The 70,872-nt window shown below is 36.6% G+C and overlaps 6 protein-coding genes across 10 annotated transcripts in view; 3 read left to right on the top strand and 3 right to left on the bottom strand.

The window, feature by feature from the left end:
* The window catches only part of LOC137749573 (uncharacterized WD repeat-containing protein C2A9.03-like), a 5,021-nt gene extending 4,583 nt beyond the window's left edge, over nt 1-438 (bottom strand). The window contains exons 1-2 of the mRNA XM_068489694.1: nt 299-438; nt 56-211 (exon numbers count right to left, since the gene is read on the bottom strand). Of these exons, the coding sequence (XP_068345795.1) occupies nt 56-205 (150 nt within the window). The 5' untranslated portion in view covers nt 206-211; nt 299-438. The remainder of the gene's footprint in view (nt 1-55; nt 212-298) is intronic.
* Nucleotides 439-31,001: 30,563 nt separating this feature from the next.
* On the top strand, nt 31,002-36,554 carry LOC137747525 (probable beta-D-xylosidase 7). Its single transcript, XM_068487658.1, has 6 exons — nt 31,002-31,460; nt 31,647-31,958; nt 32,773-32,942; nt 33,334-33,431; nt 34,925-35,689; nt 35,808-36,554. The coding sequence occupies exons 1-6, from the start codon at nt 31,044-31,046 to the stop codon at nt 36,398-36,400; spliced, it is 2,355 nt and encodes a 784-aa protein (XP_068343759.1). The 5' UTR covers nt 31,002-31,043; the 3' UTR covers nt 36,401-36,554.
* Nucleotides 36,555-37,704: 1,150 nt separating this feature from the next.
* On the bottom strand, nt 37,705-41,343 carry LOC137713934 (uncharacterized). Its single transcript, XM_068453298.1, has 4 exons — nt 40,848-41,343; nt 40,203-40,762; nt 39,521-39,607; nt 37,705-38,087 (listed from the first exon to the last, which is right to left on the bottom strand). The coding sequence occupies exons 1-4, from the start codon at nt 41,091-41,093 to the stop codon at nt 37,814-37,816; spliced, it is 1,167 nt and encodes a 388-aa protein (XP_068309399.1). The 5' UTR covers nt 41,094-41,343; the 3' UTR covers nt 37,705-37,813.
* A 3,416-nt stretch (nt 41,344-44,759) lies between these two features.
* On the top strand, nt 44,760-52,592 carry LOC137747495 (probable helicase MAGATAMA 3). Of its 3 annotated transcripts, XM_068487627.1 has the most exons (10): nt 44,760-44,935; nt 45,728-47,168; nt 48,163-48,351; nt 48,535-48,630; nt 48,724-48,877; nt 48,997-49,129; nt 49,209-50,966; nt 51,076-51,791; nt 51,955-52,150; nt 52,334-52,592. In XM_068487627.1, the coding sequence occupies exons 2-8, from the start codon at nt 45,800-45,802 to the stop codon at nt 51,499-51,501; spliced, it is 4,125 nt and encodes a 1,374-aa protein (XP_068343728.1). In that variant the 5' UTR covers nt 44,760-44,935; nt 45,728-45,799; the 3' UTR covers nt 51,502-51,791; nt 51,955-52,150; nt 52,334-52,592. The 3 variants fall into 3 exon arrangements, with proteins under 3 accessions (XP_068343728.1, XP_068343736.1, XP_068343722.1); XM_068487635.1 differs by lacking the exon at nt 52,334-52,592 and having other exon boundaries at nt 45,731-47,168; nt 51,955-52,325; XM_068487621.1 differs by lacking the exon at nt 52,334-52,592 and having other exon boundaries at nt 51,955-52,325.
* An 887-nt stretch (nt 52,593-53,479) lies between these two features.
* Nucleotides 53,480-58,690, top strand: LOC137708581 (uncharacterized). 2 transcript variants are annotated; one of them, XM_068447697.1, is made up of 6 exons: nt 53,480-53,725; nt 55,565-55,663; nt 55,798-55,974; nt 56,773-56,871; nt 57,291-57,533; nt 57,958-58,690. In XM_068447697.1, exons 2-6 carry the CDS (start codon nt 55,580-55,582, stop codon nt 58,375-58,377), a joined length of 1,023 nt encoding a protein of 340 aa, XP_068303798.1. In that variant the 5' UTR covers nt 53,480-53,725; nt 55,565-55,579; the 3' UTR covers nt 58,378-58,690. The 2 variants fall into 2 exon arrangements, with proteins under 2 accessions (XP_068303798.1, XP_068303806.1); XM_068447705.1 differs by having other exon boundaries at nt 53,483-53,725; nt 55,565-55,654.
* A 496-nt stretch (nt 58,691-59,186) lies between these two features.
* LOC137713566 (2,3-bisphosphoglycerate-dependent phosphoglycerate mutase 1-like) lies at nt 59,187-63,006 on the bottom strand. 2 transcript variants are annotated; one of them, XM_068452881.1, is made up of 8 exons: nt 62,670-63,006; nt 61,759-62,033; nt 61,289-61,512; nt 60,818-60,936; nt 60,576-60,732; nt 60,318-60,419; nt 60,098-60,217; nt 59,187-59,668 (listed from the first exon to the last, which is right to left on the bottom strand). In XM_068452881.1, the coding sequence occupies exons 2-8, from the start codon at nt 62,030-62,032 to the stop codon at nt 59,624-59,626; spliced, it is 1,041 nt and encodes a 346-aa protein (XP_068308982.1). In that variant the 5' UTR covers nt 62,033; nt 62,670-63,006; the 3' UTR covers nt 59,187-59,623. The 2 variants fall into 2 exon arrangements, with proteins under 2 accessions (XP_068308982.1, XP_068308989.1); XM_068452888.1 differs by having other exon boundaries at nt 62,850-62,992.
* Between the last annotated feature and the right edge of the window lie 7,866 nt (nt 63,007-70,872).

The following is a 70,872-nucleotide window of genomic DNA, read 5'->3' as shown; positions in this document are numbered from 1 at the left end:
TCTAAAAAAAAACAAAAGTCCAAAATTCGACACACGAAAGTAACAGTGCAGCGACCTCAGCGAAGTCGTCGTCGTCAAAGTCCGAGTCGGCGCCGTGGCTTCCCCGTAGCTGGTAACCGGCAAAAGCGTCGGTGTCTTCGAAGTCGGCGATGTCGAAGTAGTCGTCGACGACGTACTCCAGCTCGTCGTTCTGAAACTGCGCCATTTTCGACTGCGGAAAAACTCAGGGATTAACTGAAATTCACATTGGCCATTGAATCGAAACCGAAAGTGGGAGAAGTGGCGAAGGAATTTTCACCTGGAATTATTTTCCGGGGGCGGGAATTCAGCTGGCGGGTTGAGAAAAACAGTGTGTAGAATTTTCCCAAGAAACAAACAGAAAAAGTGAGCGTCTATATTAGGGTGGGTGAAAGAAAACGCTCACCTACGGTGCTCTACTTATAGACTTTGGCTAGAGAGAGAGAGAGAGAGATTACTGGAAAGTGACAACCGGTGGATTAATTACCGACATTAATGGAGGATCTATTTCCCATTTTAATTATATTTGATTTTTTTTTTTTTGGTAATTATTATTGCATATGTTATTATGAAATATGAATGCGAACGATCATTGATTTGATTTAAAACGAAGATTTTCTCATAAAATTTCCTTTCTAAAGCGAAAATAACATCTTTTATTAAAATTTAAATATGGAATGAATGGAAAACTTATTTATTATAAGCAATTCAAGACATTCATCTTTTATAAATTCTTTTAGTAACGATATGACTACATTAAGGATGAAAAATAAATTAATTGTGAACTCTTTATTCAAAGTAAATTATAACAACGATCTCTTAACTTTAACTTAATTGGAGTAATGGTCATTCAACTAAAAATTCATTACCATTGATCCCTCAACTCATAAAAATATGCAAGTATGGCCCTTCAATTAAAAATCCATTACCATTGGTTCCTCAACTTTAATCCAACTAGAGAAATGATTCCTTAACTTTAACCCAATTAGAGCAATGGTTCCCCAAACTTTAACCAAATTGTAGCAATGGTTCTTCCAACATAACTCATTTTGACAAAATTCTAACGAAGTTGATAAAAATGACCATAACTACACGTTTTGATGAGTTGAGAGACTCCAATTGTAGCAATGGTCCTTCAATCATAACTTATTTTGACAAAATTCTAACAAGATTTACGAAAATGACCATAACTACACATTTTAATGATTTGAGGGACCAATAGTAATAGATTTTTAGTTGATGTACCATTGCTCTAATTGAATTAAAGTTGAAGGACAATTGTTACAACGTACTTCTTCATTTAAGATGTTCAAACATAAATTTATTTTCACAAGTGAAGAAAATATCAATGTCGTAGTACTAAGGGATTACTGTTAATCTTTCTCAATTATTGTCCTCAGTTTCTTTCAGTTCTTTAAATCTAATGGTTAAAAAATCAAATTTTAAAAGATGAAAGAAAATGAAAAAACTGAGTCGGAGAAATTGAATTACTTGTTTAGCGGTAAAAACCAAAACCCGCGGTAACAAAGCAACAAAAACCAAAACGACATAACAGAATTTTCACTGACCGCTTGTCCGAGACTCACAAAGACCTAACAGCTGTCAGTTAATTTCCATGGACCCCACGGTATTAAAAAAAATCATGTGGGTCCCGGCACCAATGCAAACAAAATGAGGTGCGCTCCACCAGGTAATATATGGAGAGTCGACGTGGTGAGCTCCTAGTGCGAGCTTGACACACTTGGCAAACGCTGGTCCCAACATGTGGCTTCCGCGATCTGGCGGGTCCCCCTTACCTCGGATTCCGCGACTCATACGATAAGGTCCTCTAACGCCGTTGCCATAACGGTGTTGTATTGTTCATCATGGTTAGTTGATAGGTTTGGAATTTTCGTTTTAGTTGGTTAGCGTACACCGGTTGCTTTTGTTTCGAAGGTCGGGGGGCGATGGGTCCCGTTGCAACTCGATTCAAATGGGCCCACTATGGGACCTTTCCAAGGTCGGTAAGGTGAACAAGCGCTAGATTCAAAGGCTCAAAAGTGCACTGTCTGTTGGATAAATTTTGTAGTGTTTTTATGGGAGTCTCTCACTCGAATCCCTCTTATTACCGTCCATTTCTCTCCTTCTCCCTGCACTATATTTTTGTCTTTTTTTACGAAAATGTTATTTTTACATTTATTTGTAACATTATTTGTAGTATTTGTCTAATAGAGACGGAATCTACATATGTTAGTAGATCCTACTTCTATTAGAAAGATGTGACAAATAATAATATAAATAGATGATAAATGTAACACTTCTCTTTTTTTTAATATATTCAGAACAAGATACTGACATGATTTAATTGTAATAATTTATATTAGAAGAGAGGGAAGGAAAAAAAGATATAAAAAAAAAGAGAATCTTACTCCGGTTTCATGACCTTCCTTTACAAAGGATAGGTAAGAAATTGGATTGTGTTGTTTTCTTTGGTTCTTTGGTAAGTTTATCTTAAATAAACAACCATTTATCATGAAATGGAAACAAAGACCATGACGTAGTTAAGATCAGTCCCCTTCTATTCAGAAAAATATTAGAGACATCTTTGTGGAGTTCATTTTGTAACATTATCCAATAATCCAAACAGATTATATACTTTTTTTATATCGTAATATTTTTTAATGATCCAAATGGTCTATATTTTAACTTTATATATATATATATATATATATATATATATATATATATATATATTTCTTTACAAAAAAATTAGGCCATCTAAAATTATTAAAACATTTGTTCAAAAGAAAAAGAAAATTATTAAAACATTACAATTGTATTGAACAAAATAAGCGAATAAGGTGTCTAAAAAAAAAAAAAAAAAAAAAAAACTAAAATGACCATCATTTAATCTAACACTCATCTATACTATTATTACGAAAACCCTCATTGTCAACTTTTTTCCTATTTTGCCCTCACTTTTGATACACACTATTGACAAAAAGGGCAAAATAGTAATTTTGTACCTTTTGACAAAATGACAATCATATCCCTATTTTTCCTATTTTACCTTCTTTTTTTTTGAGATAATGAAAATCATATTTTTCCAATTTTACCCTTACTTTTGATACACAATATTTACATAAGGAGGATAAAACAGTAATTATGTAATATTAAAAAAATATGCACTTATTAAGAGAAATTGTTCACACACACATACAAAGTGTGATATCCCGTCCCGGAAATATCGAAAACTCACGTGTGAAATGACACTTTTACCCCTAGTTCGTTTTCGTTACATTATTGGTTGTTTTGTGTGGTGTGGCATGTGTTGGGCCACACACACACACACTGTCACTCTCCCAGATCCCCTGTCCCTTTCCTTGTCTCTCTCCCGTGCTCCCATTCCTTCCTCTTCCTTCGAACGTACGGACACACACCCAAACCCATCAAACTTTTGCAGATCGAGGGAACCAAGACCACCTTCGAGCTCGTGAGGCTGAGAGGAGTCCAGTCATACCATTTTCAGGTAAGGTTATCACCGTTTTCACGTCGATTTCACGAGGTCCGATTTGGGGTACTATTCATGCGAACGTAATTTCTTACGTGTTACGAAATTTGAAACTCGTAGGTAGCTTAGTGGGGTCCCAAGGAGTCTCGGAGTAGCTCGTTTGACGGAAGTGGACGTCGGGATCGCCGTATTCGAAGTTGGCCGGTTTTGGAGTGTGGTGACAGGTAAGATTTCGTAGTTTTTAGCCCTTAAAAGTTGTATGGTTGTGTTCTCCTAGTTCTAGGCGTCATTTTGGTACAAAAATCGTGAAAATTGGTTGAAAAATGAAGGAGTTAGGACGTTTTAAAGATTTTCCAGTTTTCCGGCGCCGGCGACGTCACCGGAGGTTCGCCGGGGAAGGAGACGGAATATTCCGTCAAATCTGACGGAATATTCCTGACGCCGTTGACGGAATCCATTAGAACTAACAGAATATTCCTTACGGCGTCAATTGACGCCGTCAGCGTGCCAGGCACGTGCTTGCTCGTGGCCGGCGCGTGGGGGCGCGTGCGGCGGAGGAAAATTTTTCTAAAAATTTGGGGGTGTTCCTGAGGTTGTGTAGAGCACGGTGGTATATTCATTTGTCCAATTTGAGCAATGTATGAGAAGTTATTACGAGAAGTTGGTTATGTGCTTTAAAATTAACGTTTTTGTAGTTGTTTCGCATATAGGTGATACGTATCCCGAGGACGAGCGTGGTCACTCGAGGCAGGGGGGCTACGACCGTTCCACTTACCAGTGAGTGGGCTTTTGGTTTTCCGTATATACCTATATACATTTATTTTCCCAGAAATTGTTTGAAAAGGTTAATTGTTTTATGCCATGCACCATATTGTTATTGTTTATGCATCATCACGTGCATTATTAGTTGCACACATATACATATGCATATTGGGTGCTGTGGACGTACAGGTAAGTGTTATTCATGTTTATTTTCAGTAGTGGTTTGAGATACTTAGAGAGCTCATAACCTGCACCCCCGGTGTTAGTGCTCCCGCCAGAGTAGGGCACAGTCCTTCACGTGATGTTCACCTCCCGCACCACACGCTCAGCTTGGATCCAAGTTAGGTGCACAGTCCTGTCGTACAGACCACATTAGGTGGTTCCGACTCGTAGGTGACCCGCGATTATTCGCACAGCCTTCACGTGATCGTAGCACTAGAGCGTATATATATGTTACACCCAGGCCTATCGTACAGACCACTTTAGGTGGTTCCGACTTGTGGGCAGGTTCAATTATTTAGTTTGAGACTTGAGCTCTATATGCAGCCGTACAGGTCACGTTAGGTGACTCCGGCTGCCAGATTATATGTTATTGTTATGATTTATACCTGAGCACTTGCATTTCATTATGAGGTTTCGACATGGCATATTCTTGAGCATGATTGGCATATCTATACATACGTATATATGTTTATTTTCTGGGAAGTATACAGGTTTTACGGCGAGGGGTTAGAATGTATTTTACTAAATGGTTTTCGAAAAGATTTGTTTTTGCCCACTCACGCTTTTGTTTTGCGCCCCTCCAGGTTCTAGTTGCTTAGCAGGTTCGGTGGTTCCCCAGAGAGCTTTCCCGGCATTTCTGACAGACACTCACCAACGTAGGGTCACCTTCGGGTGTACTATTGTCGAATCATTTTCTTTGGACTGCTGTAGACTTATTGCTCTGAATTTAGCGTCTCACTTACGCTAGCACTTGTTTTTACTACTTTGTATGCTAGTTTTTAATTATTCGTACTTTTGTATTACTTTTCATTAGCTTCCGCACGTGCACATGGTTACGTCACCTCCGTGTGACGGCCAGCACGTCCTGATCTCGGTCGGGATGTGTCACAAAGTGTGCTCTCTCTTAGTATGATTTATGATTTGAGTGATTTTTTTTTAAAATGAGCTTCAAGAAAGGAAAATATCAATTGGGATTTAATTGATAAGGTCTAATATATATATATATATATATATTTTTTTTTAACATATATGGTTACAAAATTATTAGGTTCATTAGAGCACCTACGCTTAGTGAACGTTTACATCAGTAGGACACCCAAACTATTGGGGGTGAGTAGCTTATCATTCCAACCGACCTAATTACGATGATTAGTTATTTAATTGAAAACTTATTACCAATAGGACGACGACTCGATAACCAGATAAGTTGTGGTCGTCACAGTCATGAAAGGCTTCAATGTCAAACTTTAGCCACCCAGCCAATGAAAGGCCAGCGTGTGGCATTATCCCATGAAAAAAGTAAACTAAATTTTTTTCTTTAGACAATCGATAGCATTAGATGGATAAATTGTTAGTTGTTAAGGAGAAAGATGAGTGGGGATTGAATGCGTATAAGAGTGCATAGGTATCATTGCTTTCCGCTAAACGTCATCTATGAGTAAAGAGCTATAGCAGCTAGCTTTTTATATTATTAAGTATATTGATTTAAGCGATTATCCTGAAAATTAATTACTCGGTCCGTAATTTCTCTATTGAAAGGATGGTCGTAACTGTATTTCTCTGCAGGTGAAAGTCGTATTGTTTCTTCGATCTTATCACAAAACAAAGTGGTTCGAAAAGAAGAGAAAACGAGGTGTTGCTCCCGATCAAACTTAATTATGTTCGTTAGGGTTTGTGGTGGTTCAATATGTCCTCTATAGTCTTTTTCATACAATTAAAAAGTTATAGAGAAAATCCTATTGGGACTATGATTCAAGTTTCCTTGTCCAGTTAGGTCTATCAGAAAACCCTAAATTAAAACTGTCTGTCTGTCTCAAAGGGTTTTGCTGTCTAATGAGTGGGGGATTGCTGTCTTTCTAGTTCCTTGGATCTATATTATCTCTACTTGGAGTTGGAACCGATCCGTGTAATCCGTCGTACGTGCCCAGGCCAAAGGTAAACCTTCAGTATTGCAGCACCGTAACTTAAAAAAGGACTCACCCAGGCGAAAGGTAAATATTTTACTTTTTTTTTTTTTGAACTTTTGTTTTTGTTTACAATGCATACCTTTTTACTTTATGGATTGTTGTAATACCAGATTGTTTATATTTATATATATATATATATATATATATATATATATATATATATATATATATATATATATATATATGTAGGTTGTTCCTTTCTCGAAACTGTACTTAAATGAATTATTAGATCGTTGGTTCTTCATCACCTATGAAGTGCAGATACGGCAATCAAAATTATGTAGTAATATACAAAAATAAAAATATATAATTTTGAACATATTTTGATAACGCAAGAATTAGATTTCATCATTCAAATTCAAGTTCATTTGATTTGTTGGAAAAAAAAAGTTGGAAATGTAATTCCCTTGTTGTATAGAAGAAGCGTGACAGTCGTATTGTATTCATAGTTTCAATTAGAGGCTAGCTCTTTATATTCATCAGATTTCAAATGAAGCTCCGTTTCTTAATAATTTTTTCCTTTTAATTTCTTACCTGAAAGTGTAAAAGTATCCTAAAATTATAATGCATGGGATTTGTGCATCCATCAAGTCAAAGTCGTATATGTGGACCATGATACGTATCCAACGAGTATCGGACAAGTATCGTAGTTCATCACTAAATAATTATGTCCCTCATATATATATATATATATATTTTTTTTTTTTCGTTTGAAGTTTCAGATAATACTAGTAAATTTTACCTGCACGTTGTTGCGGGAGCAAAAATATAACTATAGACTGTATTTTTAACATATAAATAACCAAAGACTAAGATAAACATTAAGTAGAAAATGGAGCAAATATTTTTACAAAACTGTCTAAGTTTATGTAACTTACAGAAAAGACATTATCCAATGGCTCTGCAATCTACAAAAGGTTTTTAGAAGATTATAATTTAAAAATTGAATCACATAAAATTTATGAAATTAGGTTGCTTCTTACCATAGTTATTTTATTCTTCTTATTGGATGTTTCAGCAAAGCATTTGATTGACAAAGGCTACACTGTTTCACAAAATGAAACAACATGATCAACGTATAAACAAAAGTATATCCATCAAGAAAAGAAGAAAATAAAATTTTACATTCTTAAGGGGTGGAAAAATTACTTCAAAAAGAAAAAACGTGAAGATCACAAAGATTGTTGGAGATCGATTCCAAAAACAAATACAAACCCAGTAAAACTCAGCTCAAATTCCTGCAATATAATATAAGCCAAACAACCCCAATTTTCTCAGGAAACCAAGAAAACCAAGAAAAAAAAAAACGAAAATGTGAATTCCAAGATCTAATAAAAAAGCTCAAGATATATATATAGAGAATGTGGATCTGAACCTATCCTGGTCGGTGGTGTCCCAAATCGAATTTTACAACAATCAATTAAAAAATTTTCTTACCAACCAAGCACAAAATAACGGCACACAACAACCAACGCACCCAAACCGTTGCGATTCCTCCGCGGAAATCAGCGGGAAAAAACAGGCCAACCACCCTTCTAAACGATTGAATCGCGATAAAAACAGCGAGACACACACAGAGAAACGTAAAAGAGAGACGGAAAAACAGAGAGGAGAAAAGAAGAGGAGAAGAAAAAGTGGAAGATGCTGGAAGTATCTTCCCTACAAAACACAACGTGGCTAAAGCTCAACCAAAAACACCAAAAAACACCTTTCAAACGGGAGCAACAACTGCAAACAAAAATGAAAGAGGGGCAAAATAGAAAATTTACTGCCCAATCCCACCAAAGCCCAAAAACCATGAATAAAATGAGGGGTAAAACCAGATGGACACTGTTAATGAACAATGCCCATCCGCTGAGCTTTAGTATATATAGAATATCACAGAGCTGGTTAACTGTTATAGGAGGAGGTAGTGATCAATGAAGATTTGTATGAAGACAGGGAAGCATTTGGCTGGAGTAGTTGCCTTGAAAATTAGAAGTTTTCTCGTTATACTTGCAGTTTACCGGCTATCAACACTACTGTTGTTGTGGTTAGCTCTAGATTTTATTAGTCGTGAGCTCACTATGTCTTTTAGAAGGGTTCCAATGGAGACGAGGTTGCCCTTTCCAAGGCTTTCATTGGAGACAAGGAAGAAATTGGGTCTAGTTTTCTCGAAAGCTTTTCTGATTATATTCACATACAATCGCTTCTGAAGAACGTTTGTCATAATGCTCTTCACTCGACATATGATAGGTCATGTCTACTCATCAAATTTATAATTCGACATAACGTTCAAGAACTTTATTATTACTTCAACGACGAAGATAACAGGTGGTCTAACCAACTCTCGGAAAAGATCATGCAGTCAATTCTACAACGGCTTGGCGTGTTGGATTATCCATGATGTGGTGTTGTGTGCCAATCATAGAGAGTCGCTGTTGATAGGGCAATCTGGAGTGTTGTTGTCCTCTTCCCGAACTCCCTTGGCTCATGCTTCGTTATCACGGGTACTCCCTCAAAGATCATTGCTTTTTAAGAGTAACTGATGAAGAACACTAAGTTTACACATCAACAAATATTAATCCCGACGTTAAGGCTAATTATATAGATAAGCATGAATGTGTTGGGTCCATCGAGGGATGGTTGATCATGGTTGATAGTTACGTTTTGTGTCCCGAGGGTTTTGTGGATCTTTGGTCGAACTTCTACTATCATGATATGAAGACTTGCACTACTATCAACTTCTTCATGAATCCAATCTCAGGTGCCCGAGCCCGAGTGATGCTCCCATCACAATCCACAATTCTATGCCAGTATAGCATTTTACCTTAACTCTTAAGAAAAGTTGTAGCCTCTTCAGTACCAACAAACACCAACTCCTCCTCATCACCATGTATTGTGGCTAGCCTTTGTTGGGGTGGTAAGTTGGCTTTCTGTAGACCCACTGACAAAACATGGACTCTCATTAATGACAAAGAGGCTAGAGGGCGTACCTTTCTCGATATAGAAATAATCGATGGAAAATTATATGCTGCAACTTGTCGAGCATTCGAGTTTTTAATGGTATTTGACATTCACGACTCTCCGACTTACAAGGTTGAACGCTTGGTTATGCTTCACCCCAGACCAGTTCGTGCAATGCATCAACATGATACAAGAGATGGAGTCGTGTGCATATATAATGCGAAGTTAACTTACCTAGCAAAGGATCCCACATCAAATGAGTTGCTTGTGATTATTATTGCAAGTTTAATAGTTTTTCTAAAGATGAGGATCCAATAATTCCTTATTCCATCAGCGGCGAAAGTTTTGTTATCCCACCTCTCGTCCAAGGATTTCGAGTGTTCAAGCTGGACTTGTGTGATGAAGGTGCTGGTTGGTTAGAGGTATCCGATCTGAGTGATAAGATACTATTTTTGAGCAAGGTAAGCAACAAACTCATCTTTGTTGGGAGTCATAATTCTGCTCGTTACAATAACGTTGCAAGAAACTGCATATATTTTTCTTTCGATTATCTTTGTTTAAGAACACCTTCGTTGGCGCGCGATTTTGGGACGTTTTTCTTGGGAAACAAGAGCATCAAACGTTTTGTTCTTCCTGAAGATCATTCTCGCGCCGGATTGCATACTCGAACTATTCAATTTCCACCAAATCTTTGGTAATTTTGTTATTTCTGATTAGTTATTGGTGTCAATCTTTGTTACTTGGAGCTTAGTATAAATCTCCTCTGTAATTCATTTTAAGATGAACAAATATCAATTTTAAAAATTCTTGCATCTCTCTCTAATTATTATTTTTCTATTAAAAAGACTACCTAACATAAATATATTCATATATGTTTTTAAATATAGAATAAACTTTTTTTCTAGTTAACTTACAATGCATACATAATCAAAATGAAATTAAAACAGTATATGAAATATACAATAATATTAAGAAATGTAATATTAAATCAAGTATTTTGAATACAAACAACGTTTATACCAAAATTAAATCCGACTGAACCGTAATTTGGACAAGTATTTTAGAACACGAGTTGTAGATATCAGAGATCCTTTATGTCGCCATAGGCTTTCATGTGTCCAAAACAGGTTGCTTTGCATCAATGAAGTAATGAGACAATCAATTAAGTTTAGGCACTAACAGCATTCAAGGCAACATGCATATTGGGGGAGATGGTGGAGGTGAAGCAAAAAGAAAGCAATCAAGCAACTGGAAACATCACCTCCTTTAGCTTCAGTTCAAAATAACAGTCAACAATGGCAAGTTTCCATCACTCACAAGCACTCCAACACTTAAATCCCATAAAAACTTGGCAAGAGGACTCCACAAATCAATAAAAATATTGCATGCAATGGTTATAGGTTTATAACTTCCTTCATTAACGTCTTCAATAGAGAATTTATGCCATTGCTAATTAACCATACAACAAACAAGGTTTGAAATAAACAGAAAAGAAGGGTAGATTTACTTACTGCGTATATCATCAATTAATCATGTACGTAAAACATCTTACTATTTACTGCCATTAGATGACCATGATTCCCTGAAAAAGTCCATTCCTAATAAGTATAACTTGAATATACCAAAACCAAACCTATAACTAAAATAGTCCGTCACCTCGCGGCATGCTCGCTGAAACTCTTGGTTTATTTCTGAAAGGCTGCGTTGACTACTTTTCAGCTGAATGACATATGCCTATCCAAAACCATGTTGAAAAATTCATATATGTTTCATGTACTTAGAATGGCAGAAAGCTCAACAAATAGCAGCATTGCTATACTGGTCAAAAACTTAAAAAATACATCTTCAGAATGTTTATAAAGGCTAAAAAGCCAAACAAGATTTTCAGATTCAATACTTGACTCATATTTCGAACTAGGGAAGTTAACAACTTTTGAAATATATCACAATCCCTAGAAAAGAATGGGCCAAGCAATCACACCAAGAAGGTAAACAGCTAGAGCAACAAAATATACCAGAGGAAGTGAGATCATACCTAGCAATTGCAGGGAGACGAAAGACTGAGTATTTCCAGGTTTCTTTGCAAGGAGTCATTAACAAGGAAAAATCATAACCCGCAAAACAAGGACAAAAACATAAATGAATAAATGAAAATAAAATATTACAAAAAGAAAGCATGGAAAATGAATCAAGCTCATACGAACCCAAGATAAAACATCCAAAAAAATAGAGAAAATGAATCTAACTCGCACGAACAACGAAATAACAGACTATGTTAAAGTTATCAACAAACCCAAATAGAAATTACTAGCCATTTAAAAGTTTATTACCTAATCTAAATAACCAAAGGTCAAAGCAGCAACGCCCTGCATTAAAGCATCAAAATATATTATAAATTGGAAACCTAACTTACTTTTTGGTAATTTAGTAACTAAAGCACCTGGATCCTAGAATATCATTATAAACATTTTTTAAAACCAAAACCGAGGTTATGGAGGGTGGGGGTGAGTTTTTGCTGTATTGGAGATGAAAGGGTCGGTACAGTGAACATCCCAAAATCAAGACCATGAATTGAGACCAAAAATCAACACTCAAAACCTATCAACACAATATGTTAAGACCAAAAATCAACTCTTAAAATCGAGAAAATTAAACTCCAAATCAACACCCAAGAAATCAAAATTGCAAAAGAAAATATTGGAAGATTATATCAAAACAAAACAAAAGCTAAAGTTTTCCAATTAACATGAATGGTGGTGGCTCAACAACATGTATATAGCTTGCTGAGATTGATTAAGAATGATTTTGGGAGTTGAACTTCCAAATGGCATATTGACGGGCAAATGGCAGCAAAGTGAGAAGTATATAAACCAATTGAGCGAAATACTAGAGTATCAAATTCACCATAACCAATCCAACTTAATTCCTATAGCTAATTATTAACAATCATTCCTCCTAATTAATAGTCAAGTTCCCCTAATTCACATGGTATCCATAACATCTAAGATTGCTACACATATTCTAACGTGCTAGCCATCCATGGCATCTGGATTAGCTAAAACAGATACTAATTCATTAAGAACATCGAAAAATAAATCAGCGACCACATGAACCCTAGTGCATGACATCTACATCAAGAAATTCATGGCATCAACTGCAAGAAGCTTATATTCAAGTTGAGCATGGTGATGTGTATTTAAACTAACCTAAACAATATATTAATTTAAACCAAATTAAACTCGTAAGTGCACAAATCAATTGTAGTAAGATATGCAAATACGAGGTCGATATCACATGGATTGCTTTAACACCATCTATCCGATTAATCACGCTATACTTTATTAAACAAACAAAGGATAAATTGAATTGTGTAATTGAGTAATTGATTAAAACTAAAATTAACAAGAAAAAGAAAACACAATTGATTAAAAAAAAAACACACGACACAATAAAACCTGAGGTTATGAATTCACCAATAACAATTCTATTTACTTTTCCTAAAGCAAACTACTATCCAATTACCATGCCAATGTTAAAGGTTGTTCTTTCTAAGGTATGAATTAATCCGTGGTTAGACATCAACTCTTGTATCTCTACATGATAATTATTATCCTATTGATTAGGCATATAATTAGACCCTTAAAAACCCATTAAGCATAGAAGAATCATGTCAACCAAGTAGGACTAGTTTGTCTACTCTTCTTAATCTTAATTCCAATAAGCCTAATTGATTGGTCATCCTCATAGATTTATCTAAATATCTAGAAGCAAAATTCCTAAAGGTGATCAGTCATTAGAAACTCGAACCTAGAAAAATACACACAATGATTAAGAATATAACATGGCATATAATCAGATAATAATTAACAAGTACTTCATAAATATTCATGTCAAGGCTTCATCATAAACCTTAGATAATAACTTAGTTACACATATAAATAAAACAAAGAACCCGAAGTCCATGACAAAGCACATCCCAAAGCTCTTCTTCATGAATTGTGTAAGTGGTGAATGGTAGTATGGTGTGGGGGTGATGTGGGGGGAGCTTGGGACACCTTATTTATACTAGAAAAACCCTAAAAGGTCTGAGAGAAACTCTCCTAAAACAAAACAAACTACTAAACAATTAATGACATACACTAGGAAAAAATTCTTCTTGGCTTGGGAAACACGTCATCTGTCTTGCACGTCAGTTTTGGGGTAAATTTACCTCTTGGAAAATTCTGTAAAAAATATGAGAAACATAGCTTTATGTCTTATCTTTCCAAGCATATATTGCACGCCACTAAGAAAAACCAGGAAAGGCCCCAAATCTTCATTCTCCCACAAATGCGCAGTTCTGACGTGAAAGCAACTTCTGCACAATTAACTTGCAAAACTGGAATGTTTGGCTTCATGGAAAATTATGAAATTCGGACACAATGATCGTCAACCTCTTATATTCCCTCTCCAATTGGTCTTGCATCAAAACTCCTTCGGAAAGTCAATTTATCACTGAAAAAGTTCTAAGTGCGCAGATTGATTGAAATTAAGGACATGAAAGTAATAAGACTCTTTTATAATCAATTCCTTAACAAAAGTTAGGGATAATTAACATGAAAATATGAGAAATAATGCACCTAACACATGGAATCTACTATAATTGCATCAGATAAACTCGGTTAAAAGCAAGATGGTAGCTAATCACCAAGCACATACATATAACAAAAGACAATTAACATGGGGGACAAACCAGAAAATAATTATACAAAGGTTTTATAATCATAGTTATGGGTACACCACAACCAAAGCTATAGAAAATTTGCTCTGGATCATAGTAAATGGGGTTTTTATCACAAATGGTCCCTAAAATTAACTCATCATTAAGATGGTCCCTAAAATTGAAAATCAATCAATGTAATCCCTGAAAATAGGTGCCACAAATCAATGTGGTACTTTCATCACAGTTATGTTAAAAATTCTGTTAAGTATTGATGTGACACATAAATGGGCTTCATAAGTCTTTTTTTTTTTTTTTTTTTTTTAATATCACAAATGGTCATTGAAATTGACCCACAACATCAAAATGGTCCTGAAATTGACCCGAGACATCAAAATAGTTTTTGAAATTGAAAATCAACCAATGTAGTCTCGCAAGTAAGTGTCTCAAATCAATGTAGTCATTCTGTTATAAATTTGTCAAAAAAATTGTTATGTACTGATATGATACATAAGTAGGTCACACAAGTCTAATTAAATTTAAAAAAAATTTACAAATATGCTTAATAATTTAATAATTAATAAAAAGGTTGTCAACCCAAAAACCTAGTCCCGCAATCATTTTCGATCCTAGTCCACATTCATCTATCTCCATCTATGGTAGCCTTCGCTGTCTATTCTCTAGAGAAAAAAAAAAAAAAAAATCTTAATACACCCATCTTTACACACTTTGACACATTTAACTGAACTGGACCTGGATCGAGATCACCTTTGGTGACGACTTGGATTGGTGACGACTTCTATGACATCACTGTTAACATTTAGGCAATCAACATACTCATAACCTTAATCTTGGAGAGCTTGTTGGGTGTTCCCCTGGTGGTCTGGTAACTTAAAGAACGACGAGGTTTGCCTTGAGATAATAAGGTTCTAACTAAGGCGGTTCTATTGTTGGTTGAAAAATATTTCCAAACCCTCTCTTATGCCTTGGTTAAGCATTGTGCCTTTGAGAATTTATGGAAGGGATCTCTCTTTGGAGTAGGCCCTGTTATAAGAAGAAGAAAAAATCTATTGTGCAAAAAAGTATTTAGACAACTTTTTGAATTAATTATTAAATTATTAAATCCACATCAGCACATAATAAAAAAATTATAGAATTGTGACGGAATGACTATATTGATTAGCGACATCAGTACTTCACATAATTTTTAACAGAACTATGACAAAAGGACCACATTAATTTGCGACACCTATTTTCAGGCACTATATTGATCAATTTTCAATTTCAGGGACCATCTTGATGGTGATGGTCAATTTCAGGATCCATTTGTGATAAAAAACCTTAATAAAAAAACATATCTAAATCAATCATGAAATAAGAAAGTTATTTTGACCAATCAACATAAATTCAATCGAAACATAAGAAATATGATCAAAATTTGCATCCGGAAACACATGATTCCAAACATTTCTAGCAGAATTGCTAACAACGAAAAGATATTGAATTCTTTCTTCACTATTACTACACACGGTACAGTAGCTGTCAATATTAGGAAGAAATTGAGCTAGAAATGTGAATTCTTTCTAGTTTGCAATCTGTTTTCGAACAATAAATCGGGCAAATGTCCTTGGATAATATTGGTTACTCTCATTTGCAGATTTAACAAAAACATAAAAAAATTAAAAAAATTCTCAAAATTCCACATAAACATAAACATATTTGTATCTTGCACTGAAACATATTTGGACATAAACATAAACTGAATTTGCACTAAATTATTATTTATCTCAACTCAAATACACATTTCTTTAGTCTGTATAAGTTTAGCACTAGTAAACACATGTATTTATGTTCACTACCTAAGAAACCCAAATAGATATAACATATCAGACCTAATACAAGCAAATTCCATATACTTATTTGAAAGTTGACTCATTTCTAACTTTCATGCCTCTATGTAACCTCTTTAATCACTATTCTTCACTATTAGAATTAAGAACCACCCACTCACCAAAATTGTAACAACATAATCCGTACAATGACCCCTACCACCCAGTGAGTCCTCGGCCAAAAGTAAAGGGCCATAAGGAGGTAGAGGTGGCAAACCTCGAGATGGGCATTTAATAGCTGCATTAAGTAGGAAAACACAGTGGCATGTGGGTCGTTGGTTATGGTGGCGGTGATGGTCCTAGTCGTGCCAATTTGACTTTCTGCTATGGTCATTGCATTTCTCCCTATAGGTCTCTGAAACAACTAGTTGATGAGTATTAATCCAAGAATGGCAGAAGCAACGATGAGAAATCGTATGAGGCTATAAAGACGAGAACCATCTTCACTAGTCAAAACTGTTGGAATCCATAGAATCATGATCGCCTTCACTCTGATTTTTCTTCAAGTATTCGATCTCAAAATTCTTCCGAAAGGAAATTTGGGGTTTCTGGGAATTCTTCTAAGAAGAAATTTGGGTTTTTTTGGGGAAAGTGTTGATAGGTGCATTATTTATCATATTTTCATATTAATTATCCCTAAGTTTTGTTAGGAGTTGATTATAAAAGAGCCTTATTACTTTCCCTTTCTCGGTTTCAGCCAATCTGCGCACTTTAGAACGTTTTTGGTGATAATTTGACTTTTTGGAGGAGTTTTGATGCAAGCCCAATTAGAGAAGGAAGCTAAGAGGCTGAAAATCATTGTGTCCGAATTTCATAATTTTCCATGGAGCCATTCATTCCAGTTTTACAAATCAATCCCGCAGAAATCGTTTTCCCGTTAGAACTATGCAGCTGTGGGAGAATGAAGATTTGAAGATTTTCCCAACTTTTCTCGTTTCCCATATTTTTACAGAATTTTCCAGAAGATAAATCGAGCCCAAAACTAACGTGCAAGACAAATGATGTGTTTTCCAAGTCAAGAAGGATTGTTTCCTAGTTTGTGTCATTAATTGTTTAGGAGTATGTTTTATTTAGGAGAGTTTCTCCTAGACCTTTTAGGGTTTTTTTAAGTATAAATAAGGTGTCCTAGGCTCTCTCTACAAACCCCCGCATCCCCGATACCACCACACCATACTACCATTCACCATCTCTGCAATTTGTGAAGAATAGCTTAGGGACGTGCTTTGCCATGGACTCCAGGTTCTATCTTTCTTTTATTGTTATTTCTATGTGTAACTAAGTTATTTTCTAAGGTTTATGATGAAGCCATGACATGAATATTTGCGAAGTACTTTGTTAATTATTATATGATTATATGCCATGTTATATTCTTAATCTTTGTGGGTATTTTATTCTAGATTCGGATTTCTAATGACTGATCACCTTTAGGAATTTTTTATCTAGATAGTTAGATAAATCTATGAGGATGACCAATCAATTAGGTTTATTGGAACTAAGATTAAGAAGAGTAGACAAACTTGTGAGGATGACCAATATCAAGCTAATCCTACTTGGTTTACCTGATTTTTCTACACTTAATTGTTGGTGAATTCATAACCTTAGATTTCCATTGTTCTCAATTTCTTCTTGTGTCATGTTTTTGTTTTAATTAATTATCTTTTATTTTTCTTGTTAATTTTAGTCTTAATCAATTACTCAATTATTCAATTCAATCTATCCATTGTTTGTTTAATTAAATATGGCGTGATTAATTGGTTAGATTGGTGTTAAAGCAATCCATGTGGGATCAAGCTCATATTTGCATATATTACTACAATTGATTCGTGCGCTTGCGAGTTTAATTTGGTTTAAATTAATCTATTATTTAGGTTAGTTTAAATATATGTCAAGTGTTGGAGCAATTTTTGGTAGTAGCTTCAATTTCGAAATTCTTTTTAATAGAGATTTGTGGTTTTGAAAATTCTTGGAAGACTTCCTATGTGATATATAACCACTTTAATCAATATTCACAATCGAATCCAGCACAACCCACTCATCAAAACAGGAAGAACATAATCCATATAATCACCCCTCACCACCAATGAACCTTTGGCAAAAGTAGAGGGCCACAAAGAGGTTGAGGCAGCAAGCCTCAGGATCTATGTACAACAACCTCATTACGTAGAAAAAGGTTGTGGTAGGTGTAGCGCCGATGGAGGTGGTGGTAGTGGTGGTCATGGTGGGGTAACTGGCGTGTCGTGTCGACTTTTAGCAATGGTCATAAGTTTCTCAATGCATGTCAACAAGTTGACGAATATTATTCCCCGAATGGTAGAAGCAGCGATGAGAAGTATAACAAGACTTTGAATACGAGAACCTACTTCACTGTTGAAATCCTCAATTTCCAACAGGATAGAATCAATTTCACTGTTGAAATATTGTTCCTCAGAGTGAAATCTTTACTAGAAATTTGGAAACTTGGGGGTTTTTGTGAAATCATAGAAGAATTTTTAATAGTTTAATCGAAAATAAACTTTGTTCTTCAATTGATGAATTCTTCTTTCACATATTGTTCTTGTGAGTGGAATTTTGACTGAAAATTTGCAGATATTGGGGTTTTTTGAAATCTTAGAAGAATCCTTGAAGGTTTCTTCGGAAACAAAGTTGCGTTATTTAATTAAGGAATTCTTCTTCAAATTAATGTTCTTCTGAGTGAATCTTTACTGGAAATTTGTGAAATTTTGGATTTTTGAGGAATTTGGAAGAATTCTTAAGGATTCATCGAAAACCAAACCTTGTTCTTCAGTTGAGGAATTCTTCTTCAAAATATTATTCTTTTGGGTGGAACCTTAACCTAAAATTTGTGGTTTTTGTGAAATCTTGAAACAAATTTTTGACGTTTCATCGGAAAGAAAGCTTTGTTCTTCAATTGAGAAATTCTTCTTCGAAATATTATTCTTCTAAGTGGAATCCTTACTAAAAATTTGGGAAATTTGTGGCTTTTGAATCTTCGAAGAATTTTTTAGGGTTTCTTCAGAAAAAGAATTGTTCTTCAATTGAATTCTTCCATTATTGTTCTTCTAAGTGGAATCTTGACTGCAAATTTCGTACATTGATTTGAAAGGTAACATAATTTTGACTTTCAATATTAGGAAAAATAATATCATTCATGCATCTTACATTTACTCTCGATCAATTAATTTATGATATGTAACATCTTTAATCAATATTCACAATCGAATCCAGCACATCCCACTCATTGAAACAGGAAGAGCATAATTTATAAAACCACCCTTCACCACCAGTAAGTTATTAGCAAAAGTAGAGAACGACAAAGAGGTAAAAGCGGCAAACTTCAGGATGCACCTCTAGTGGCCTTCTTACGTAGAAAAAGATCGTGGTAGGTGTGCCGTTGATGGTGGTTGTGCCAGTGGTCATGGTGGTGTAACTGGCGTGTTGTGTCGACTTTCAACAATGATAGTAAGTTTCTCTGTTCAAATATAAACCGAATTTGCATTGAATTATTATTATATCTCAATTTAAATATACATTTCTTTAGTATGTAGAAGTTTAGCACTAGTAAGCACATGTATTTCTATTCACTACCTAAGAAACCCAAATAAATATAGCACATTAGACCTGATACAAGCAAATTCCATATACTGATCTAAAAGTTAACACATTTCTAATAACTTTTAATGCCTCTATGTAACTTCTTTAATCTCTATTCTTCACTATTAGAATCAAGAACCACGCACTCACCAAAATTGGAACAACATAATCCATACAATGAACCCTACCACCTAGTGAGTCCTTGGCCAAAAGTAAAGGACCACAAGGGGGCAGAGGTAGCAAACCTTTAGATGGGCATTCAGTAGCTGCATTAAGTAGGAAAACACAGTGGTAGGTGAGTCGTTGATGGTGGTGGGGGGCGATGGTCCTAGGCGTGCCGGTTTGACTTTCAGTTGTGGTCGTCGCATTTCTCCCTGTAGGTCTCTGAAACAACCAACTGACGAGTATTAATCCAAGAACAGCAGAAGCAGTGATGAGAAATCGCATGAGACTCTAAAGACGAGAACCATCTTCACTAGTCAAAATTGTCGAAATCCTCAGAATCTTGATCACTTTAGCTCTGATTTTTATTCAAGTATTCGATCCCAAAATTCTTCCGAGAGGAAATTTAGGGTTTCTGGGAATTCTTCTAAGAGGAAATTTGGGTTTCTGGGAATTCTTCTAAGAGGAAATTTGGGGTTTTTGTAGGAAAGTGTTGGAGCAATTCTTGGTGGTAGCTTCAATTTAGGAATTTTTTTGAATAGAGATTTGGGGTTCTGAGAATTCTTGGAAGATTTCCTATGTGATATCTAACCTTTTTAATCAATATTCACAATCGAATTCAGAACAACTCACTCATCGAAATGGAAGGAGCATAATTCATATAACCACCCTTTACCACCAATGAACCTTCGGCAAAAGTAAAGGATCACAAGGAGGTAGAGGCAGTAAGCTTTAGGATGCATGTCCAACGACCTCGTTACGTAGAAAAAGGTCGTGGTAAGTGTGGCGTTGATGGTGGTGGTGGTGGTCATGGTAGGGTAACTAGCGTGTCGTGTCGACTTTCAACAATGGTCATAAGTTTCTCAATACATGTCAACAAGTTGACGAATATTATTCCCCGAATGGTAGAAGCAGCGATGAGAAGTATAACAAGACTTTGAATACGAGAACCTACTTCACTGTTGAAATCCTCAATTTCCAATAGGATAGAATCAATTTCATTGTTGAAATATTGTTCCTCAGAATGAAATCTTTATTAGAAATTTGGAAAATTGGGGTTTTTGTGAAATCATAGAAGAATTTTTAATAGTTTCATCGAAAATAAACTTCGCTCTTTAATTTATGAATTCTTCTTTCATATATTGTTCTTGTGAGTGGAATCTTGACTGAAAATTTGCAGATATTGGGGTTTTCTGAAATCTTAGAAGAATCCTTAAAGGTTTCATCGGAAACAAGGTTGTGTTATTTAATTAAGGAATTCTTCTTTGAATTATTATTCTTCTGAGTGAATCTTTACTGGAAATTTGTGAAAGTTTGGATTTTTGAGGAATTTGAAAGAATTCTTGAGGATTCATCGAAAACCAAACCTTATTCTTCAGTTGGGGAATTTTTCTTCAAAATATTATTCTTTTGGGTGGAACCTTAACCTAAAATTTGTGGTTTTTTGTGAAATCTTGAAACAATTTTTTGACATTTCATCATAAGCAAAGCTTTGTTCTTCAATTGAGAAATTCTTCTTCGAAATATTATTCTTCTAAGTGGAATCTTTACTAAAACTTTGGGAAATTTGTAGCTTTTGAATCTTCGAATAATTTTTTAGGGTTTCATCGGAAAAAAAGAATTGTTCTTCAATTGATGAATTCTTCCATTATTGTTCTTCTAAGTGGAATATTGACTGCAAATTCCGTATATTGATTTGAAAGGTAACATAATTTTGACTTTCAATATTAGGAAAAATAATATCATTCATGCATCTTACATTTACTCTCAATCAATTAATTTGTGATATGTAACATCTTTAATCAATATTCACAATCGAATCCAGCACAGCCCACTCATTGAAACAGGAAGAGCATAATTTATAAAATCATCCCTCACCACCAGTGAGTCATCGGCAAAAGTAGAGTACCACAAAGAGGTAAAGGCGGCAAACATCAGGATGACCTCTAGTGGCCTTGTTATGTAGAAAAAGACCGTGGTAGGTGTGTCGTTGATGGTGGTTGTGTCAGTGGTCATGGTGGTGTAACTGACGTGTTGTGTAGACTTTCAACAATGATCGTAAGTTTCTCCATTCAAATATAAACCGAATTTGCAGTGAATTATTATTATATCTCAATTCAAATATACATTTCTTTAGTCTGTAGAAGTTTAGCACTAGTAAACACATGTATTTCTGTTCACTACCTAAGAAACCCAAATAGATATAATATATTAGACTTGATACAAGCAAATTCCATATACTGATCTGAAAGTTGACATATTTCTAATAAATTTCATGCCTCTATGTAATTTCTTTAACTACTATTCTTCACTATTAGAATCAAGAACCACCCACTCACCAAAATTGGAACATCATAATTCATACAATAAACCCTATCACCCAGTGAGTCTTTGGCCAAAAGTAGAAGGCGGGGCAAAGGCAACAAACCTTGAGATGGGCATGTAGGTCTATGAAACAACCAGTTGACGAGTATTAATCCAAGAACAACAGAAGCAGTGATGAGAAATCGCATGAGACTCTAAAGACAAGAATCATCTTCACTAGTCAAAATTGTTGGAATCCTCAGAATCTTGATCATTTCAGCTTTGATTTTTCTTCAAGTATTCGATCCCAAAATTCTTCCGAGAGGAAATTTGGGGTTTCTGGGAATTCTTCTAAGGAAATTTGGGGTTTTTCTAGGAAAGTGTTGGAGCAATTCTTGGTGATAGCTTCAATTTTGGAATTCTTTTAAATAAAGATTTGGGGTTCTGAGAATTCTTGGAAGACTTCCTATGTGATATCTAACCTCTTTAATCAATATTCACAGTTGAATTCAAAACAACTCAATCATCGAAACAGGAAGAACATAATTTATATAACCACCCCTTACCACCAATGAACCTTCGGCAAAAGTAGAGGATCACAAGGAGGTAGAGGCAACAAGCCTTAGGATGCATGTCCAATAACCTTGTTATATAGAAAAAGGTCGTGGCAGGTGTGACACTGATGGTGGTGGTGGTGGTGGTCATGGTGGGGTAACTGGTATGTCGTGTCGATTTTTAGCAATAGTCGTAAGTTTCTCAATACATGTCAACAAGTTGACGAATATTATTTCGCGAATAGCAGAAGTAGCGATGAGAATTTATAGAGGCTCTAAAGATGAGAACCATCTTCATAGTTGAAATCCTCAATTTCCAACATGACAAAATCATTTTCACTATTGAAATATTGTCACTCTGAGTGAAATCTTTACCAGAAATTTGGAAAATTAGGGTTTTTGTGAAATCATAGAAGAATTTTTGGTAGTTTTATCGAAAATAAAACTTTGTTCTTCAGTTGATGAATTCTTCTTTCACATATTGTTCTTGTGAGTGGAATCTTGATTGAAAATTTGCGGATATTGGGGTTTTCCGAAATCTTAGAAGAAATCTTGAAGGTTTCATCAGAAATAGAGTTGTGTTCTTTAATTAAGGAATTCTTCCTCAAATTAATGTTTTTTTGAGTGAATCTTTACTGGAAATTTGTGACATTTTGGATTTTTGAGGAATTTGGAAGAATTCTTGAGGATTCATCGAAAACTAAACCTTGTTCTTCAGTTGAGGAATTCTTCTTCAAAATATTATTCTTTTGGGTGGAACCTTAACCTAAAATTTGTGGTTTTTGTGAAATCTTGAAACAAGTATTTGACGTTTTATCGGAAACAAAGCTTTGTTCCTCAATTGAGAAATTCTTCTTCGAAATATTATTCTTTTAAGTGGAATCTTTACTAAAAATTTGGGAAATTTGTGGCTTTTGAATCTTCGAAGAATTTTTTAGGGTTTCATCGGAAAAAAGAATTGTTCTTCAATTGATGAATTCTTCTATTATTGTTCTTCTAAGTGGAATCTTGACTGCAAATTCCATATATTGATTTGAAAAATATCATAATTTTGACTTTTAATATTAGGAAAAATAATACATTCATACATCTTACATTTACTCTCAATCAATTAATTTGTGATATGTAACATCTTTAATCAATATTCACAATCGAATCCAGGACAGCCCACTCATTGAAACATGAAGAGCATAATTTATAAAACCACCCTTCACCACCAGTGAGTCATCAGCAAAAGTAGACTACCACAAAAAGGTAAAGGTGGCAAACCTCAGGAAGCACCTCTAGTGGCCTTGTTACATAGAAAAAGACCGTGGTAGGTGTGTCGTTGATGGTGGTTGTACCAGTGGTCATGGTTGTGTAACTGGTGTGTTGTGTCGACTTTCAACAATAATCGTAAGTTTCTCCGTTCAAATATAAACCGAATTTGCATTGAATTATTATTATATCTCAATTCAAATATATATTTCTTTAGTCTGTAGAAGTTTAGCACTAGTAAACACATGTATTTCTGTTCACTACCCAAGAAACCCAAATAAATATAGCATATCAGACCTAATACAAGCAAATTCCATATACTGATCTGAAAGTTGACACATTTCTAATAACTTTCATGCCTCTATGTAACTTCTTTAATCACTATTCTTCACTATTAGAATCAAGAACCACCCATTCATCAAAATTGGAACAACATAATCCATACAATGAACCCTACCACCCAGTGAGTCCTTGGCCAAAAGTAGAGGGCCACAAGGGGGTAGAGGCAGCAAACCTTGAGATGGGCATTCAGTAGCTGCATTAAGTAGGAAAACGCAGTGGCAGGTGAGCCGTTGATAGTGGTGGGGGACGATGGTCCTAGGCGTGCCAGTTCGACTTTCAGCTGTGGTTGTCACATTTCTCCCTGTAGGTCTCTGAAACAACCAGCTAACGAGTATTAATCCAAGAATGGCAGAAGCAGTGATGAGAAATCGATGAGGCTCTAAAGACGAGAACCATCTTCACTAGTCAAAAGTGTTGGAATCCTCAGAATCTTGATCACTTCAGCTCTGATTTTTCTTTAAGTATTTGATCCCAAAATTCTTCCGAGAGGAAATTTGGGGTTTCTGGGAATTCTTCTAAGAGGAAATTTAGGGTTTTTTCTAGGAAAGTGTTGGAGCAATTCTTAGTGGTAGCTTCAATTTAGGAATTCTTTTGAATAGAGATTTGGGGTTCTGAGAATTCTTGGAAGACTTCCTATGTGATATCTAACCTCTTTAATCAATATTCACAATCGAATTCAGAACAACTCACTCATCGAAACAGGAAAAACATAATTCATATAACCACCCTTTACCACCATTGAACCTTCGGTAAAAGTAGAGGATCACAAGGAGGTAGAGGCAGCAAGCCTTAGGATGAATGTCCAATAACCTCGTTACGTAGAAAAAGGTCGTTAGGTGTGGCACTGATGGTGGTGGGGTAACTGGTGTGTCGTGTCGATTTTTAGCAATGGTCGTAAGTTTCTCAATATATGTGAACAAGTTGAAGAATATTATTTCGTGAATGGCATAAGTAGCGATGAGAAGTTATACGAGGCTTTGAAGACGAAAACCATCTTCACAGTTGAAATCCTTAATTTCCAACATGATAGAATCATTTTCACTGTTGAAGTATTGTCCCTCGGAGTGAAATCTTTACTAGAAATTTGGAAAATTGGGGTTTTTGTGAAATCATAGAAGAATTTTTAGTAGTTTCATTGAAAATAAAACTTTGTTCTTCAATTCATGAATTCTTCTTCGACATATTGTTCTTGTGAGCGGAATCTTGATTGAAAATTTACGGATATTGGGGTTTTCCGAAATCTTAGAAGAAATCTTGAAGGTTTCATCAGAAATAGAGCTGTATTCTTTAATTAAGGAATTCTTCCTCAAATTAATGTTCTTTTGAGTGAATCTTTACTGGAAATTTGTGAAATTTTAGATTTTTGAGGAATTTGGATGAATTCTTGAGGATTCATCGAAAACCAAACCTTGTTCTTAAGTTGACAAATTTATCTTCAAAATAGTATTCTTCTGGGTGGAACCTTAACATAAAATTTGTGATTTTTGCGAAATCTTGAAACAATTTTTTGATGTTTCATCAGAAACAAAGCTTTGTTCTTCAATTGGGAAATTCTTCTTTGATATATTATTCTTCTAAGTGGAATATTTACTAAAAATTTGGGAAATTTGTGGCTTTTGGATCTTCGAAGAATTTTATAGCGTTTCATCGGAAACACAGAATTGTTCTTCAATTGATGAATTCTTCTGTTAGTGTTCTTCTAAGTGGAATCTTGACTACAAATTCTGTATATTGATTTGAAAGTTAACTTAATTTTGACTTTCAATATTAGGAAAAATAATACCATTCATGCATCTTACATTTACTCTTAATCAATTAATTTGTGATATGTAATCTCTTTAATCAATATTCACAATCGAATCCAGCACAACCCACTCATTAAAACAGAAACAACATAATCCATAGAACCACCTCTCAACACTAGTTAGTCCTCGGCAAAAGTAGAAAGCCACGAGGAGGTAGAGGCGGCAAACTTCAAGATGCACCTCTATTGGCCTTGTTACGTAGAAAAAGACCATGGTATATGTGGCGTTGATGGTAGTTATGCCAGTGGTCATGGTGTTATAACTGCATGTTGTGTTGACTTTTAGCAATGATCGTAAGTTTCTCTGTGCTTGTCAACAAGTTGGCGAATATCCCAAGAATAGTAGAAGCAGCGATGAGAAGTTATATAAGGCTCTGAAGACGAGAACCATCTTCTCTGTTGACATCCTTGATTTCCAACATGATAGAATCATTTTCATTGTTGGAATCCCTCAATTTTCTTGGAATCTTCGTCACCTTTACCTTAATTTTTCTTGAAATTTTCTTCACCACTTCTTTGAGTTTGGTTGCAAACACACCTGAAAATTCAATCCCAAGAATTCTTCTATGAATTATTGTTCATCTTAGTCGAAATTAGGGGTTTTTGCAAAATCTTGGAAGAATTCTTAAGGTTTCATCGAAAACAAAGCTTTGATTTTTAATTCAGGAATTCATCTTCAAAATATTGTTCGGGAATTTAGGGTTTGGGCAATATTTTATAAGCATTTTTACAGGTTTTTTTTGAAGTAAATCTTTGTTCTTCATTTGCGGAATTCTTCTTCAAATTTTTGTTCTTCTGAATGGAATCTTTACTAGAAATTTGGGTCTTCAAATTCTTGGGAGTTTCATCGGAAACAAAACTTTGTTTATCAATTTAGAAATTTTTCTTCAAATCATTGTTACTATAAGGGGAAATTTTTACTTGAAATTTAGGAAATTTGGGGGCGAAATCTTGAAGGAATTCTTAAGGATTCATCGGAAACGAAGCTTTGTTCTTAAATTGAGAAATTCTTCTTGAAATATTGTTCTTGATAGTAGAATCTTTACTAGAAATTTGGGGAATTTGCAAAATCATAGAAATTTTTCTAGTAGTTTCATCGAAAATAAAACTTTGTTCTATAATTGAGGAATTCTTCTTTGACATATTGTTCTTGTGAGTGGAATCTTGATTAGAAATTTGGGGATACTGGGGCTTTCGAAATCTTAAAATAATTCTTAAAGGTTTCATCTAAAACAAAATTGTGTTCTTTAATTGAGGAATTCTTCGAATTATTGTTATTCTGAGTGAAATCTGTACAGAAAATTTGTGAAATTTTAGATTTTTGCTGAATTTGGAAGAATTCTTGAGGGTTCATCAAAAACAAAACTTTGTTCTTCAGTTCTTCTTCGAAACATTATTCTTCCGGGTGGAACTTTAACCAATAATTTGTAGTTTTTGCGAAATCTTGGAATTTTTTTTTGTTTTTAAATTTCATAGGAAACAAAGCTTTGTTCTTCAAGAAAAAAGTATTTTTTGAATTATTGTTCTTCTAAGTGGAATCTTTACTAAAAATTTGGGAATTTTGGGGTTTTTAATCTTCAAATAATTTTTGGGGTTTCATCGGAAACAAAGATTTGTCCTTCAATTGATAAATTCTTCTGCTATTGTTCTTCTAAGTGGAATCTTGACTGGAAATTTGGCGAAATTGGAGTTTCTGCAAAATCTTAGAAGAATTCTTGGAGCTTCATTGGAAACAAAGTTTTGTTCTTCAATTGAGAAATTCAAGTTTGAATTATTGTTTTTTCTAGGTGAAATCTTTAATGGAAATCTGAGGTTTTGCAAAATCTATGAATTCATGGGGTTTCTTTAGGACCAAAACTGTGTTCCTCAATTGAGAATTCTTATTTTAAATATTGTTCCTATGAGTGGAATCTTGATGGAAATTTGGGCAATGTTCGATTTTTTGCAAAATATTAGAAAAATTCTTGGAAAATTCACCGGGAACATAACTTTGTTCTTCAATAAAGGCATAGCCATTGGGAAATTGCTGCTAGATAGGGAGTCTCTGTCGAGGGGAAGATCAAATTCGAATGTGTGTGTGTGTGTGTTTTGGTGGGGGGGGGGGGCTTAGGCGGTGAAGGCGACATGAAAAGGATGAGCATTAACACAAACAACATTTTACTATGGTGGGAGGTATATGGATTTTACACAAAGTGACAAGGTAGAGAATTAGTTATTTTAGGGATTTAAAATTCAAATTGATAGGAAGTGATGGAAAGGAAACATAGAGAGTTGATGAGAGAGAAAAAGAAGATTTCTTTCAAAATTAATGCGTGAGGTGACGAGTGAGGGAAATGAAAAGCTAAGATCGAGAGGGTTTTATTGAATATTGAATTTGAATGCCAAGAGACAAGGACGACAGAGGGAAACAGTATGTCACATCCCGGCCCAAGCTCGACTCCACCGTAGCACAATATTGTCCACTATGGGCCCTGACCACACCTTCACGGTTTTGTTTGTGGGAACTCACACAAGAACTTCCCAGTAGGTCATCCATCCTAGGAAAGCTCTCGCCCCCAACTCGCTTAACTTCGGAGTTCCGATGGAACCTGAAGCCAGTGAGCTCCCAAAAGGCCTTATGCTATATGGAGGTGGGCATGTACATATAAGGCACCTCACCCCCTCTCCGTTGGTCGATGTGGGATGTTACACAATATCTCGATATTTCACTCAGATAATGCACATATAGGTACAACGACAATAGCAACAAAACCTTATTCCACTAAGTCTTATTTTTTGCACATGTTGATGCTACAAAATAATGATAGAGAATTAATAAATCATGTCCTTTATCGACATGTTTAAATACAAAATATCCTTACTTGAGGAATTGGGTTGGTCTATCTTAAATTGGCCGAGCCTTTTAAATCCAATGTGTTTAAAAGTAGCTCATAATTTGTTTAACAGGTCAACAATGAAGGATTATCTTCATGCAAAATCAAAGGTATGCAATAAACATTCAAGCTTTAGTTAAGGTTGTCTCTAAGAATTTGAGGGCTCTGTAATTTTTTTTTTAAATAGAAAGAAAACTTCATTAAAGAGAGAAACCACAGGTATAACCAATTCCTATATCGTCCAAATCAAAGGCTGCCCTAGCAAATAAAGGGTACAGAACTCCCAAAAATAGTTAGTTTGGACGTGAATGTCTGATGAGCAAATGCATCCACCACAAAGTTTACCTCTATGAAAATATGCGTCCACCGGATATCGGTAAGTTTCGAAGCTAACCATTTGATGTCTTCAACTATAGAAATGAGGTTCTAAAGGATCTGGCAAGAGCCTTGGGCCACTTTAATAATGAGTATGAGGTCCTCCTTAATATGGTATTTTAAGAAAATACTACTATTTGTTTGAAAAATGGTATTAATATTCATTTTGGACATTGTAAGAATGCCAAGCTAATCTCTTTTTTTTTTTGTTTTTTTTTTAATTATAGAAAACTTCATTCGAATCCTAGAAAAAAAGATGATTTTTACAGGAAAAATCTTGTCTAAGTGTCACATATTGTCCCAAAATTAATTGTATTTTGTTCCCTGATAGTGAGAAATTACAAAAATGCCCTTGATGGGCTAAGTGAAATCCTACAAGAAAATCCCAAGTGAATATCTGAGTCTTTTTCAGTCTTTGTCTCTTTTTTTGTCCTTCTAGATAGTACATGGTCTTATGAACACTTGAGAGAGAATGAGTCGTAAATCGGACGAGGAATTTCACTTTTTCAATCTTGGTTGTGCAAACATTTGCTTCTCGACCTTTGCCTAAGGATTTTTGGGCAATGATTTTGCATGACTGTCGCACAAGTGTATGAACTCCTAATTTTTTTTTTTTTCCCTCAAAATATTGTTCATTTAAATGCAAACAAAAACTAAATACAAAAGAAAGAAAGAAAAATTCTAAAATTAATACACAAGCGATTTACAAATTGTTTATGGATTGTTTTTGGGAATCATCTTCAATATGTTTTCTGCTCGCACCCTTCTTTTTCTTCTTTGCCCTTTTTTTGCTGCTAGGTATTTTGCCGATTTTGGCTTCGGTCCCTTCTTTTATTCTTGTTCACTGGCATAATTGGGGTGGATTAAGGTGAATATAGATAGCTCTTGTTCTATGCGAGTTTTGGAGGGATTTTTCGTACCAGTGAGGCCTAAGTCCTTGACCTTTTTTTTTCTTGTCAGAATTGTGAGTTAGGTGGCAGCGAAAATTTTAGCTTTTATTGAGACAATTCATGTCACTGGGTTTGTGATTGGAAACACCTTATATTGAAACTAATTCCACTTTGGTTCTGCATTACTTATATAAGGCTATATCTATAGTTCCATGGTTTTACTGATAGATTGAAATAATTGTTTATGGTGTCTTCGTCAGATGAATTTTGTTCATACACATATCTATTAGGAAGGCAACCAGGTCGCCGACTTGCTAGCCTTTTATGGTGTTGCAACTTACGTTTATCGTTGGTGGTCTATTATCCCTCAATTTGCAGTCTCTCCTCAAATATGTGATTTGTCTTATTTTCTTACTATTTGCGTTGACTATTTGCTTGTGGGTTTTAGCTTAGTTCCCCTGCTTGTACATTTTTATTAATAAAATTTGATAGGGAGGGGATTTTTGGATGCAATGGTCATTTTTCCTTTGACAAAGAATAGATGTCTCACACACAATTACTATTGACGAAAAACTAATCTCACATAATCCTTCGTTACTTTAAAAAAAAATTTAATTTAGTTTAAACCACAAAACAAAGATGATTTTCCAGAAAATAAATTCGTAATGGATATTTTGTTAAATGAAAACTTACTTAAAAACGAACATTTTAAGCAATGAATTAAACTTTGGATTAGAGGTTGATCTCAAATCAACACTGTATTTTCAACCAAAATAGTCGGTTCAGTCATGAGTGAAAGAGACCTTTTGTCCATGCCCAGCCAGCGGCTGCCCTTATAAACTCTCCCTCTCTTTCATTCCTTCTGCGTTCATTTCTGCATCTAACCAAACCACTCACAATGAAACTCCATTCACACGCTCCTCCTCCCTCAGCCCTTATCTTCTTCTTCACCACCGCCCTCCTCCTCCTCCACCCTACCGAGTCAACTCAGCCTCCATATTCCTGTGACTCGTCCCAACCCTCCACCAGCTCCTACCCTTTTTGCAAAACCACTCTCCCCATCAACCAACGAGTCCAGGACCTCATCTCCCGCCTCACATTGGACGAGAAAATCTCCCAACTCGTTAACTCGGCCCCTCCGATTCCCCGACTCGGTATCCCGAGTTACGAGTGGTGGTCCGAGGCTTTACACGGCGTCGCCGACGTCGGCAAAGGCATTAAACTTTACCCCACCATTCACAACGCCACGAGCTTCCCTCAAGTCATCCTCACCGCCGCTTCTTTCAACGACCATCTCTGGTACCGCATTGGCCAGGTGAGTCCGATTCACCGAGTCAAAAAACCCAACTCGGCTTCGATCAGTTACTTTTTTCTGGCCGAAATAATTACAACCCAATGCGTTTTTTTTTTAATGCAGATCAAACCCAAGTCCTAATTTTTGTGCTCTTGTTCAAAAACATTGAAAATAAATAGAATGCGCTTCTTTCCCCTTCATTTTCAGGCGATTGGGACTGAAGCTCGAGCAGTGTACAATGCCGGACAAGCAACAGGGATGACATTTTGGGCACCTAATATCAACATCTTCAGGGACCCGAGATGGGGGAGAGGGCAAGAGACCCCTGGCGAAGATCCAACGGTCACGGGGAGATACGCCGTGTCGTATGTGAGAGGGGTTCAAGGTGATTCCTTCTATGGCGGGAAGCATAAGCTTGGTGCCGGTGGACGTCTTCAAGCTTCAGCTTGCTGCAAGCATTTCACAGCTTACGATTTGGACAATTGGAACAATATCACTCGATTTGGCTTCGACGCTCGTGTGAGTTCTTCTCTTTATTTATTTTTTCATCTATTGGTCAATTAATTATCGAAAATATTTATTCTCTTTTTATCTAAAAGTATTTGGAACTTGGTACTTAAAACGTTTTTTATTTTTTATTTTGTGTTCTTTTAGGTTTTCAGTCCCTCTGTGACTTTATTCAAGATTCCTCTGCTTGATTGGTGTGCCATAGATCTATATATTTGTTCTGATAATATAAAAAAAATTAAAAATTTTGAATTTGTCGGTAAATAATTCGTTTCAATGAATTTTCCTCATGTTCCCGTGCCGTGAGTGGTCGGCCTGAATTTTCCACATCTTGGTATTCTCCTCTTCTTGGATAAAATAATAACCAAAAAAAATAATAATAATAATTTCCACTTATCTTTTCTTCATGCATTCTCTTCTCTTTTATTCTCTTCTCTTCCTATTATACGGCTTAGCTGAACTCCCTCTCTCTTTAGTGTAAAAATATCGATGTACTAAAAAAAACACATTATAATATATATCTCTTTTTATTTTTGTAATTTATGTATAACCAATATAATTATGTGTTTTTTTAAGTATAAATAAACACTTATTTATACAATATATGATAAATTTACTTAAATCCGTTTAGCTGCCTAGGCACTGGGCTCCATCTTCCCGTCCGACTAGCGTCTAGTGTTTTTTAGGACCTTGATTTAAATCGAAAAATAAAATAAAAATTAATGAAATTATATGTAATTAACTTGTAAATGTGTATTTTTTATTGTACTTTTATTAGATTTTAACACTAGTATAACTTTATGTATTTGTTGCATGTGTTGTGCAGGTGACACAGCAAGACCTAGCAGACACATACGAGCCTCCGTTCCAAAAATGCGTGCAGGAAGGCCAAGCAAGTGGCTTAATGTGTGCCTATAACCGCATCAATGGGGTTCCAAGCTGTGCAGATCACAATCTCCTAACCAAGGTTGCAAGAGGACAATGGGACTTTCATGGGTACTTCACTATCACCAAACTCCATTTTTCTTCACCCTTTTCCTTTAACTTTAATCTTTTGTCTTTTTTTGTTTTACTTTTTCCATCAAATATCGTCAGGAAATATATGCTAATATATTAGCCAATCATAGATAGTTGTCGACATGTATGATTTAGTCAGTTGTTTATAGTTGTCGACGTATCAAATTATGTGCTAGTCATTAAGGTTTGAGTTGACTAGTAGCTAAAATTGCACCACCCATAATATTACGAGGTCAGAAATTTGGTACAAAATGTACTGTTGTTTTTGCCAAATTTACAAAGATTCGAGTTCTTAATTTAATAAATGAACGGAGGAAATGCTAATTAAAGAAAAATCAGGATTTATTGAGCTAAACTGGGAAGTGATCAGGTACATCACGTCGGACTGCGATGCTGTCTCCATCATCTACGATGTACAAGGATACGCTAAAAAGCCTGAGGATGCAGTCGTTGATGTGCTCAAAGCAGGTATGGACCACCATAGCACCAATCTCCTATCTTATTATCCATTTTTTGGTTTTTTCCTCTTTTTTCTTGTATCTTGTTTAGGGTAACACGACATGTGTCTATGTTTCTCACTTTTGTTTTTTGGCTTTTTGTTGGGTAATTGTAAAATCCCCTCCTGTTTGCAAGTGACATTTTACCATATTGATGAAAATGTATTATATCTTTGTATGATGGTGTGAGTTCAAACTCCGTCAATGACTAATCTAATATTTAATTAGTGGTCCTTTACCACATTGATGAAAATATGTTATACCTTTGTATGTCAGTGTGAGTTTAAACTCCGTCGATAACTAATCTAGCATTTAATTTACTAACACTATTATTCGAATAAAATAAAAACATCCGCGCCTAGTTGTCATGGCCCATTTATGAACTCATATGGGCCCCAATCACTTTAAATCGACCTTTTGGGATTTTCAATTTTTCTTTTACTAAAAGTCAAAACAAAAATGAAACTGTCCCTCCAATCCATTATCAACTTAGAGTGGCCACTTTCTTAGTTTTGCTTTACGATATTTTATGAAGCCCAAAAACTGTGTGTGTGTAAATATAAAAATTTTAAAATTTATTACATATATATGTAAAAGAGAAAGGTTAGGGAGACGTGTGAAAAAAAAGAGAATTACATTACTACTTATAATTTTATTTTGTAATAGAAGATTAAATTATTTTTTCGTCCTCTTTTAATTGACGAAGATAATTTTATTAATAGGTATTTAGATTTGGTATATAATGTATATTGTATAGAGCCAAGGATTAAACAGAAAAAGAAAGGAATCTTGAATTATGGAGTCTAATTAGTCCAAATTTGATTGAGATATTTCAAAAAGCTATATAGCTCTAGTCTGTAGCATGCTTCTCTACTTTGATTAGTGTTGTAAAAATGAACTTATTCTTTTTTGGGTACACAGCCTCTAATAGCATGTGAAATATGTACAGATAGATAATCATCCTTTAGGTCCCCTTATTTTGGCCTGCCGAGATTTACTTTCAAGATTTTGGCAATGCAAACTTCGGCATGTCTATATAGAAAAGAATTTTGTGGTTGACAGTTTAGCGACCTATGGTCTTGATTTAGATTTAGGTAATTTTTATTTTGATACTCTTTGTTCAGTCAGTTTTATTTATGAGGATCGACTTGGGCTATGCTGATCTAGATTTATTATTGAGTGAGTTTATTTGGACTCTTGCTTTTAGCCCCGTTTTTCAACCAAAAAAGAAATATGTATAGAACCAGTTGAAAACAGGTTCTATTTTGAGATGTTTCTAGTATCATTTCCCTTTTGATAGTAAGAAGTGAACATAAAATTGGGTAAAGATTAAAAAAAAAAAAAAAAAAAGATTTAAAAAGATTTGAAAGAATTGGCTTCTGATTAGTCCAAGTTTAACTAAGGAACATAAAAAAGCTAGCTCTAACATGATTATATATTATATACTATATACAAACGTTGCAGGCATGGATGTGAACTGTGGATCCTACTTGAAGGATCACACAAAATCAGCAGTGGAGCAGAAAAAGCTTGAAGTGTCAAAAATAGACAGAGCACTCCACAACCTCTTCTCAGTGAGGATGAGGCTAGGCCTGTTTGATGGCAGTCCACTCAACCAACCCTATGGCAGCCTTGGTCCAGACCAAGTGTGCTCCCAACTACACCAGGCTCTAGCCCTAGAAGCTGCTCAAGATGGAATAGTGCTTTTGAAAAACTCTGGCAGGCTTCTCCCACTCCCAAAAGCAAAAGCCATTTCACTTGCTGTCATTGGTCCCCATGCCAATGCTTTAGAAGCACTTCTGGGAAACTACCATGGTCCTCCATGCAAATCCATCACCCCATTAGAAGCACTTCAAGGCTACGCTAAGAACATAAATTATCACCTGGGTTGTGATTCAGTTGAGTGTCCCCAAGCTGCTTTTGATGAAGCTGCTGGAACAGCAAAAGAAGCAGATTATGTGGTTTTGATTGTGGGATTGGACCAAAGTCAAGAGAGAGAGGAACTTGATAGATTGCAATTGGGATTGCCTGGGAAGCAGCAGGAGCTAATTAGGAGTGTGGCTAAAGTTGCCAAGAAACCTGTTATTCTCGTGATTCTTAGTGGGGGTCCAGTTGACATTTCTTTTGCTAAACATAACAAAAATATTGGAAGCATCTTGTGGGCTGGATATCCAGGTGAAGCTGGTGGAATTGCCCTTGCTGAAATCATCTTTGGTGAACACAACCCAGGTAAAAGTTGGTTTGATTGACAATTCAAATCTTTGATTAACAGTCGGATAACATAACATGTTAGGTAGAGAAGGTTTTAACGATAAAATGTTTGACGTGTTTGATGCGTGCTATGCAGGTGGAAGATTGCCAATGGCTTGGTACACACAAGATTATGTCAAAATGCCAATGACAGACATGAGAATGAGGTGTGAACCGAAAACAGGCTATCCTGGTCGAACTTACAGATTCTACACAGGCAAAAAAGTTTTTGACTTTGGTTATGGCCTCAGCTACTCAAACTATGTTTATAAGTTTTCCTCTGCAGCATCCCAAAACAAGCTCTACTTAAATGAATCATCAATTAGTCCCACGGCTAAGTCATCGGACTCTGGGCGGTATCAGTTAGTCCAAGACCTAGGTGGAGAATTCTGCGAGAAAAAGAAGTTATCGGTCAGAGTGAGGGTTCACAATCATGGGGAGATGGCAGGCAAGCATCCGGTGCTGCTTTTTGTGGGTGAGAAAAAGCCCAAAAATGGAAGGCCAATGAAGCAGTTGGTTGGATTCAAAAGTGTGATACTGAGTGCTGGGGAAAGAGCTGAAATTGAATTTGATTTGAACCCTTGTGAGCACTTGAGCCATGCAAATGAGGAAGGTTTGATGGCGGTTGAAGAAGGTTCTTATTTCTTGGGCGTAGGAGATGCAAAACACCCTCTTGACATCGTAGTGTGATACATTTAGGTTGATTTTCAGTGCCGTATTCATTCACTAGGAATTTATGAATGCAAATCTTAAAATACGGAAGAGCCGACTTTGAGCTCTTTCCGGTTGTCATGTGTTCCTAAATTGCAACGATCAAAATCGATATTTATAATTTTGGCTATAATTTTTGTGATGGATTCGTTTAAGTTTATTCATCAAATGAGACGTCTTGAAGACAAAACCTAAAATTCCGATTGAAGATCCCACAAGACGGAGAAACAGCACTTCAACGAACATATCATAGAAAAAAAATGCAAGTAGGAAGCATCACAATATACCATATTAAGAAAACTGCAGAAAGATTGCAGAAGAAAATGAAGAAAGAAGCAGAGAGAGAGAGAGAGAAGTAAAGAGAAATAGCAGCATACAATACTTAAGCTGACTTGGCAGTTGGCACTACTCCAATCTTTCACTAACATGTCAACAACTTTGTCCCAGACCAAGATTCACACCTATGTGCTTGGACCCATTTTTCCACCATCAACTCATGTGTTCTAGGCCGTTGGATTGAAGAATTTTTAAGATAATTTTCGTGTATATTATTGCGATATTTATAGCCTCGGTAGTTTTCGTGTATATTATTGCGATATTTATAGCCTCGGTAGTTATCTCCAAGATTTTGTCGAAGTTATCTTGACATCTTAAGAGGACCTCTAAAAGGGCCGGATGAAGATAATGATGAGTTTTGAGATGGTTTATCATCGTGTTTGAAAAAGAAGCCTTGGTTTTGCTTATTTTTATTGGCCCTATAGAATTGGGCCGAATGCCTGACTTATGAACTCTGTCACTTTTATAGGCTTGGTTAAAGGGGCTACTTCAGGCTTTGCTAAATCGCCTAGTCCAGCATTAATAGTAATACATGAATGATCAACAATCACGTCATATAGTTTATAAAATATAATTTAAATAAATAGTAATAGTAATATGTACGGTTTTAATAATAACAACAGTAGTAGTAGTACCACCGATGTTTTCGGCTAAGCTGGAGAGTGGCGGAAACTCTGCTAATACACTTTTTCAAGGATCGAGGGCCATACGATACCTGCAAAACAAAAAAGCCCTAATTTCCGACCTCGTGTTTTAGAGCCGATAGCCCGCGGAGCGTTTATCCGATTTACCTAAGTTCTCTCTAATCTCTCCCAGTTTTTCTATAACCTCTGTTCCGCACTTTACTTGTTTTTCCTTTGGTCCAGCAGATAGAACGTAGCAGCAATTAACAGCTTCGCTGTCTCGATTACAAGAGCAAACAAGTAATGGATGGTGAGAGCCAAGGGTACCAAAAAAAAAGCAAAATATGGTCAATAGACTTTACCGATACAGCATTGTACACACAAAATTTTACGATAACTAATGCACAACACAGATTTTAGTACACGCATCGGGTCATCGTTGTCTTAAACATCTCGGAGTAGGTGTTGAGAAAATTATCGTTGATAACAAAAGAATCAGAAGAGATACATAGGCAATAAGAACGTGAGATTCCCTCGCAAGTGAGCAATAGCTGACGCTTACCGCTCCTTTGTTCCCCCGGAAAATGGCAACAACAAATCCAGGATCGTCCCTTGCATTCCACGTCATGGCCGGAACAGTCACCTCGCGCGTTCCATCTGGATGGAAGTGATCATAGAATTCTTGGGTGTGAGCGCTGAAGACAATCCTGCAAACAAGGAATTAAAGATGATTAGCTTACAGCTGACTTTTACACTTTAGGCATACACGTCTACAGTAGGATTTATACTACACCAACATACTTGGGCGACTCACAAGTCTGACATATGCAGACATCTAGAAGGGAAGGGAATAAGCGTCAAGTTGAGGAATATTAGGCAAATATTAAATCCGTAATTTCAAATGCAAATGGATCGTGAAGAAACTTCTGATTGACACATCGCCAGGAATATTTTAGGGAAAGAAGGAAACAAACGTCAGAAACAAAATATAAAAAGGTGACTCCTGAGGTTTGGAGAACTTATCCCTTTAACATCAAAGCAAAAATATTGTACCATACCCCACCACTGTAGCAATGGAAAATCATAAAAGGTTCCAACAAGGAAGCAGCACGGAAACTTCCCTTTTAACAATAAAACCCCATATTTCTTCACTAAAAAAAGACCATAAAATTCTTTCCTTGTTTTCCAATTCTGGTATGTGAATGGACCCATGGTCGATGAATGGAACGACATAAAAGCAACTACAGATCTTGAAAGCTTTTGGTCAGTGTAAAGTTTCAAGAAAATGAAATCACTACCTAATTGCCATATTCTCCAAAGCCACAAAAATAGACAGACCATTTAGTTCATTAGCTATAGAGAGAGAGGTAAATATTGGTGTGGACAGGGAATGGTGGGCTCTTGAGGAGGAAAAATGGGATACCAAACAACTCTAGGCACGCAGCATTTTAGCAACCAGATACAAAATCTGCTGATCAAATTTTTCTTCATTGCCCGGTAGTTTTGGGTTCATGGCTGAAGTTGGTTAGGGAGATGGGCATAAGCTGGGTAATTCCTAGGGACTGTCACTCTCATCGTGAGGACTGGTTTAGTGGAGCTTTGAGATGGCCTCCGTTTTTCATCAGCCATTTGGGTTTCTGTTTCCCCAGAGTTCAAAGGAATCTCTTTTTCCTTAACATGGCTAGATTGGAAAGCTGCTATCTCCTAGTTCGTTAGTAGTTTTTTAGTGTTTTGGTGTTGCTTCCTTTTCTGTTTTGTTTCTGGTTCTTTCTTGTTTAATATAACTGTTTCTTCATCACAAGTAAAAAATAAAAAATCTTATATCAACCAGAGTAAAGAGTTATTCTTAATAATATTGAACCAAGATATATGAGATATTAGAATACCCAGAAAACACAAATACAACCATACGCATATAAATTATGGCATTCAGAGGAGTCAAGAACACACATGTTGTCAGTCTATCAGATTGTGGTAAATGGAAAGTCATGGTTCTAATAATCAAGAATCGCAATATCACATGAATTCTTCCGATGAAAGTATCACTCTTCTGTTTTACTTATGAAACACATATACATAAATGGGTGAGACGAAGGCCATGGCAGCATTATTAAGAAGCAAAGGAAGAACATGAACTCACCTTGGTTTGAGAGCTTGAAAGATATACTCAGTAGCATTTAGCGGTAGCTTGTGCGACAACTTGTATGGCCCTGTACCAACAGGCCCCCTGGAGTAAAAAGAATAAACATTACGCACTATGTAAAACTGCTATCCATTTTAAAAACTAGAACAAAACAAAATAAACGACACAAGCATGGCAATGAATAGTCCTTTTTCTGTATATAACATCAATTGAATCCATTCAATCAAAGTCTAATTGTATTCACTATCTCTAGTTAAACAACATTTTCTTATCCCAAGGTGATCATGCTCAATAAGATACAGAAATGGGATTAAAATTAAATACCATGGCTACTACACTAGACTGCTTGTATAACAACGAACTTCTAAAAATTTCTATGAGATGGAATGGAAAAAACACAGCTGAACTAGGTGTGCTTGCATCAACTATCGTTAATAAAACAAGATTGCTCATTCAAAGGCGATCACTATCATCACACAGAAATGGGGATTAAAATGACGATAGCTTATACACGTAGGTGTTCAAACCGAAAATGACTATTGCTTAACAAGAAACCGATAGCTACAGATTCGACTACAACTTCTATGAGATCAAACGTAAACCCAAGTTCGACTAATTCCTATTAAACTCTCATAAACCGAAACCGAAACCGAAACAAAAACAAATGGATTGCACTCACCTGCCATCCAATATGCTTGAACTCCCACCATTGTTAGCGGCATTCACATTCCGGTTTAATGGGAAGTGAAGCAAGAGCACAGGACCGGACCCAGATAACATAGCATTCTCTCTCCACCCAAACTGATAAACCCTCTTTCCTAATCGGTCGTTTTCATCCCCTCCCTCATTCACTCTCTCCCTCTCCATCTGAAAATCCATGCTTTCTCTCTCCACCACCTTCTCCACACTGAACCTCAGCTCATTGTTCCCACAAAGCAACGCCACCGCACTAAGCGACACAAAGCTCACATTTCCGATTTCGAAAGCTCCGCAGCCGGCGGAGTCCAGACCCGGCAACCTCCTCGAAACCCAACTCACCGACTCCGCACTCAGCTCATCGCATTCTCCGATATCCCGGTCTCCAAGCACAACGTGGAGCGGCAGCCCCAGAAACGGACCCAGTACCCTGTGGAACTGGTGGATCACCGAAACGTACTTGGGTTTCGGCAAATTGTGACCCCGCGCCGAGATATCGCCCAAAACCAGCAGCATATCGGGCTTCAGAGTGTGGTAAGATTTCTGCTTGGATACAAATTGATTGGATTCAGATGTAAAAAAGGAGGTGGGTTGCGGCAAAATCGGGAATTGGGTTTGTTGGAATTACCGTGAAGAACTTGGAGAGGTAGTAGTCTCGAAAGAGGAGGTTGAAGTAGCCGGAGTCGGAGCCGAGGAGGAGGAGGTCGGCGACGAGCATGACCTTGAGGTCGTCGGGGTGGTGGTGTTCCGGGATGGGTTCGGGAAGATTAGGGGTGAGTGTCGTTTTGCAGGAGGGGGTTGAGACCCACTCTTCGTAGACGAGCAGAGCTGAGACTGCGATTAGCGGCAACAACGGCTTCCACGAAACCACCATTGTTGCTCCAAGTTGAGGGCTTTTGGGAGTTTGGAGGTTGGGGGGTTTGGGCCTTTGACAGCAAGCATAAATTTGTCAATAAAGAAACGCCTCAGCATTGGATTTGGACCATTTCCCTTTTTTTAATAAGCCAATTAAAGATTCCACTGATAAACCGGTCCCAAGTACAAAGATTTCAGACAAAATACAAGCACTCCAAAGTAAGGAGCGTTCAAGTAATCTCTACACATATATCATGGGAGAGAGACGCTGGGAGGTAAACTTCTTATTTCTGAAGCAAGACGAAAGGGGTAATGAGCTATTAAAATAAAATAATTGAGTATTTGGTAAACTATTTTTTAAAAATATTGTGATTATGAAAGGTAGTGTAGAAGCGTTAAGTAAATTATGATGTAAAAGTGTTCTAATTGTATATAATGACAAAAATAGATATAGTAGGGTGGTTGCAACAACGACGGTGGCAGAGTAAAGGCAGTTGTTGAATCATATTCTAGGGTCGGAATAAGGTGAATCGGAACACGTATACCTTACAAGTCCGATCATGGACTCAACAACTCCAATCTGATTGAACTGCTTAAACGGACAAGTCATGCCAACACATCTTGTTGTACTCCGTAAAGGTAGGCGAAGTTTGCTAATTGCGCTGAGATTTAGCATTCTTGTTTCCGCAATACATGAAAACTTGATCTGATTGGGGATCAGACGAGTTTCTTATATCCTTGAAAATTTCTACAATCTAGGGATTGACATGTGTCGCAAATAATCACATTTCTAAGAGAAAGCAATATCTATCTCTATATATCCTCTTAGATTCTCTATGTTTAATACGGATTTGTTGCCACTTAATAATATGGTTTAGTGGTATTCCTCTTTCACTTGTAAGTGAGAGGTCTTAGGTTTGATTCTCGCCAAAGCCGAATTTGAACCACATTATTGCTAACCCACTGTGATGCTAAGCCCAACCCCTTCCCCTTAGTATAGATAATATCGTTTGTTAAAATACATATTCATTATCCTAAAAAAACTCTCTCTCGACTATTATAAATACCTTCATCTAAGGCAAATATCTGGTAACACAATTCTCGCATAGTGCATACTTTGCTTATTCTCTTGTCCACTACTTGAATCTTAATATTGTTTACAAACTTGATCGTCAGAGAGCTTTTGCCCAATACTCAAGGTTAAGCACGATTGTTTTCTTTTTTACAAGTGGCCCATCCACAACGATGCGTGATTTTGGTTTCAACAATTGGTGTTGTAATTGAAAGTGAACTTATATTTTAACAACCAAGTCACTCTATCACACTATGTCTGCAGATGATAGCTTTATGAATCCTGACACCAACATTCAAGGTGGAAGCAATCAACTCCCAGACACCTTTGTCGTTTCGAGAAACAATGGTGCTCATGTTGGCAGAGCTCTCTTCACCATCGACCAGATATAGGAAACCCTGTTGAAGATCAGTGCTTTTGTCAACGATCTCTAGAAAATTTCAAAGGCTTCTCAAACTAAGAACCTTATGAGCTTCATCAACTTTGAAAGGCATATGAAAGCCCTAAAGAATGCTCGCGGAACTACTATGCAAACCCAAGTCCAAATCTTAGGATTTGGAAATCTGAATCCCATCACTATGGAAAGACATCCGATTGTGACAATGCCTGGTTTTGTCCCTAGCGAACATTGTTGATCCAACTTTTGGAAGAACATGATGGTCGGACTATCAGTCACACCACTACAGGCGGAATCCAAGTTTAGCGCAACTTCAATTCCTTGGACACTGCAAAAGCCTTCCGTATGGAGCCAAGGCATCTTTACTTTGACGATCCAAAGTCATCTGAAGAGCCTTGAATTACCGTAAACTTAGGGATGCTCTGAGAGACGCTCAAAATTTCCTCTCTAGTGAGGTTGTCACCAAGGTCAGAGGCCTTCTTTCTTTAACCATCAAACTTGTGCTTCCTCTTGAGAAGTTCACTCAACCCAGGTTTAAACTACTTCCTTGGGGACTCCAATCTAGATTATCACATCATGCTCTATCAAAACATTAAAACCTTGTATAGCAACAACAACACTTGGATGTGCAAGATGTTCCTATCCACTCTAGAAGGACATGCTATGAGGTGATTCTCGGAGTTGCCAACCCGCTTAATCGACAACTTCGAAATTACTGGCATCATTGCAAATACATTCTCCATTTATCGCAATGTCACAAGCACCACGAGGCCATATTTAACATGGAGTCTCAATCAAAGAGTGAAAGTCTCAAAAATTACCTACATCATTTTCGTGTGAAACTAGTTGAAGTGAGAGACTAGATGACAAGCTTGCTACAATGGCTTTGAAGCAAGGCCTCTACATTCACTTGCTTCTCTCATAGAAGCTGAATAATATAAATATGACTGTGCCTCCCTAGTGAAATACTTCGATATAGCCGATGTCATTACCGACTAGGATGACAAAGCTCGAAATAGGAATTCCTTCTCGGATCATGATAGGAGGTCAACGCAAAAGAGAGAGAAAACATGACACTCCACCTCCTCAATATATTCTCTAAATTCTCATTATATGTATATGTTAACATGTCATTAACACCAATATATCAATAATAAAGAAATCACCCACCAACTTTGAATTCAATTGAAATCAATAAAATTTTGTAACCTAAAAAGTAAACGATCCAATTTTTTTTCTATTGAAAGTCAACATGCATTTACATGGCTCATCTAACAACAACTTTGATAATACTTGTTCTAGCCTGCATTAAGATTTCAATGAACATATACAGAAGTTTTGGTCATTACAAATATAGATGAATATCCAACCACCCTCAACAAATGCCATCATGGAATGTAAGGCTATAATAGTCTTTTTACTCAGTAATTTTTCTCCAAATTTAGATTTTTTGCTCACAATTTCTTATTTTCTATAATTAATTCAAAAAATTTCTCCCAAAAAAATAAATAATTAAATTTTTTTGGCTTTGGCCTCTTGTCCTGATTCACGGCATTGTACACTAGTCAACTTTAAGTAATTTACCAACAAGCGAGGAATACGAGAGGTGCTTTTCTTTTTCTAAAATTAGGGACTGCATCCCCACGCGTCTTGGTTAAGCGTGTTTCACACTCGATGCCTCACTCCGCTTTAAAAGCACGTGAGATTGTACTCCCTCCATCGTCCGAATGACTTTCCTACCCTCACCATTTCAAAAATATTACACCTGTTCCATCCGCAAGTATTGAAAATAAAATTTAAAAAACTGCACAAAAATCCAAATTAGGATCCAATTGATGGATCAGAAATCCCGTTCGTCAACGTGTCATATTAGTGGGCCCAAGGTTCGAATCCAAGAGATGTCTTTTGAGTGTAAGATACTTAGGTGTGAGTATTTACACGCAAGTATACCCTTCGACTACCGTAATCCACCGCTAGCAAAATCCCAAATTTACCCTCGTTTGGGAAGCCAATCCTTGTCAAATTAGCAGAAAGAAGGGAGGGCGATTTGGGAATTTCACGAAACGATAATAAACTAAAATAATGGGTAGGAAAATAAAATTTGCCGGGAATAAAATAACGGTGATCGGGAGAAAAGCCCGGCCGCGAAGGCTTTGATATTTCCTATATAAACCCGTCACCACGCCTTGTATTCTCACATATCACGCTCTCTCTCTCTCTCCTCTTCCAAGAGATGTCTTTCTCTCTCTAGCTAAGCTGGCTCTCTCGCAAACCCTTACCCTACAGACTACAGAGAGCCCTCCTCCGTCTCCCAAATTTATTTAAATTTGGTTAAATTAAATAATTTTTTTTTCCATCTGATAAATACACGACACGAAAGCTCTTAAAAGAGGTAAAAATTCTGTCCAATATATTTTAAATTTTAATTTTTTCGAATTTTATTTTGGTTGATGCGGAAGACCAGTAGCATGAATAATGGGATTGGATTAAGGACTGAATGTTTAGGTGGGAGTAATTAGATGAATGCAAGAACATTTTGGTGAACAAATTGTGGATCTGTTTGGGTGGGAGGGGGATTTGGGGATTTGTGTTGGGATTTTGGAGTCTTTGGTTGTTGATGATGAAACCCTAGAAACGAAATGCTAGGTCTGCTGGTTGGGATTGGGATTTCAATCTGAGTAGGCAATTTTGAATTTAATTGGATCAAGAACTGGGTTTTTAGATTTGGGTTTTTTTCTTTCTAGTTATTGTTAGGGTTTCGTGTATGCTTATTCTGCTAGGTTGTAAATCTGTAATATATGCTTATTTGACTATAAGTGCTGTTTGGAAAAGCAATTTATGCATTTTGAATTACAAATAAATTTGTGCAATTTATGTGTTAATATGATTTTATTTCATTTTCTTGTAATCGTTTCGGATAAATGTTAATTTGAGCATGCTGCGTGTGTTGTGTATATGTGTGTCTTGTGGTTTGGTTACTATTTTTTTTTTGTTACTGGGTCGCTTCTTATACCGTTGTTGATTGATTGCTTTCCTTAATTTGGCTTGTATGAGTCACTTGACTTTTAAAACTCAGTTTGATTAATCTTTTGATATCTATTGGGTTCCATTTAATGCACGTGTTTATCCTGTGGTGTTTTCGTGTTGCCTAACTGATTGCATTTCGTTTGAATTTTTTTCGTAGAAGGGAATCACAAAATCGTCTAGTACAACCTTCTTGGAAATACGGTTTAGTTTGTATGTATTTACATATGAGATGGGTTCTCGAGGAAAGTTGTTATTTGATCTCAATGAAACCCCTGCCGAGGATAATGAAGAGAGTGATAGTGCCCTCAGCTTCCAGCCGCAAAAGGCACTTCCTTCTACAAATCCCAACACTACTGAAGTGCTTGCAGTAGCAGCCGTTGCACCAAGAATTGTTAATAATCATGCTTTTTCACATGCATCGTCTGTGTCAGGTTTTCAACCTTTTGTTCGGCCTAAATACGCTCACGGCTCTGAAGGTGATGCTGATGAGAAGTCAAGAGATAATAATCCCAGAAATACATTAGTATCTGAATCAAGTAACGATGAGGACATGAAACCTGTACCATCTTTAGCTTCTGCTTCCGAAAATGCTCCATCTGTGGAAAGAGAAGAAGGAGAGTGGTCTGATGATGCTGAGGGATCTGCTGAAGCAGGTGGAAGTGGCAGTTTGCATGAACAGGGTACCACTTTACAAGTACAAGGAAAATCGGGAGGGATTGTTGGACGTGTTTCTGGTGTTGCTCCAGATAGTAGTTCTTGCGATATTAAAACTTCAGAAGGTCTCAAGGATGAGAATAGCAGTCGTACATCTTTAGGAGTAGATAATGATCAGAATAGTAACAGTAGCCGCAACTCAGACGGCAATGTTAAAGGTCAGGCATCCATGGATTGTCAGGACGAGCCTGGCTTGGTTTTGAAACAAGACAAAGTTAAAGGCATTGAAGCAACCCATGCACTCAAGTGTGCAAATAATCCAATGAAGAGGAAGATTAACCAGCAGAATGAAGCAAAGCTGGGAAAGAAACGAAACAGACAGACAATGTTCCTTAATTTGGATGATGTTAAGCAAGCTGGCACTGTCAAAAGTTCAACACCAAGAAGACAGAACTTTCCCACACCCGTTACAACTCGCACTTTGAAGGAGGTTCGTACCATTACTGCGCCTGCAGATCGCAATGTGGAAAAGCAGTCACAGTTGATGATTAAGGACCAGAAACAAGTTGATGTTTTATGTAATGAAGGAGGGACTGCTGCAGAGTCCAGTGATTCTAAGTTTGAATCTAATGGGGATGTTAATTATGGATCCCTATCTAGGACGAGAAGGCAAAATGGTGACAATGATCCTTCTGCGGAGGTCTTACCACTAATTCCAAGACAGAGTTCATGGAAGCAGCCCACGGATACAAGGCAACTGAAGAATTCACAGGTTGCTAATAGGAAGCCAGCTTTGATCACTCAAAGCTCCATGGATTCCAAATCTGGAAACAAGAAACTTCTTCCCGCCAAGAAGCAAACGACAATCAGTAACACATACCAAGACACATCAGTTGAGCGTCTTATACGGGAGGTCACTAACGAGAAGATTTGGCATCACCCAGGTATAATGTAATGTGGGTTTTTCTGTTTATGTTCATTACTGTTGAATAGTTGTAATATGTATCCTATTTTTTTTCTTTGGAACTTTGGGCCATGTGTGTTGACAGCTTTCCTGATTTTCTTATGTCAGTGATCCATGCCCCCCAATTGTTACATTATGAGACTCATAGCACACAAAAGATTGGAAGGTGATGACAATTATAGCGTGAAATCGAGATTCCAAGTTAACATATTTCATTGATTTTCTCAATTTCACTTTGTAATTCTTATCACCATCTCTTGTGTGCAAATGCTCTCATAGTGTAATGTTCCTTCTATTTTTTATCTCTTTTGTTTGGTGGAGGGGGTAAATGCTTCAATTGAAGTTTTACATGCTTTGATATATTTCTGCAGGCAATATTTTGGTTTTTATTTTCTATTAAACATGGAATTTGGTAAACTGTGATTCCCTATAGCTTTTAAGTAGTAAAAGTTGATATTGTATTGCTCAGGCCCATAAACAGTGGAGAGGATCTCTATAGCTTCATGTGGTGGGTGTGCAATTATCAGGAGGGCATATTGCGAGAATATTCTTCATACTAAATTCATTGTTATTCAGCCAAGATACAGTATTTAAATCTACTGCTAGTACAAAGAACAACTTCAAGTTTACTTTTCCAATGCAATTTTACCCGGTTATTGTAGGTCTAGAAGTTTCAACTGTAATCTGTAATTTTTTTTTGGTAATACTTCAGCGATTATTTGTTTATTTATTTTCTAAAGCTTACATTTGCCGAAAGCTTGTACAACTTCCAGTTTACGTGGAAGTTCTCTTTGGTTGGTAGGCTGCAACTAGGGTACATGTTAATGGTTCTTATACTGTCATTTGTTTTTTATGTGATGTGTTCTCATAGCCTGGAAAATATATATTGGTCTTTTATCCCTTTTCGTTTAACTTTTGTCTCCCCCCTCAAAATCATTTTTCTTTCCACTGAATTTATATTTTTTGTGCACCAGGGGAGGCTGACCTCCAATGCGTTACTGAAAAGTTTGAATCTGTTGAGGAGTATGTTAGAGTATTTGAACCACTTCTGTTTGAGGAATGCCGGGCACAGCTTTACAGCACCTGGGAGGAATTAACTGAGGGTGTTTCTAGAGATGCTCATATAACTGTTCGTGTAAGAAGCATTGAAAGGAGAGAAAGAGGTACATTGTTCAGTTTGCTTCCACCTACTTTCGTGAAACATCTGGGTACAAATTGTAGAAGAAAAAAAAATGAAAATAAAACAGTCTAACCATGTGTTTAGGGTTTTGGCCAGTATAGCCTCTAGTACCTGTGTTTTTTCGTGGTTCTGCCAACCGACTGAGGTGTAACTTTTTGTGGCATAGGGTGGTATGATGTAATAGTCCTTCCAGTAAGTGAATGCAAGTGGACATTTAAGGAGGGTGATGTTGCAATTCTTTCAACTCCCCGGCCTGGATCAGGTCTGATATGTGAATACATTTCTGTCAAATTATTGCATTCGATATTAGTTCTTTTGATATGTTACTTACATCTACTCTTTTTATGTCAAGCAGTCAGATCCAAAAGGAACAATTCTTCAGCTGAGGGTGACGAGGAGCCTGAAATCACTGGGCGTGTGGCTGGTACTGTCCGGCGACATGTGCCCATCGATACTCGTGATCCCCCAGGAGCGATCCTTCATTTTTATGTTGGGGATGATTCTAATAGGTAGTCTATTTGTTTTTCTATGATTTTGGATTATTAGTTTGATTTCCTTTTGTATTTTTGTAGCAAATATGCTTACATTTTTTTCCTTTCTCTCCTTCCTTTTGATATTACTTTTCCAGCTTGGTTGATGATGATCATGTTCTAAGAAAGCTACAGCCTAAAGGAATTTGGTATTTAACTGTTCTTGGTTCTCTAGCAACCACCCAGCGAGAGTATGTTGCACTGCATGCATTTCGTCGTCTAAATATGCAGGTGACAAATTTTTGCATCAGCAATGACTATATATTCTGGTTTTTTGTGCAAATAATAATTTGAGTGAACAATTTAACAGATGCAAGCAGCAATTCTTCGGCCCAGTCCTGAACACTTTCCAAAATACGAGCAGCAGTCCCCTGCTATGCCGGAATGCTTCACACCGAATTTCGTTGATCATTTGCATAGGACCTTTAATGGACCCCAGCTATCAGCAATCCAATGGGCTGCAATGCACACAGCTGCTGGTACAAGTGGTGGAAAGAGGCAAGATCCATGGCCTTTTACACTTGTTCAAGGACCTCCTGGAACTGGTAAGACACACACAGTCTGGGGAATGCTAAACGTCATCCATCTGGTTCAGTATCAGCAGTACTACACTTCTTTGCTTAAGAAACTAGCACCTGAAAGCTATAAGCAAAATAGTGAGAGCGTTGATAATGTTGCTATGGGATCAATAGATGAGGTTCTTCAGAACATGGACCAGAATCTCCTTAGAACACTACCCAAGCTCTGTCCAAAGCCTAGAATGTTAGTTTGCGCCCCTTCTAATGCTGCAACTGATGAGCTTCTTGCCCGTGTTCTTGACCGGGGATTCATTGATGGTGAGATGAAAGTTTATCGGCCTGATGTAGCCCGAGTAGGTGTTGACTCACAGACACGTGCTGCCCAGGCAGTATCTGTTGAGCGGAGAACTGAACAGCTTCTGGTCAAGAATCGTGAGGAAGTTTTAGGGTGGATGCATCAGTTGAGACTTCGTGAAGCGCAGTTGTCTGTGCAGATATCGCATCTTCAAAGAGAACTCACTGTTGCAGCTGCTGCTGTCCGTTCACAAGGATCGGTTGGTGTTGATCCTGATGTTTTGGTGGCTCGGGACCAGAGTCGAGATGAATTGCTGCAGAATCTTGCTGCTGTGGTTGAAAGCAGGGATAAAACTCTAGTCGAGCTGTCTCGCCTGTTTATTTTAGATAGCAAGTTTCGTGCTGGTGGCAATTTCAACTTGGAAGAAGCTCGAGCTAATCTTGAGGCTAGTTTTGCCAATGAGGCTGAGATTGTTTTCACTACTGTCTCAAGCAGTGGTCGCAAGCTGTTTTCGCGTCTTTCTCATGGGTTTGATATGGTTGTGATTGATGAGGCAGCCCAAGCCAGTGAAGTGGGAGTTCTTCCGCCCCTTTCTCTTGGTGCTGCACGATGTGTTCTTGTTGGGGATCCTCAGCAGCTTCCTGCCACAGTTATTAGCAAGGCTGCTGGAACCTTGTTATACAGTAGAAGTCTGTTCGAAAGATTCCAACAAGCAAAATGTCCAACAATGTTGTTGTCTGTGCAGTATAGGATGCACCCTCAAATACGTGATTTTCCTTCAAAGTACTTCTACCAAGGACGCCTTACTGACAGTGAAAGTGTTGCTAATTTACCCGATGAAACCTACCACAAGGACCCTTTACTTAGACCTTACGTATTTTTTGACATTTCCCATGGGCGGGAATCCCACAGAGGGGGATCTGTCTCTTATCAGAACATACACGAAGCTCAGTTTTGTGTTCGTTTGTATGAGCATCTTCAGAAGTCCTTGAAAGCGTTGGGGTTGGGGAAAGTTTCTGTTGGCATAATCACACCATATAAACTGCAACTCAAATGCCTCCAACGTGAGTTTGAGGATATTTTAAATTCAGAAGAAGGGAAGGATATATATATTAACACCGTAGATGCTTTCCAAGGCCAAGAGCGTGATGTGATTATCATGTCCTGTGTGCGTGCTTCAACTCATGGTGTTGGTTTTGTTGCAGACATCCGCCGTATGAATGTAGCTCTTACTCGTGCAAGAAGGGCTCTTTGGGTATGGATTTCTACTATTTTATCATTTTTTTATAGTAATTACACACAAGTTTGCACCATCTACCTGCACATAGTTTGCATTTCTAATTTCAGTATGAATCTTTTAACAGGTCATGGGGAATGCAAGTGCCTTAATGCAGTGTGACGACTGGGCTGCATTGATTACTGATGCCAAAGCCAGGAACTGTTTTATGGACATAGAGACTCTTCCCAAAGAATTTCGGGTACCAAGGGTACCTTCTTATGCTCAATTACCAGGAAAGCCTTCTAATATGAGGGGTTTCAGGTCTGCTGGACCAAGGCATAGATCAATGGACATGCACATGGAAACCAGGTCAGGAACACCAGCAGAAGATGATGAGAAGTTGGGTCCATCAGTACTTTCTAGGAACGGAAGTTACCGGCCTATGAAACCTCCATTTGAGAATTCCTTGGACGACTTTGATCAATCAGGTGATAAATCTAGAGATGCCTGGCAATATGGCATACAGAAGAAGCATGGTCCTGCTGGGGTTATTGGAAGGAGAGACATCTAGCTATCGATTGTTCGTTCTGAATCCTATGTTTGCGTCATTGGAGCTTTTTGGCATTCTTTATTTTTCCAATAGTGCAATTCTTGCTCTTTTGTCTGCCAGAAGGCTCCTGGAGCACTAGCTTCCTGTGCTGATCTCTGAAATGGATGCCATAAATCTGAAAGGCCGAACTTTGTGTCGCATATGCTTTCAGTTACCTGAGGAGTTTGGCAGTAAGGGGGGCTTGGCAGGGGGTGTCGGCCTGTGCATAAAGTTGCTTTTGCAGACGATCCACCACCTTACAATCTTCAGAGGTAAGATGAGAAAAATCATTTGATGTGCTGAAAGCCTGAAACATGGATTTGTAATTTGAGTAATGCTGTATAGCTCTGTAGTTTTCCTTTTCATATTTTGTATTGAATATCAAATAACTCAGGAATCAAATCGCTCGTGTTTTGATTGAGTTGATGACTTCAGTTGCAGAGATATAAAGAGGAAAGCTTCCGGATGACTCAACGACTCCTCCTTTGGCACCGTGACAAGAGTTAAATGAAGCTGTGTACATTTTAGGACGCGCAAAATGCACGGTGACCAAATAGTAGATGAAAGGCGAATGTAAGGTTGTGGTCTGGTTAGGGAAGAATATGTTGCTTTGTGCTCCTGTAGTTTGAAGGTTAGTGACATACATACATTCCAAAAGGTGGCATTTACTACAATCTTCTGTATAGAAATGGTGGAAGTACAGAAATTGTATTAGGAAGAGAAACAATCAATTTGTAGTGTCAACTAACATGTACATAACATCTTTCAGCTGTGGAATCAAATATAAATTATGCTTTATGCTTTTACCTTGCAGTTTCCTTTGCATTTCTGTCCAAAGACCACCTTGGCAATGATGAAGCACTCATTTGAATTTTGGTTCCATTTCTCATTTTCGGAATCGACATGGAGAGGGGGATTTGAACTTGGGACGTATTTTAACATTAGGAAGGCAGTACTACAGACTAAGAGCGAATTAGTTGTTTTCTTTGTTTCTCGACTTTAATTGAAAAATGATGCGGTCTTTTTAACATTACTCTATCATAAAGATCATATTTATTTGTACAATATTATAAATGTCTCCAATAGTATTGGTAGACGCTTCCTCTTCTATAGAGGGGTACACAATGTTTTTTATTTATTTATTTATTTTTTAACAAACAACATTATCGACATTAAGAGGGTAGGAAGTAGGTTAGGCCTTACAATGGATTAACGATAATGTGATTCAAATTTGCCTTTGTCGAGAATCAACCTAAAACCTCACTTACAAGTGAAGAAGAATATTATTAATAGACTATTGTACTAAGTAGTAGGCAGTACACTGTTTATTTTTATTTTTTATTTTTATTTTCTGTTTTGTTTGAGCAAAAAATATTATCTACGTTAAGGGGGTAGGCTTAGCCTTAGCTTTATAATGGGTTAACAATAATGTGATTCAAATTTGCTGTTAGCGAGAATCAATCTAAGACATCTCACTTACAAGTGAAGAGAAATACTATTATACTATTGTACTAAGTAGCTAGTGGTACACAATGATAGGGAGGCTATATTATGTAACCTCTTTAATATAGTTACATATCCAATCAATAGAAGTAGGTCTCGCATATTAAAGAGATAATGCAAATATTTTCAGTACAATAATTTGGTCTCCCTAAATAAGGTAAATAACATTTTGCAGCACCTTACTAAAAAATAACCAAACAAACATTTTTCGGTACAAAAATATGATTTCCCTAGCATGAGCGTTTGTGTAAACGTCACACCCACCAATATGTAGTGCTTCAAATTAAATGGGTCTGGGCAATCCGACTTTTAAGCAATAAATAGTCTGATGCGATCCACACGTAAGTAAATGACAAATGGGTTAAGGCAATGAAAATCCAGAGCAGACCAGCTGTGTCCTTAAAACCCAAGCCACAACATTAATATTACTGTTTAAAAAAGCACGTGCTTTTGGACATTCAACCAGATTCCAGCTTCACCCCTGGTTCGATCCAAATACTGTTCTTCAAATATAATCCAAACCGACCGCATCTCCGACTTCTCTCTCCCTCTTTCTCTCTCTGTTTTTTACACAGTAATTCTTTCTTGTTGTTCACAGTTGACCATTTCTATGGTTTGGGACAGCTGAGGAGCTCCGGAATACTAGTTTATCTCACCGCTTCCTGAGAAGCTGCCCCAAAATTCCTCAATCTGTTTGGTCAAGGTGGGATCTTGTCTTTTGTTTCCTAGATTTATGCCCCTAATTTTTGTGGGTCGGTTTCGATTTGCATTCCTAGTACCTGTAAAGGTTGTTTTTCTTTACCCATGATATTTGTGATTTGGTGTGTTGGGTTGCATGCTTGTGTTGATTAAATGTTAGAATGCGGTTTTGTAATATTTAGTTGTATATGGAGATAACCCATGATTGATTTTTTATTGTTTTATGAATTTATTTTTTGTGTAATTTACTGAAATAATTGACAAGAACACAGTACGAAAACCCACACGGTGTTTTGTGTCAGCAGATTTCCCATTTGTTTGGGTGTTGGTTGAATGTCGATTGAAATATTCTGGTTAGGTTTTTGGATGCTACAGTGAGGAGAGTGGTGATTCCAATGTTGTCTTGTAAATTAACGGAAAGGTTTATTAAGTTGATTGGTTGAGTAGATAGAGTAGTAATTTGGATGAGACCGATACAGTTTGAACGGATGGATAGTTGCGAACAATTGCATTTCAAGTTTGATTTTGTGGACACATCGATTTTTACACGAGAGTTTTGATTTAGAGAGGAGGTTTTGAGTAAGATTTCGGGGAACGGTCAGGCAAACTGTTGTTAGGGGCCTTCGGGATCCCCTGGTAATAATGAGGGTTTGCATATGTTGTTACTGGTTTGTATAGGAAAGTCAGCGTAATTATCTTGTTAGTAGTGATTGCATGCATTTCTTGGGGAATTTCTCCCTCAATAATAATATGTCAAGTGTATTCCTTTCAAGGGAAAGGTTATAGTATTGAATTAGGGACTACCATTATTGGTTGAATCGCGGTTCCTTTAGTTTTGCAGACAATAAAACGTTTGTTCCAAAAAGGAGACGAAGTTAAGGCATTCTATAGGAATTTGGTCTTACGATCCCATGTGTTTATGCAAAGGTGGGAAATAGAGGATAATCTTGGGAGAACACATCCAAGGAATTTTGTTGCTCTTTCAGCCAATAAAAGGTCCATGATAAGTGAAGTGATGTAATCTTGTTGCAATCTATCATAAGTTTTGTTTTTAAAGAATTAGAAAGGAACTCCCAGGAAGGTTCGGAGTGATTTGTAAATCTGATAACTGGAGAACCTAATGCAGTCCTTGACTCTATTAAGATTTTATAAATAGGTACTTGGAAATAAAATTTCCCTATACAAGGAAACGAATTGAAAAACATGACAGATGTAACACACCTCCTGACAAAACGGAAACATTTATATTGTACTTGTAGGATGTAATACCTCCTGACAAAATTAAAACTTTATGGAGCGCTTGGATCGGTAATTTCACCCCTCTAAAAATGATTGAGGGATTGATGTAACTAGCTTGTAAAAATGTATATACCTTCTGACAACTAAAATGTAATATAAATAAGTTAGAACTCGTACATGGCGAATTTCTGTTGGAATAGATACATGTGAGATGTGCTAGTCATTCTTGAAGCATGCCTTTTGTTTTGTTTTCTGAAGTATCTGTTTAATTGTTTTGATAGCTCGTTCTCTAAGCATGATTGCTTAATCAAGTATTTCGTAGCTTAACAAAAAAGAATTAAGCCCATTAATTGAGTTGACATTTTTGAACAACAGTATAAAAAGGTTTTATCTAAATCATGAATGCCATATGCTAGTTTCCATAGTGATCGACTAAGAATAAATTTATTCTACGCATCCTTCGTTTTGCTATTTATAGGATAGAGAACAAGCTTTTTTTTACAGATCTTGCACGTTTATTTATATGTTAAAGAATTGGGGAGGGGAGACTGAAATAGGTACATAACACTAGTACTTACAGAGTCTTTATTGTTGATTTTGCAAGTCTTCTCCAAAAACTATGAGTGCGGGAATAAAGAAATCCCCTTCAAATGGCTCTGAGAAGATATTATCATGTGAAGAGCAGCAGGCAAAGGTATCTCCGGTAAAAGTTCTCCTTATAGCATTCTATACGTGCTTTCTTTAATTTGTGTGAGTCCTGTAAGTCAGGGCATGATGCTTCTACCATTATTGTGGGGAGAAAATTTACATACCCTACAACACTCTTCATGTTTGCAGATTAACGAAGTAAAAAAGCTGATAGGAACATTGCCTGATAAGTTGTCCATCTATTGTTCTGATGCCTCCATCTCAAGGTATCTAAGGGCGAGAAATTGGAATGTCAAGAAGGCAACTAAAATGTTAAAAGATACTTTAAAGTGGAGGTCAGAATACAAACCAGAAGAGATTCCTTGGGTACGCTTCGTTCATAGCCTTATAGTCATAATTCATCCAGATTGTACCTTTTCATTATTCTTAGAACAGGATCTATCACCCCTTAATATTAGCAGCTCTGATTAGTTGTCAAATGAAGCCTGATAATATTCTGCAGGTTATTCCTTGACCCTATGTTTGGACGTGGGAATTTAAAGTTTCATGAAATTCAGGCTAAATTTATTAGGAATGCACTACAAAAATTAGATAGAGGAACTTGAAATTGACTAGATGCAATACGTTTGAGAGAAATTTCAGATGACACCTTTCTAGTTGTTATTTTGAAAGTCCCTTGTTTATTGTCTTTGGAGTGCATTTATAGGGTTTTATTAGTAGTTTTGTAGTGCTTGAGTAGTTCAAGGGCGGTGTCCATGTAGTGTGTTTTTAACAGTTGAGTCTAAATTTCCTTGGCACTTTGACAGTCCCTCATGCAAACATAAGGTTTTTATCTTTGTTCTGCAATGCATCCTGAGCTGGCTTATTTGGTTCTCGTTCAATGCATGCAACGAGGGCCAGTTGACATCTCTGTATTTTGTAATAGTTCATCCTAGGCTCATCAGCAGTCCTTTCTGAATCCAACCCCACGTATCATGTAACTGGAAAGAATTAATAGACCAATTATTAGACTCCAGCATTGCTATAAACTACTTCAAACCCAGGTCCTACAATAGTCAAGTATAGTTCTTGTGGTTGAGGTTGTAGACCAGTTCAAATTCTTGCAGTATATGGTTACACTGAAGAGGATGTTCTTACGAATTCATCGTTTCATTTTTAATATAGAAAGAGGTAGCTCGTGAAGCAGAAACAGGGAAGATTTACAGATCGAATTATTTTGACAAGCAAGGGAGGCCAGTTCTCGTTATGAGACCACGTTGTCAGGTTTTATCTTTGAAACTCTTCTGATACCTCCATGAATATTGTGTATTTTAGCAGTTATGCTACAATTTTAGTTTAGAATATGTTGCTGGTCTCGCAGAAGCTACATCTGGAATCTTATCCTGCTGTAAAACTGTCTGTACTTGTCAACTTAATTCATCTCACCTAAAAAAAAAAAAAAAAAAAAAAAAAAAAAAAATATCATGTATTGAAGCAGATACCTTTTGCAAAAAGAACTAGTTTGATGTTCCAATAATAAGCATTTTGACTGCATCATTATTGCCAAAATCATTGCCTATATTCATCTTGCTGAAATCCTGTTTATGGGATCTGCTGTTTTGTAGGCACATTTAATGCTCTAGAGATCCAAGTTTCATAAGAAAACCAATTTTCCTTGTTAACTTTTTGTATTTTTATTGCAGAACTCAAAGTCAACGAAAGGACAGATTAAATATTTGGTATATTGCATGGAGAATGCCGTTTTAAATCTTCCGCCAGGTCAGGAACAGATGGTTTGGATGATAGACTTTGAAGGTTTCAATATGTCACATATTTCAGTGAAGTTGACACGGGAAACTGCACATGTTTTACAAAACCGTTATCCAGAACGCCTAGGTCTTGCAATACTGTACAATCCACCCAAGTTTTTTGAACCATTCTTTTCGGTAAGTCCTTTTGATGCTTTTTATTCCTCTTGTTTTAACTTTTTCGCTACATCTATACTCCTAGAGGATCATCATCATATGAAGCTGTAACAGTATTGGTGTGCCGTTATACAGCTTTGGTCCTTGTCATGGATGATATCTTGTTTTGGGAATATGAAGTGCAATAACCACCTAACTTTGGGAGCCGGAAAAGTGCCAAAGTTTTAGCCTGATAAATTAATAATAATAACCAGTTTCTTTTTATCTTGTGCCATTCCAATTTCCAAGGAGCTGGCCGTTCCCTTTTCCCGGTATAGAAATGTTCTAAATAGAGAGTATCCTAGTCACTTGGTGCTTGTAGATTTCCATTAATTTAGGTGAAATCTAGAGCCAAAATGTATCAGCTAGGTTCTTACGATGCGGATAATGTCTTTCTTTGTTACAGATGGTAAAGCCTTTTCTAGAGCCAAAGACTTACAACAAAGTCAGGTTTGTTTACTCGGATGATGTTAACACCAAGAAGATAATGGAGGATCTGTTTGATATGAATAAACTGGAGGCTGCATTCGGGGGAAATGATACTTGTGGTTTTGATATAAATAAATACGCCGAAAGGATGAAAGAGGATGACAAGAAGATGCCCACAATGTGGACGAGAGGAAACCCTTCTTTGGCTGCTTCCGAACCTACCGTTACCGGTGCTGCTCTTACATTGGATTCTCTCAAGTTAGAACCAGATTCCGATGCTTCTGATAATGAGAAAACAGACGGCTCTTCATCCCAGGGGATAGAACCAGAAGTTGCCTCAGACCACGATGAGCCGGTGGCTGCTAGTACTGGAAATGCTACCCAAGGTGTACATTAAGAATGGCTCAAGGTGGATGATGGTGACTTAACTGATGCATCTCGCTGACCCTTTTGGCTGTCTGGTTAGGTACTAAAAATATATGGTTCCTGTCAACTCTAATCGTCAATTTATTTTGAGAAATTTTGGAGACTCAACGAATGAATTCGCCATTTGAAGTTAGCGGTAACTCCTTCACAATTCAAATAAGAGATTTTTGCACGTATATATTCTTTGGTGGCTTAAATGTTAAAATGACCCCTCTATTTTAGTCATTGGCCATATGGCTATAACACAGACACCATTTTAACATTTAAGCCTTCGTTCTGTGTTGCGGTTCATTCTTCTTCCCAAGCATTTTCTGCAGAACATGTGAAAAAAGTTTCAAGAGCAATGATTGAATTTGAACTTAAACCGGGGAAGGTCGGTTTTCGAGTTGAACTCGTTTCCTCCAAAATGCCTTTCGAGTTCGACTCTAACCCGACTTGCGCGCATCGTAACCAGATGGTTATAGAATCGAATTAATCTCCTCCAAGGTGCTCCTCATGTTCGACAGATAAGCTCACTTTGCGCATCATGACATTTAAGATCTCTCACATCGAAAAAGAGAGGCCATTTGGAGGTCTGACAACCAGAAACTCTTTGAATGCATTTGACATAAAAATTTACAAGTGCTTCCGAACTCAGAGGTGCTTGCACTTGAATTTTTAACAAAAATTTCAACGTGTCTACAATAAAAGCATTTCTACAAGAAAATCTTTTGAGTGAAAGTGCTTTCCAAAGAAGCCATCCATAAGAAGCTTAGGTAATTTGAAACGTAGCCCCTTGATTCTTTTACACAAAGGGATGTCCCTCTATTTAAAATATTTTTATTAAAAAAAAAAAAACTGAAAATAAAGAATTAATCCAACAAATAAAATGGATCCAGGGAAGACGATTACAAACTGGGAAGACAATAACATACACAACTTACACTCTCATCTAAGACATTAACTTTAACTGAATTTGCTTGCTACACATACACAAAGTAAACAGAAACAAGTAGCCAGGTCCGCGAGCTTGAGACCCGTAACAACCTATTTCATGTACACGTAAAACCTTGAGCTAACGCGACAGGTACAAGACTGACGAAAGATAAGCCCCCCAGAGGAAAGCAAATGAATGTGCAGAAGCATACTTGAGATCTCGGAAGCATAAGAAAACCCATAATGTAGGTTCCCTACTTGAGAACATATTTATGGGGTTACCTATGCTAGGAAGTAGCACACTAATGAACCATCTCATCTAACTTCTGCCTGTAAAGAGCCAAATTCTGCAACAAAATTCAAACAGCTAAAGCGTTACTTGGTTCCTTTTTGGATTAATAATTGTATAAACTGGAAATAAAGAGAAATGACGTTGACACTGATTATTCAATAATCGGTGTCTTTGCTCATATATATACTGAGAACTATAAATCAATGCCAATTTGAGATGATTAAGGTCTAATCAAAGCTGCGTATATGTATGTTACAGCCTTCCTTGACGGGAAGAAGTTGAATCTTCAAAGGGAAGAGCAGAATCCAGTTTCTATGACTTGGAAGCTCCCTTTCTTTCCTCACAAAGGGAAGAGCAGGCACACTGTTTTTCTCAGCCCAAGTACTAAGAATTTTTTCAAATTGCACCATCATAACTGGCTTTTATGCCTATACTATAAAATTGAACTGCAGAAAGGTTGCAACTAATACGAGAGGCTGCTTACCTTAGTGTAGGCATAAACCCCAGCCTCAGCAGGTCCCGCAGGACTTCCCCTCCGGATGAATTTTCCCTCTTTGGAAATGTAAAGCATAGGAATTCCAGTTGATAGTTCCAAACTAATAACCTGCAAAAAATAATAAGACAACATCAGTCTTTCTTTTCTAGTTCTATAAAATGATTAGTCCCAAAAACCGGTGCATAGCTCAACCAAAATGATATATCACCTCTTGAGAAGTCAGTTTGTCAAGATACATGATTATGGATCTCAGCGAATTCCCGTGCGCAGCAATCATAACATTCTTCCCAGCCAACAGTTGGGGTTCAATCTGCAGCGTAATATTTACGGAGTCAGATATTCAGAACGGCATATTGTCACTTGAGTTGAGACTTCAAAAATGATACAAAATCCTTATCGCAAATTGGATGCAATACAAACAGTTAAGAGGACAAAGAGGTACAGGTAAGCGCATGGTCATTCTTACTTGATCTTTGAAATAAGCAACAGCTCTTTGAGCGCACATTTCCAAACTCTCGCCATTGGGAGGGGGAATGTCATAACTCCGACGCCACTCATGAACTTGTTCCTTCCCATATCTGTCTGCTGTTTCCTGCTTATTAAGACCCTGTAATTCCCCATACCTACAAACGAGATCCATGTCATGCAAGTACAGGGAAAAATAGCAGATAAGAATAATAATTCAAAAATGCAGTGACGGAATGTTACATTCTTTCATTCAATCGCCAATCTGCTACGACAGGAATGGTTTGCTTTATTGTGTCTTCACTGAAAATCTGACTCCATGCCCTAGCCCGTTCACCCTCATTATGCATTATAACTGGGACCTGCAGGAAAACTGATATAAAAAGGCTGCCAAATGGATATAAAACCAGAAATTATCTGTGTCACGCAGTGGAACATATTTAGGCCAAAAGAGTAAAACCTGGAAAATAAAAGCAGTTAAATCAAATTTGAAAATGCAGCTCAAATTAATAGCGTAATATTTCTTTTTCTTTTTAGGGTACAGACGGATGTTTTGTCTGCGTACTCCTGCTTAAATATCACGAATGGTATAAAACCATTTCAATCATCTATGGACATCATTTCCCACTTTCCAGTGCCACTACCATAAAGCCTCCAAATAGCCATTCAATTGGTTCCTACTGACACTCAACAAGATGTTTTGCTCCAAATTACCTTCTTACGACGGTGCTGTGTCATGGCAAGCATGGCTGTCATCTGGGCACGAATCAGTGCAGATGTATAGATCATGTCGACAGGTATGTTGCTGATTCTCTTGCCAGCTTCAATTGCCTCTTCTACACCCTTCTTGCTCAGAGGGACATCAACACAGCCTGTGAACAAGTTCTTTTCGTTCCACAAAGACTCGCCATGCCTAATCAAAATCAAAGCTGCTTCATCTGAAATGCAGGTGGAAACAACAGTTGGAAAATTTTACAAACAGAAATTTAAACTTCAAACTCATAAGGATACAGCATATCAATTGTATAAAAAGTAAAATTCGACAACCCTTTTTTTTTTTTTTTTTCTTCTAGGAAATTGAATTATATGACCATGTTATTAAACAATCAACGACAAAGAATTAACATGGGTTATTTACTATTCACCATTCAATCAATCAAAATAGAATGGTTAAAAATGTGTACTAGATTTTTTCCGAGAGTCATTGGATTTGGTATGTGAAGGGGATGAGACTATATCAATCACTGAAGCCTGGGAAGCCGAGGCTCGAATTACACTAAGGTTTCTCTGGGAAGAGCTGTAGCATCCTCCTTTTGACAGTCCAATATCAATCTCAAAACCCCTTGAAACGAATCTCACTGAGCTTTTCGCAAGCTCTTGATGCAGTCCGGAATTATTAACATGCCCAACAGAGTGAGGAGTCCCAATGCTTTGGTGAAATGCAGCAGCAGCAGCCATTCTGAAAATTCATAACATCCCAGGTGATGAGATCAGTACACAGATTATACAAAATCTTAAAGTACAAACAAATTATAAAAAAATTTAGACAAAAGAACACTTTGTAGTCTTTATATGCTCAAAAAAAGGGATGCAAAGTGAATGAAAACATTGTAAACAAATGATGCAATCTATATCAGGGAATGGGGATTTGAACTCAGGATCTCGGATGCAGAGGAGGAGCTTTTAACTCACTGAGCTACAAGCCCCTTGCAACGAAAACGTAGTTGAACTATTGTAACTTGTCATGCTTTATAAACAATGGCAAAAACCATTTTGTACACCAATATCAGATCATAAATGAATCGTTATAAAGTTATAGAGCTCAGAAAAATATGTTTATCCCATCATAATCAAGCCCATTTGACCGACACATGGAAAATTAATTAGCAGAAAACAATTAGCACTGATTATGTAACAATAATTTCAAATTACCAGAAACAGATGCAAATCCAATGCTCATGCTAAAACAACTAATTCCCAATGAAAATTAGAACAAAAAAACCCAGAAAAAATTGGTTTTCCCATATTTTCTCAAATATTCAAGCACATTCAAACCAAATCTAAAAAGTAAAAAAAAAAGAAGAAAAGGACAGACCTTTGCAGAGACTACGAGTATAAGAGAAAAACCCAGAAGCCAAAATCCGCAGATGGAAATGCAGAAGCAATCAAATTTGAAAACACAGAAAGTGTGGTGGGTGCTCTTTGAAAATTAGCTGGTTTTATAAATATGAAAAGGCGACGAAACCGAGGCAAACGGGGCGACAGAGTTTATTACGAGAGAGGTTGACGGAGAAGAAGATGGCTGATGAGTTGTTTGCTGAAAGAGAAAGCTAATGGCTACAACATGATATCAATGTCTGTCCATCTCTCATAACATTGACCTCCCAACAAGTTTCAGGAGGAGAGGAAAAGAAAGAAAACTGGTTTTTATTTTACGCTAGCATCTAACGCATGTGTCAAATTTATTTTACTCTCTTTTAATTTAATTATTATTATTTTCTGGATATTTTAATTTATATGAAAAACTAACTTAATTTACAGTAGTTTATAATTCTAAAAAAATTAAAAAAAAAGTGGCTAGTCACTCTTCCATATGGGATTGTTTTCTTTTGATTCTTTTAATAATTTGCCTTTATTTGATAGAATTGTTCATTTTAAAAGTTGTAAAAGAGAGAGGCACTTAGGGGCACTTAGATCTTGTTCCAAAAAATAACATAGCTATTAGGTTAAGTCTATAATATACGTACAAGCAAGATACATTAATTTTTGATACATGTTGATTATAAAAAAGAATATATCGTATAAGTAGATAAATGCAATAACCTGTAATATATGTTGATTGTAAGGTACAAAAATATAATATACCAATAACCATAAGCATGACACATTAATCTCTGATACAAGTTGATAATAAAAATAATCTGTCATGTAGGTAGATAAAGATAGTTAACTTGTGATATAGGTTGAGTATAAAAACTAAAATTAAAATCTATGAATGAGGTTTAGAGTATGAAGGAGAAGAAGAAATAACAAAAAGAAAATAAAATAAGAAGAAATAAGTAAAGAGATAATTAGGAAGAGATCTAATTTCTATAGTAAATTTATCATTAAAGAGATAATTTTGATAATAAAATAATTTTAAGTACAAGAAATCGGACTTATTTTAATAAAAATGATTTATTCTTAATATTGGCAAAAAGTTAAACTTATATCCAAATTTTATTTTAATAGTATGAATGTTTCATCAAATATTTTTATATATAGAGATGTATATAATTATTATATATAATAACATATAATCAATATTTATATTTATAGAAGAAATCGTCGCAGTTTGTCTTCGTCATTAAAAGCGTTGTAAAGCAACAGTGTATTGACAAAGGGTTTGCCAAAGTTGGCAGCAGTCTGGTGGGCGTTTCTGCCTCTGACTATGTTCGGTAGGTTTGACTTCAATTCTTTTCCTCTAATATTAGGACACGTTTATTTTATTCATTTTATTTGGATGATAACAGTTTTTTTTTTTTTTTTGGTCAATGGATGATAAAAGTTGATTACGTGGTTAATGAGAGGATAAGTAATGGGTAACTGCTAAATCCATATGCTAATGTATGTGTGTTTGTTCCTTTATTTTTGACTTGGATAAGAAGGTTTAGATAATAATTTGGGTAAAGAGTTAGTTGGAGGAGGTAAGGATCAATGGATTTTACAAGTTAACTAACAAGTTTATAGCTAGATTTTGTAGATACATTGGCGTATTATTTCAACATTAACAAACCTATGTGGGTTTTCGATTATCGTTTAGTTTAATGATTCTAAATACCTTTACAATGTAGATTCTAACTGAGTTAAGAGATCAAATATTATAAACGACATACTAAATTGACTATATATAAAATAAAAGACTGGTAGATTGTTGTACTTCACCACACGTTCTTTGTAGAACGACCAATTTGGGTTGGCCTCATCACCCACTAGAGGGTTTAATTTTCATGTGGGCATACTTAAAAGGGCCAGATTGTAAATGAGCTAAGTCTATTTTATTCATTTATAAGACAACAAGGACCTTCGAAGGGGCAATAATATAGCCTCCTAATTAAGTATTTTGCTAAAATTACACCAAACAAAGAAAATTTTTAAGCCACTTAGTATTACGGTTTAATGATATTTTTCTTTACTTGTAAATAAAATGTCTTAAGTTCAATTTTCACTAAAGACGAATTTAAACTATATTATTACTAGTTCATTGTGAGTTTTATCTCACTTCATCTCTTTTAATGTAGATAACATCGTTTGTTAAGCAAAAATAAAATTTAAAAAAGTCACAAAAGTTATACAACCTACCTCCAATACTAATACTACCAACCCCACACACACCACCTTCCATTTTGGTGGCTTTTTGACAGAACACGTGCTTGTGTTGTTCGTGCACAGCTTATGCATTGATGCGTACCAAATACATGCAACCATGTGACACCTAACTCCTCCCTGTGCATTCACATTTCACATATTTTAATATTCAACGTTTTCAGATTTTGCCACGTGGAGAATCAACGATAAAGGAAAGGGATGGTGTGCGATAAGAATATTCTGGCATGTAAGTCTCTGATGATAATGGAATATGCTTCTGTGCAACGTGTTGGTTTACGAAAGGTTATAATTTATTGGACGGTCCAGAGTAAAGCTTCGAGCTTGTGAATGTGATGTGATCCTCAACGCTCTGATTTAGAGACAAGGATTGTCTGTCCCTCCCACCTCGGTGCCCTTCCGTGCTTTTCTATTTTGTATGGTTACGGTTAAGTCACGTCAACATTTTATATATTTTTTATAAAGATAATAAGATAAAAATGAATAGTAATATAAAATATTGACGTGGCTTAACCGTGACCACACAAACAGAAGGGCACGAAAAGATATCGGAAGTGGGAGGGTAGACAATCATTGTCCCTGATTTAGATGACTTTGACTTCAAATTATGCACTTGTGTTAGGCTTAGTTGCCTTTTGCATTATAACACTTTTTTTTTTCCATCTAAAGTTGAATTCTTCTGTTATTTAATATTACAATGTAGTGATATTTTTCTCCACTTGTAAGTGAGAGATTTTAAGTTCGATTTTCGTCAAAAACGAATTTAAACAATATTATTGCTTGCTCATTGTGAGACTAAATCCACTCTCTCTTCCTTAGTATAAACTAGCATATGGGCACACACAAAGTGTGAGAAATTTTTTTATTTTTGTTTTTGAAGTAGAAGGAGAGAGGAAGGGAGTGATAGAGAATGTGGGAGTGGGAAGTTTTTATTTTTTTTTAATTTTTAATTTTTTTTATAATTAGAGATATGTTAGGATTACATGTAGATAAGACTTTGAAAAAAAAAAATAGCAAAATTTGGTTGTGTGAAATTACCTTTATGCCCTATATTTCTTATTCATGTTATATTTTAATTATAGGGTTAAACTGGTAATTTCATAAGATTTTGGTTGACAATGAGTGTTTTATTAATTAGTAGAGATAATATGGTTTGTTAAAAAAAAAAAATCGAATTCTTACAATAAATAAACTATAATCTCCTCCAAATAATATCGTTTGTCTCTAAGGGTTTTCTTTGTAACTTTCTTTTTTTTCCTATAAAAAAAAACTCTAATCTCCTCCAAATTAAGAGAAATGCAGGTGCTATAGGAAGAAGGCACGTAAATTTTTAATAAAATTATGACACACTTATTCTAATAAAAGTACTTACAAAGCGCTTATTAGCAATAGTGCTATCTAGATAAGTATTTTCATGCTAAGAGTAATTAAGAATAAGAATTGGATAATTTCATGTAGTGTTCTTGTCTTCCCTTTTTGACCTTCTTGTTTACTGCCCAATTGATTTAGGCGTCAAATGGTTATACATTTTAGAATGAAAACCAAATTGCCTTACATGACACGAAACACCACGTGATGGTGTATCCGTATTATGTAGTTATTATTGTCTTTTGCATCAATATCTAATGTTTAATGTAAGGGTATATAACTATGGAGTTGAAAATCAAAGTATGCAACGAACAAACAGAATATAAAACTCCATTAAATTGAAACCAAGATAACAATCGCTGAGACGACTACATAACTCGAATACACTACATTGTGAGTAATGCAAATGCAAGATCCCAATGCTAGTACCAATGCAAGATCCCAATGCCAGTACCAGTGCAAAATTCCAATGATAGCACCAGTGCAAGATTCCAATGACAGCACCAGTGCAAGATTCGAATATCAGTACCAATGCAAAATTCCGATGGCAGCACCAGTGCAAGATTCCAATGACAGCACCAGTGCAAGATTCGAATACCAGTACCAATGCAAAATTCCGATGACAGCACCAGTGCAAGATTCCAATGTCAATGCTAGTGTGAACTTCCCCAATACCAATTGCGAGCTTCCAAACAATTGAAAAATGCAATTCACTACATATGCAACGTCACTCAAGTGGTCACTAGTACAAGCACTTGAATGACCATTGCAGTGGGCAACGACATGCTTTCCAATACATGCCAAACAAAAACATTCTCAAGTCACCCATATGGACCTTAAAAACAACCAAATCAACCAATATTTCTTTCTTTTTACTTTTCCTTCCTTTTTTTTTTTCATTTTTTCTCTCGCTCTCTTCTTTCTTTTTCATTTCTCTTTTTTTTTTAGCTCTAACAATTGCATGCAGAACTCCAGTACAAAACGCACGGGTGTGAGATTGCTAGGGATGCAGATCAAACTCTAGAGTACGGGACAAGAACGAAGAACAATGAATAACGAACAATGACAACTTTCTTTTTTGGACTACAATGAACAACGACAATTTTCACGATGAATCTAAACTAGAACAATCAAACAGCAGAAGACGACAACAAACTGATACGAGACAAGAGCTGATTAAATCTCAAAGGATCAAACATGCTCTAATACTAAGTTGAAAATTAGAGTGCACAACGAACAAACGGAATATAAAACTTCATGAATCGGAACCAAGAGAACACTACAGATTGACGAGGCGGCTATATAACTAGGAAAGACTGCAACTTGTTATTTAATAGAGTTATAAATTACCATATATAGAGAAAAGTAACCTAACACGAATAGGCAAGGAAACAAAACCCTAATACTAACAGGCTTGACCCAAAAAATGAAACATTAAAATAAACCTAAATGCTAATATTTTTCAACATATAGTCCAATTATCTTAGATAAAATTAAGAGTTATTTTATATACACCCTGTAATTTAGTGAATACACCTCACAATTAAATTTCCCTCAATAATTCTATCTTTACCCTTCTTTTTGTTAAACCTAGCCCATAATTTAAATTTCCCTCGATTTCTTGAAGAGGAATGCTAAGTGGACTCTTGGAAAGTGGGATCCCCATGGACACTTTATCACCTCACAGTTTAACGTCAATTCATGTGCTAATATTTTGAGGTGGCAAAGAGTTTATGGAGAGTCTCATTTTGCGAAATTCCCTTTAGCAGTTTTATTTCTTGAACCCTTAGCATTTTTTTTCTTGAAACCAAGGTTATAAAAGACGCTAAGCGCTAGTCGAATGGCAAGCTGGGGCTTAGCGCCTAAGCTGCTAGGCAGGGGCCCATGCGGACTAGGCGGATTACGCAGATTTAAGTAAATTTATTACATATTGTATAAATAAGTGCCTATTTATACTTAAAACACACATAATTATATTGGGATACCTAAATTGTAAACTAAAATGACATAAATTATAATATTATAAAGCATATAATGAGTGTTCATCCAAGTATGCAAGTTTCTTACATCTTATTGAAAAATTAAAATGCAAAATGAAAGTTATCGATTGATAAGCTTCAACTCGAGTTGGTTTAGAATGCAAGGATGTATCTATTTAAGTGATAGTCGAGACCTAGGCGGGTGCCTAGGCAGGTTAGGTAGACGCTTAAGCAGATCTAGGTGCACTTTCTTAATTTTCAAATGCCTAGGGACTAATCAGGCCGGTGGCTAACCGCCTAGCGCTAGACGGGGAGGTTTTTGTGTGTTTTCGATATGGAGGAAGCCTTTCATTGTGTGCTACGGGGGAGTCTATCGTACTTCAGATAGGCTCTTGTGGTTTTCGCTGAAGTTCATAAAAATGCAATTCCAGTAGATGTCCCATTGTGTAAGCAAGAGTTTTGGATTCGTGTTCATGACCGACCCTTATCTTCGATGACTAGGGCTATGGGGAAGGAGATTGGTAAGGTTTTGGAGCAGCTTGTAGTGGTGGAGAGTCGAGATAGGTTGTGTTTAAGGGAATTTATGTGTATTAGAGTAGGTGTGTGTAATATCCCACATCACCCATGGAAGTGGATCCTATAAGCCTTATATGTATATTCCCATCCTTACTTAGCACGAGGCATTTTGGGAGCTCATTGGCTTTGGGTTCTGTAGGAACTCCAAAGTTAAGCGAGTTTGGGCTAGAGTAATTCCAGGATGGGTGACCCCCTAGGAAGTTGCTCGTGAGTTCCCAGAAACAAAACCATAAGGGCGTGGTCAGGGCCCAAAGTGGACAATATCGTGCTATGGTGGAGTCAAGCCCGGGATGTGGTGGGGGCCCGAGCCAGGATGTGACAATTTGGTATCCCACATCGCCCAGGAGAGTGGATCCTGTAAGCCTTATATGTATATTCCCATCCCTACCTAGCACGAGGCCTTTTGGAAACTCACTGGCTTCGGGTTCCATCAGAACTCCGAAGTTAAGCGAGTAGCACGCGAGAGCAATCCCATGATTGGTGACCCACTGGGAAGTTAAGTGAGTAGCCCAAAGCAGACAATATCGTGCTACGGCTGAGTAGAGCCCGGGATGTGGTGGAGGCCCGGGCCGGGATGTGACAATTTGGTATCTAATAAGCTTATATTTATATATATTTTATATCAAATTCACTTGTCTTTTCTTAGTTAGTTCCTTATATTTTTGAGTTATTTACTTTGTTTTTGTGTTTTGTAGGATTTTTCAAGTAAAGAAAAGAAAAATAACACAAGTGGAATTTTAAGTAATAAATTCGTCAAAACTGCCTGTGCAGGTCAGCTGACTTTGGAAGCAAGTTGCGAACAGCTCAGAATGAATTAGAGAATGAGCCTTATATGCTTGGAAAGCTACGGATGTCTATTTTCGGGAGCATTTCGCAGATTGTTAATATCATTTTTCTAGAAAAAGTTATGACCGTTCTAACACTGAAAGGTTCCCAAGAGGCTGAGCAGTTTGTAACTGACAAGAAAGCATTGAAAGCAATAAATCCCATTAAACTAACAGCCAAAACTGATGCAGCCAAGAACCAAGCCAGCTAACACCTATTCAAACATCAGAGGAAATGAAAAATTAAGTGAGAGTAATGGGCATAAAGGCTGCCCAAAGAGTTACAATTGTTTTAGCATTTCCTCTCACTTATTGTCATCACTAAATGACTGTTAGTGGGGTGAGTTATGGAGAAAAAAACTGTGGTAGCAGAAAAGAAGAAAAGGGCTACAGGTTGCAGGAGGAAGGAGGGAAAAAAAGTGTGAAAAAAAGATAGAAAAAAAGGAAGGAAAGCAAGGAAAAAAGGCAAGGCTGCTGAGTTGGGGAAGGAAGGAAAGGAAGGTGGGAAACCTTGGCATTCTCTTCTCTTGGTTTTATCTTCTCAAACTCATGTCTTTCTTTTGGTTTAATTTGAGAATTATGTGTAACTGATTTTTAGTAGTTAGGGGCTGTTTTGAAGCCCCTAATATGATTGCAAGTTTGTTATGACATTTCGTTTGAATTACTTTTACGAATGGATGAAAATTGGTTCACTACTTGTCTCATTGATGAATTTTTTATGTGTTTTCTATGGATGCATACTTAGTAAGCATATCTAGGATTCTAATGCTATGAATATGTGTGTGCCTGCCCTTGTCGAATGAGGACTTACATATGTTCTAGAGTAGTACTTGTTAATTGTGATTAACATGTGAACCAATTTCTAGGATTAGTAAGACAACGCTAGTACTTATGATGCCTTGTGATGACTCAAACTCTTTTCGTTCTTAATGATTTCTACTTGTTAAATCTATGAACACACCATTCAAGATTGCATGTTAGGGACTAAGTTAAGTTGAAAACGCCATTCTCTTAACATACTACATAAGAGAGAGTAATAGGTTGAGTTCTAACATTGAGTCAACTTGAGCATCTTCATCCAAAAATGAAAGGAATTTGAATGAAACATAACATGCTTGCATGATTATTTGGTGGTGGATAGCAATTCCCCTAACTCGTTTTTCTTAATTTGTGAACTACTTAAAAA

This window comes from Pyrus communis, chromosome 1, assembly GCF_963583255.1.
Source record: "Pyrus communis chromosome 1, drPyrComm1.1, whole genome shotgun sequence".
NCBI lineage: Eukaryota > Viridiplantae > Streptophyta > Magnoliopsida > Rosales > Rosaceae > Pyrus > Pyrus communis.
The sequence above is the reverse complement of the archived record's forward strand: the minus strand, read 5'-3'. Positions and strand labels throughout refer to the sequence as shown.

Excerpts from the sequence above, each read along its gene's own strand:
- LOC137747525 (XM_068487658.1), top strand. The coding sequence starts at position 31,044 with ATGAAACTCCATTCACACGCTCCTCCTCCCTCAGCCCTTATCTTCTTC. Across the intron at positions 31,461-31,646 it reads TCTGGTACCGCATTGGCCAG|GCGATTGGGACTGAAGCTCG; the intron begins GTGAGTCCGATT and ends CTTCATTTTCAG. Across the intron at positions 33,432-34,924 it reads CGTTGATGTGCTCAAAGCAG|GCATGGATGTGAACTGTGGA; the intron begins GTATGGACCACC and ends CAAACGTTGCAG.
- LOC137713934 (XM_068453298.1), bottom strand. The coding sequence starts at position 41,093 with ATGGTGGTTTCGTGGAAGCCGTTGTTGCCGCTAATCGCAGTCTCAGCT. Across the intron at positions 40,763-40,847 it reads ACCTCTCCAAGTTCTTCACG|AAATCTTACCACACTCTGAA; the intron begins GTAATTCCAACA and ends GTATCCAAGCAG. Across the intron at positions 38,088-39,520 it reads TTTCAAGCTCTCAAACCAAG|GATTGTCTTCAGCGCTCACA; the intron begins GTGAGTTCATGT and ends CCTTGTTTGCAG.
- LOC137747495 (XM_068487627.1), top strand. The coding sequence starts at position 45,800 with ATGGGTTCTCGAGGAAAGTTGTTATTTGATCTCAATGAAACCCCTGCC. Across the intron at positions 47,169-48,162 it reads GAAGATTTGGCATCACCCAG|GGGAGGCTGACCTCCAATGC; the intron begins GTATAATGTAAT and ends TTTGTGCACCAG. Across the intron at positions 48,631-48,723 it reads AACTCCCCGGCCTGGATCAG|TCAGATCCAAAAGGAACAAT; the intron begins GTCTGATATGTG and ends TATGTCAAGCAG.
- LOC137708581 (XM_068447697.1), top strand. The coding sequence starts at position 55,580 with ATGAGTGCGGGAATAAAGAAATCCCCTTCAAATGGCTCTGAGAAGATA. Across the intron at positions 55,664-55,797 it reads AGCAGGCAAAGGTATCTCCG|ATTAACGAAGTAAAAAAGCT; the intron begins GTAAAAGTTCTC and ends TCATGTTTGCAG. Across the intron at positions 55,975-56,772 it reads AACCAGAAGAGATTCCTTGG|AAAGAGGTAGCTCGTGAAGC; the intron begins GTACGCTTCGTT and ends TTTTTAATATAG.
- LOC137713566 (XM_068452881.1), bottom strand. The coding sequence starts at position 62,032 with ATGGCTGCTGCTGCTGCATTTCACCAAAGCATTGGGACTCCTCACTCT. Across the intron at positions 61,513-61,758 it reads TGACTCTCGGAAAAAATCTA|ATGAAGCAGCTTTGATTTTG; the intron begins GTACACATTTTT and ends CCTGCATTTCAG. Across the intron at positions 60,733-60,817 it reads TGGCGATTGAATGAAAGAAT|GTATGGGGAATTACAGGGTC; the intron begins GTAACATTCCGT and ends TCTCGTTTGTAG.